This window comes from Acomys minous (genome assembly GCF_964271855.1).
Source record: "Acomys minous genome assembly, chromosome: 11".
Classification (NCBI taxonomy): Eukaryota; Metazoa; Chordata; class Mammalia; order Rodentia; family Muridae; genus Acomys; species Acomys minous.
The window spans coordinates 12,301,845-12,373,933 of record NC_140492.1 but is presented as its reverse complement, the minus strand read 5'-3'; the positions used below and the strand labels follow the sequence as shown (position 1 = coordinate 12,373,933).

At 40.1% G+C, this 72,089-nt stretch overlaps 1 protein-coding gene across 2 annotated transcripts; it reads right to left on the bottom strand.

Moving 5' to 3' along the window:
• Window positions 1-26,890: 26,890 nt before the first annotated feature.
• Window positions 26,891-67,925, bottom strand: ADAMTS5 (ADAM metallopeptidase with thrombospondin type 1 motif 5). Of its 2 annotated transcripts, XM_084802342.1 has the most exons (9): window positions 67,383-67,925; window positions 65,135-67,041; window positions 53,647-53,779; window positions 46,168-46,335; window positions 38,083-38,366; window positions 36,422-36,605; window positions 35,935-36,110; window positions 34,015-34,190; window positions 26,891-30,353 (listed from the first exon to the last, which is right to left on the bottom strand). In XM_084802342.1, the coding sequence occupies exons 2-9, from the start codon at window positions 66,245-66,247 to the stop codon at window positions 29,786-29,788; spliced, it is 2,802 nt and encodes a 933-aa protein (XP_084658468.1). In that variant the 5' UTR covers window positions 66,248-67,041; window positions 67,383-67,925; the 3' UTR covers window positions 26,891-29,785. The 2 variants fall into 2 exon arrangements, with proteins under 2 accessions (XP_084658468.1, XP_084658467.1); XM_084802341.1 differs by lacking the exon at window positions 67,383-67,925 and having other exon boundaries at window positions 65,135-67,360.
• Window positions 67,926-72,089: the final 4,164 nt, after the last annotated feature.

Below are 72,089 nucleotides of genomic sequence, written 5' to 3'. Positions count from 1 at the left end.
CCAGAGATGTGGAGGCAGAGCAGGATTTAATATAGACATGCAAAGATAGGGGCTAAGAGTTGAAATACAACTCTGTGAGCACAGATAGTCTTCCCTTTGTAGGAGATGGACAATTAATAGTTATTCCTGGGAATTTTATTTTCACAAGGAATTCTTTGAGCATGCCTTTAGTCAAGGCTCCCTTTCTTTGAGCTAATCATGTCTACAGAGTAATGGAACATACATGTGGCTGTTTGGAGAAACCCTTTTTTTATCAGCTCATATGACAATGGAAACATTGTGTGAATTTCTGTGTACTGAGAGATTATCTCAAGAGTGGTTTGAAATAAAAGTTGGGCTTGAAGCCATTTGGAGCTATCTAGTGAAAGTTTTAAAATTTTTATTTGCTTATAAAGTCCTACAAAATTGCACCACATTCTTGATCATATTGCTTGATACATTTTCCATGGGGAGTAGCTGCTCCTGCTATTAAAATAGAGAATGTCTTCTGTAGGCTTTGATCTTTTAAAATCTGCTTTATTTGGGGTTCTCTAACCTTTCCTCTCTCCTTTCCAACCCACCTACCCTAGATAGGAAAGAAAGAAGGTTAATAAGGACAGGAGCTTCATAGACTCAGTTCCTTGGGGCAATTCCACTTCTCACTGTCAGGATTCCAGCAGACCCCTTAAACAGCAAAAGTGACCCCAAGTGCAGGAAGAGGAATTTTTGGAGCATTTCTCTCTAGGAGTGTCTTGAAGCTAAGTGATGTGAATCCAAGAATGATGAGAAGCAATGCAAAAGTGATTGATCTTTGTGTTTTGGGCTCCTATTTATCTTCTCAGAGTCTGTATCATGATGTTTTCAACTAGCAAAGACCATACCTCTGCATGGGGCAGTTCCCTCTTAAGCAGACAAACATCACACACCCTCTCAGGAGTTTGTTTCTAACAGACAAATAGCACACACCTTCCCACAAAGTAGCTTGACATACCATACGCAGGATCAAAACAAAAACATGTTTACATCCACTACAGGTCTTCCTAAATACAAAACATTTCTATAGCTTTATCCCAGTTTGCAATAAATTACCTTTGTATGGTTAGTTCTTCTTTCATAATAAGAGGAGTGAAAAATGATTGTGTAATAAATAAATATTGATAACATTTTAAAATATTATCCTAGTTATAGAAGACACTGTTCTTGTGTTTTAAGTGTTTTGATTTGAGAAAGATAACATTGGTGGCATGGCTGGGAGTTGAAGATACATTCAGTTTTCCTCTCTTGAGCACATCAGTGTGGCTTAGAACTAAATTCTGTATATGGAGCCATCATGTATTCACACTACAAAATGAATGCCATTCCCATATGGAAATTACATGGCAATGTCAGATTCAAGTCTTGAATCAAAATTCCACAAGTGCAGTTCCATCCAAAATTCAGGAAAGAGCATGAAGTGAAGGTGGATTTAGATCCGGCAGCAGCCTTTTTGATGACTCGCCTCTGAGAACATTTCAACAAGTGAAGTCATTGACTTATTTATGCTTACAAATTTGTCCTGCTGAATAAGGAGTAAGAATTCATTAGTCAGGTGTTCAGCAAACTCAGTGTGCTTTTCAAAATGTCTCATACTCTCACTTGTCCCTCCATTTTAGTAGCACTGCCCAGCACAGCAGATGAGAGCCACATTGAACTGTGAAGAGTTGGCAGAGGCTGAATCTTTAAATTAAAATGTCGGTGCATTTCAGTAAGATAGCTCTTTATAAAATATTTTATTAGCAACTTTTTTATTGATAACACATAATGTGATAATATTTTGCATATCTCCAGTTAGATAATACACATTAATGTTACTTTATATGTTCTTATAATGTGACTACAACAAAATTTAAAATAGCCTATGTGACTTGTGCTATATTTCTTTGGGTAGAATAGCTCTGCCTTTTACTTTTGTTAGGTTTTCTTTAAAAAAAAATATATATATAATCATTTTTAAAATCATCTTTAATATATATATATATATATATATATATATAATCATCTTCTAGCCTGATCCCAGCCCCCTCTCTCCTCTTTTCCCAGTCCCACCTTTATACCCTCTGTGCCCCCTCCCATTCTCACATATCCTTCTCAGAGAAAGAGGGTATCTTATGAGGTACCACCCACTCGGGCCCCTCAAGTCACAACAGGACTTAGGTCACCCTCTCCTACTGAGGCCAGCCAAGGCAGCTCAATTTGTGCGAAGGGATCCAAAGACAGGCAACAGAGTCAGAAGTAGCCCTTACCATGATGCATGTCTGCTACACATGTGTAGAGAGTCTAGGTTTAGCCCATGCAAGCTCTTTAGTTGGTGGTTCAGTCTCTGTGAGTCCCCATGGGCCCAGATTAGTTTACCCTGTAGGTCCTCTTGAGGTGTCCTTAATCCCTGTGGATCATTCGATTCTTCCTTACACTCTTCCACAAAACTCTCCAAGCTTGGTCTATTGTTTGGCTGTGTGCTTCTGCATTTGTTTCCATCAGGTGCTAGATGAAACATCATCCTGTGACATGAATACATAATGGCTCCACTCACAAAATTCAGCCTCTCAGAAAACAGTTATGCTAGCCTTCTGCCTGCAAGCATGGCAGATTGTCTTTAATAGTGTCAAGTGTTGGCTCTCTCCCGTAAGGTGAGTCTCAAGTTAGACCAGTCATTGGTTTGCTATTTCCACAATCTCTTTTTCCTCTTTATCCCAATATTTCCTGTAGGCAGGACAAACTTTGAGTAGAAGGTTTAACAGGTGGGTTGGTGACCTCCTCCCTCCATTGGAAGCCACGCCTGGCTACAGGAGGTGACAACTTTAGGCTCCATATCACCTGATGCTATGAATCTCAGCCAAGGTCACCCCATAGACTCCTGGGGTTCTCCCCTGTCACAGGGAGATGCTCCTCCACTGATTTTTTCTCTCTCCTGGTCCTCCCCTCCATTCTCCCCTCCCTCTCTTTCCCAGTACCTGAACCCCACCCCCATTACCCTTTCAATTCCTTCTCCAACACAGCTCCTTTCCTGCATCCTCTTCAAGTGTCTATTTTATTTCCTTTTCTGAGGGAGATTCACACATCTTCCCTAGAGCCCTCCTTGGCTTCTTTGGAACTGTGGATTGTAGCATGGTTAACCTGTACATTACGACTTATAAGTGAGTACATTTCATGCACATCTTTCTGGGTCTGGGTTACCTCACTCAGGGTGATATTTTCTAGTTCCATCCATTTGCCTGCAATTTGCTGTTGTTTTTGTCTTTAGTAGCTGAGTAGTATTCCATTTGTAAATGTACCGTAGCTTCTTTATCCATTCTTCAGTTGAGGGACATCTAGGTTGTTTTCAGACTCTGGCTATTACAAATAAAGCTACTATGAACAAAGTTGAGCAAATGTCCTTGTGGAATTGTGGAGCATCTTTTGGGTGTATGTCCAGGAGTAGTAAGCTCTTGAGGTAGATCTAGTCCCAGTTTTCTGAGAAGCCTCCAGATTGATTTCCAAAGTGATTGTACAAGTTTACACTCCTATCAGCAATAGACGAATGTTCCCCTTGCTCTACACCCTTGCCAATATGTGCTGTCATTTGAAGTTTTAAAAAAAATTAAAAATTTTTATTTATTATAATTTATTCACATTATATTCCTATTGTTGTCTCCTCCCTTGTATCTTCCAGTTCCACCCTTCCCTTCCTCTTCTGACCTATTCCTCTCCCTTAGAACTCTGATAGGGAGTCCTTCTCTGCTACCATCTGACCACCACCAATCAAGTCTCACTGGGATAACCCCCATTACTTTTCTCTGTGTGGCCAAAAGACTGTCCCACCAAGGGGAAGTGATGAAATTCTGGGTACTGGTGTTCATGTCAGAGGCAGTCTCCTCTTTTCCCTTGACCCCAACTCTGATGTGAAGAATGAGCTGTCCACTGGCTACATCTGAACAAGGGTTCTAGGTTCTCCGCACACATTGTCCTCGGTTGGTGCATCAGTTTGTGCAGGCCTGCCTTGGGTTCAGAACTGCCTTCCTTGATGGTCTCTCTGTGGGGCTCCTGAGCCCTCTGGCTCCTTCCATCCTCTCCTTCACCCAACTATTTAATATCACTTTCAATTCTCTACCCAGAATCCTGCTGCAAGTCCCAGCATCTTTCCCAATCTTCCACTGGGTAGAATCTCTCAGAGGATATTTACATTGCGCTAATATCCTCTTATAAGTGAGTATAAACCATCCATGACTTTCTGGGTCTAGGTTACCTCACTCAGGACAATCTTCTCTAGTTCCATCCATTTGCCTGCAAAATTTGAGATTTCCTTCTTTTTAATAGCTGAGTAGTATTCCATTGTGTAAATGTACCACAGTTTCTTTATCCATTCTTCAGTTGAGGGACATCTAAGTTGTTTCTAGATGCTGGCTAATATGAATAAAGCTGCTATGAACACAGTGGAGCAAATGTCCTTGTTGTGTGGCAGAACATCTTTCGGGTACGTGCCCAGGAGTCGTATGGCTGAGTCTTGAGGTAGCACTATTCCCAGTTTTCTGAGAAAGTGCCAGAATGATTTGCAAAGTGGTTTTATAAGTCTGCATTCCCACCAGCAATGGTGGTTCTCCTTTCTCACATCCTTGCCAGCATGTGTTGTCACTTGAGTTTTTGAGCTTAGCCATTCTGATAAGTGTAGGTGTAACCTCAGAGTCATTTTGACTTGAATTTCTCTGATGGAAAGGATGTTGAACATTTTTTTTAAGTGTTTCTTGGCCATTCCTCTCTTGAGAAGTTGCAATTTACCTCTGTACCCCATTTTAAAAAATTATGTTATTTGGTTTGGTGGTATCTAATTTCCTGAGTTCTTTATGAGTTTTGGATTTTAGCCCTCTGTTGGATGTAGGGTTGGGGAAGATCTTTTCTGTCCTGTAGGCTGCTGTTTTGTCCTACTTATTGACAGTGTTCTTTACCAGAAGCTTTTTAGTTTCATGAGGTCCCATTTATTAGTTGTTGATCTTAGAGCTTGAGCTGTTGGTGTTCTGTTTAGGGTTTGTTTTGTTTAGAATATACATTTTATTTTTCTTTCATATATTATAACCCAATAGCCATTTCCCTTCTCTATGCTCCCCTCAGTTTTTCCTTCCCACCTCCCCTCACAAAAACGTGCTTTGCAGGAACATTAAACAAACATGGCATCAGGGCAATACCAACTATAATAAGACCAAACACATACCATTACGTTAAGGCTGGCCTAGGCAAACTTGTAGAATGAGAAGAGTCTTGGAAGTTGCCAAAAGCATCAGAGACAACTCCTGCTTCCACTTTTAGGAATCCCACAAGAACACCAAGCTATTCAGTCATAACATATCTGCAAAGGGCCTAGGTCAGACTCCCACAGGGCTCCTGATCTCTGAAAGGCTCCATGAGTCCTGGTAGTTTGGCTCTGTGGACTGTGCTCTTGTGGTGTCCCTGACTGCTCTGGTTCCTCTGATCCTTCCTCCATTTCCTCTGCAGGACTCCCCTAACAATACCTAACATTTTGCTGTGGAACTCTGCATCTGTTCCCATTAGCTGCTAGATTAAATCTCTCTTGTCTCTCCGCTGATGTACATTTTAGTGGCTCAAAAGTAATTCATTTACTCATATTTACTATGTGTCCTCATTTTTCTCCTTTATATAAGGATGACAGATACTTGTTTTCATCAACTGATTTAGAAAGTGTTTTCAGAAGAAATTATTGATTCTACCATAAAATTTTAGTTTTGCAGAAAGGATCTTGTCTTTGCTGTGAAAAAACTAATTAATTGAAAATAGTTGAGGCATAATGATGTTCTGTGGTTTTATTCTTCCTTTTACTCTACAGTTCTTCAAGATAATCAGGCCAATAGCCAAGACATGTGGAGAATTTTTCCTTGTGTTTTTGATGAAATAATACTTCTGGGATGAAATTTATTTTTTAGTGGACAGTTATTTTATTTGCCCAGCCCCCTATTAGCACATTGGCCAGTCTTGACTTCTGAATGTTTTGTTTGTTTTAGAGACAGTTTGGACAAAGCATTTCTTCCAAACATGATGGCAAAATGTTTGAAACATATCCTTAGTCTAACTGATACAGTGAGGAACAGAAACAATCCATCTCCAGGCCAGGCCTCCTCTGAGATGGGAACTTCATGGAATGCAGTACCTCTAAGCATGGAGATTGTATTAGAGTCTATAGGCTCTGTAGCTTCCTTTTGCCTCTACCCTTTTATGATCTCACATCTTACTCCTTGATCTAAGTCCTAGGAATTTTAAATAAACCGCTTTCTTGTCCCCTGGAGGGGGAGACCTGGTGGCACTCAGAGGAAGGATAGCAGGCTACCAAAAAGAGACTTGATACCCTATGAGCATATAAAGGGGGAGGAAGTCCCCCTCAGGCACAGTCATAGGGGAGGGGAGTAAGGGGAAAATGGGAGGGAGGGAAGAATGGGAGGACATAAGGGATGGGATAACCATTGAGATGTAAAAAGAATAAATTAATAAAAAAAAAAAACAAGTAAAAAAAGGAAAAAAGCCTGCACTTGTTACATTAAAAAAAGTAAATAAAATAAAATAAAAAAGAAAAAGAAAAAAGAAAAAAGAAGAATAAATTCATCACAGTCCAAACCGTTGGGAAATCCACCCCTTCTTCCTGCTGTGATTTTAGCTGTTGCAACTGCTTCTAGAAAGTCAACTCTCAAGATGAACTTTGGGAATTGGTTCACTCAACAAGGTGGCAGCAGAGGTGATACTGTTTGGTAAGTGGGGGAGGGCTACCATGTGGACTCTGAGGGATTACACTTGTTAATACTTTTATACTGCCGGGGCAAAGAGGATGGCTGTATTTATGAAACTTGAAGTTATTCTCTTGCTGCTAGTGGATGACAGCAGATAAAGCTCACAGTCAATTATTAGTAAATAGCAAATAGGATAAAGTATTCCATTTTTTATATCTAAAATATGTGTTTGAGGGTTACTTCAAGAGAGCATTTATGGACACATCATTGGGGTTAAAACCATTGGAAATATAAATGACATATGCTTTCTATCTATGTGGTATATTTTGCCGTTTATACCAATAAAAATTTTTAGCAGTGATCCAATCAGGCTGACAGGTACCATTTGAAGTGGAAACAATGCCAGGGAGCACAGAACCTAGGCTGAAGAAGTTCTCAGGAACAAAGAGATCTTGGAGGTACCCAGGAGTGCAAAGACACTGATAGTGGCCCTGGTCCAATCTCGAGAGAACAGTACACAGCCTAGGGCCTCAGCTTCAGTTTCTTCTCCTTCCAACTCTCATTCCTGGATATTTCTTTAGCTGCCCCAATAACTACTGCCCTGGAACGTAACAGTTGCTTAGCTGGTATAAGAGATTATCTATAAAATTCAAGTCTCAACACGGGTGAGTTCCTCAGCTTGTACACTTAAGTCACATGCTTATGTTTACTTGTGAAAAGACATCGACATAGCAAGAAATATTTGAAAAAATGTAGACAATGTTTTGAGGTTCAAACAGTTACTTTGTATATCATGACAGTTCCTTTTTTTTTCTATTGTTGAGTAGCATGATGGTTACTCTTGACTGTCAATGTGACAGAATCGAGAATCAGCCTTTGGACATGGCTGTGATTAGGTTAATTAAAAATCCCAGAAAGAGAGCTGGGAAAACTAACATTCCTTACTGTCTGCTCCCTCACTGTTGTTGAGATGTGACCTGATGTCTTATGATCCTTGATGTCACAGCCACAATGGACTGTATCCTTACATTGCTCATTGCAATAATCTCTTTTTCTTTTAAGTTACTTTCACTAGGATGTTTTATTATAGCAGCAACAACAACAACAACAAAAGTAACTACCCCCAAGTCATATTTTTATTATATTGGAAAGTTTGCAATAGTTTGTTCACACCCTAAACTATCCTTGACTTACTGAACTTCTCAAAGGATTTTTCCTGTTTCTTTTAGCTTTATAAGGCTGACATAGGTCAGCCTGATAATGAAGCTTCCTAATAAGATTCCTATTAGTTATTGCAGGCCTTTTATAGTGTCTGTAGCTCCCCTGGTCAGTACACACTTAACTTTCCCATTGTGTAACTGTTGGGAACCATTGATCCTATAGCTCCCCACTAAATTTGTAGTTTTTTTTTTTAACTCCACAAAGGGATTAGGTTTATTTTAACTCATACATACATTGCAGCCATTGTACCAAGACCACAAACATGCAGAGTGCTAGACATGCAGTTTTAATCTTTTTCTCTCATTCTTTCTTTCATTTTAGTATTTGCCTTGCAGATTCTTTTTTTTTTTCCTGCAAAAACTTTGAACTCTTGTTCCTGTCCAATTACCTCAGAGAGACTCCTGTCACTGGCTTGGACTAGGCTTCCTGCCTCTGAAATTGTAGAAGTGCTTTCAATGAGAATGTTGTGGTGATTCTGTTGTTAGCCCCCTTGTTGCCATCCTTTCAGCCATCACAGCCTTAAATTGCCAATGACTGGAACTAGATACTTTATGTAGACAGCCAGATTCTAACTGTTAGTTGGAAATCTGTTTCCTGTGATTATGTCACAGGCAGTGGCAACAGTCTTCTTAAGGTTTTTTTCTTTCATATATTCAGACAATGAATTGTAATTGTGTTCATCACACATTACCCTCTGATATAGCCTTTCTTGTCCCTGTGAAGCACTTCAGGGAATGAATCTCTATATTTTTACCTTTAAAGATAAAATTCCTACCTTTTCACAGTGCTGGGGATAGAACTCCGTGGCAAAGCAACTTATGACAGAGCCATGTCCCTGCCATCAAAGTTCACATGCTTTACACTCTAGTCTTAGAATACACTTTTAATGGTAGGCATTTCCACTTTCCTTTTTCTTATTTTGTATACTAAAATCATGTTCTTGCTTCAAATATTTTATGTTGAATCTCATTTTTTTCATTTTTTAAGTTATTTTGTTAGTTGAAAACATAGATAAAAAAGGGAAGCTATATATTAGTGTTTGCCTCCTGGCATATAATACATGAAGTTGAATTTCAGTGTTTGTCTTGGAAACACATAAATAACACTTTGTCCCCCCAGTTGGACTTATTCCTTTCCATTCATGGTCATGTATGATCAACTCTTCTAACTCTAATCACAATTGTATTTGACCCTTATCTGCTATTTTCCTCTTGAGAAACTAACTGTCTGCCCTTGCTTTAAGTCAGCTTTCTCATCACAAAGGCATCCCAGAGATCTGTGAGTGAGGCAGACTCAGGTTTCTTAGTAAGCAAGACCCTATGCATTTGTTGAAATGAATTTCAAAGACGCTTTGGTTTCTGCCAGTGTGGTGAGAGCGGAAGTGACTGGAGAACTTGGGTGTGGTATCATGCTTGCTGTGGAAGGGAGTGCCATCACGTGATGTGGAAATGTGAGGTGTGCTGAGGACACGAGTGTGGAGCAGGTCCCTTTGGATCAAGGGGGCTGTAATAGTCCTGACAGGCAACTTCTAGTCACAAATTACTGATCTTCAACCATAAAAATGAAATGGGGCAGGTGACCAGAAATTTTCTAATTAATTTTGGCATCACTGGCTCCTGGTCACCATTCTGGGGATGTGTTTACTCCCACAGGTAAATAAACTCACTCTAGTTGTTCTGGTGTGCCAACACTTCCAGCAGGCGCAACCCTTAGCTATGATTTGGCTGCAAACAAACCAACCATTGTCATAACCGACACTTCTTATGTCCTAGGACTATAATACACATGAAAGTTACTCATATGATTCCAAGGTATCTTTATTCAACTAAGCAAGCTTTGAGTCAGCAGTTCTTTGTGTCAGTCAGACAAAATATGATGCAATGCTTGAAAGCATTTATACACATCTGCAATTATTATTTTTAGTCATTATTCTGAGGGGTTGTTACTTTTAAGTTAATTTTTACTTTTTAGCATACATTGTTGATACAAAGTAAATGACTTAGCTGGAACATCTTCATGTACACAAAATTCATATTTTCTTTTTTAAAATTTTTTATTAATTTATTCTTGTTACATCTCAATGGTTATCACATCCCTTGTATCCTCCCATTTTTCCCTCCCTCCCATTTTCCCCTTACTCCCCTCCCCTATGACTGTTCCTGAGGGGGATTTCCTCCCCCTGTGTATGTTCATAGGGTATCAAGTCTCTTCTTGGTAGCCTGCTATCTTTCCTCTGAGTGCCACCAGGTCTCCCCCTCCAGGGGACATGGTCAAAGGTGAGGCACCAGAGTTCGTGTCATACTCACCCCTCTGTCAGCCTTTCTTCTCCTCCCTCTTTCCCTTCTTCCATCTTCAGGGCCTCCACTTTCAGTTTCAGATCCCACTCTCAGATGACACATATGAAAGAAAACGTACAGTATTGCCTTTGAGGGATTGTTTTATTTCATTTACCACAGTGGTTCCATTTATTTTCCTGCAAACATTTGTGTGTGTGTGTTCTTTCCTTTTCCAAGGTAAGCTTCTCTTACCTCCAAGAGCATGACAACATTTAATGTATCCACCTTGCAAAAGCAGCTTTGATTTGATTGTTTGATCCCTACTGGTTCTCTCATTGTTGCAAGCTACCGTTTTTAAACCCCACCCTCGTTTTTTAAGGATAAAAGAAATTGTTAAATATATTAAATGAAAAAAAAATACATGCAAAAGGAGAAAGTAATAGAAGGTGTAAGAAATTAAGGAAGGAAGAGGAAAGGAAAGGGGAGGACAGGAAAGGGAGAAGGGGAGGCAGAGAGAAAAGAAAGGAAGGTTGAAGTTAGGAAGAAAAGGGGAAGCAGGAAGGGCATCTTAAACAAACAAACAAACAAAAAAGATGGAAGAACAAAGATGAAAGAAAGAAGAAAGGAGAGAGGAAAGAAAACAAGCTGAATGAAGGAAGGGAAGAATGAAGAACACTTCAGAACAAAAGGAAGGAGAGCAAGACATAAGATCAAAACCTAAATCTCAGGCTAGAGTTGAGATCAAGGTCTGTTCAGGGTTTAGGGTTCTGGATCCTGTTTGCTTGACATTTTGGGAAAGCTCTAGTGTGTGGCACTCTGTTCACCTAGCTAAGCAGAGTTAGTAATTGAATGCAGGTCACTGTGATCTCATCTTCTTTTGGGGGCTATTAACACTTACATCAGCCATACATTTGTCTACACATAGATAACAGTAGTGAAAGCCAATGGCTATGGGCGAGAGCCAGTGGAGACAATGCCTTCTGATGTCATTTCGCTCATATGTCTGCATGCTCACATTGAAATGATGTTTGTGAAGCTTTTGTTACAGGAATCACAGGAATAAACATCAACTTTCTCTCTCCACATTCTTCTCTCTCTCACCTTCCTGTTTTACTTGGTGTCTCTCTGTCACTCCTTGTTTGCATGTATGACTTGACTTTGTTGGTATATTCAATTTGCCACTTGTTCATTTCATGTGAGTGGAGGTGAAATCTCATGAAAACTAGAGCACAAACATGACTGGTTTACTTCAGGGAAAACCCATCAGCCAAAAGTGGAAAAAAAAATCTATTTGCTGGAAAAATTTGCAAACAACTTTTGGTTACTCAAAGGCTTGCTCACAATGTGGGATTTGAAGGTGGGGGCCTCTCCGGGTACAGGGAACACAGAATACCATAAACACAGCAGACACTTGCTGGCATCCAGCTGATTTGAGTGCGTTAGGGAAACAGGTTAGGAGGGAGCTATGAAAACAGGCTTTGTACTTTGTGTGGTGGAACATTTCAGAGATGCCGATTACAAACACTGGAACTAACAGCAATGCCTCAGAGCCAGGGCTCTGTTACAGGCACGCATACACACGTTTTATTCTTCATTCATAAAGAAATCTTAGTGTGCAAACAGGAAGTACACCAGACTCCTTAGAAATAGAAGAATTTCATCTACATGGAGGATGAAAACACAGGCTTCTGTCATAAGGGAGGAAAGCACGAACTGCAAAGGAACAGACGACACTTAGCTTATCTGTCTTTTGAAAAGAGAAATAAAAAGCATGAATGAAAATTAGTTCTTTTACTTAACATGTAGTGTTTTCCCCCCTGAGGATTATTTATTTTCTTTCAATTTTTAACCTCACCTCGATTATAAGTAGATCCTTGGTGTGTTCCTTGTTTATTTGACTTTTTATTTAAAAGGTTAGGGGAATGAATTTCAGTCTCTAAATGTGGAAGGATGTCATTATAGTGAGGCCTCCCTAGCTTCATGGTGGAAGCGGCAACTAAATTGGCCCTTAGAGAAAAGGTACAATACTGACCTTAAAAGGCTGAGAATAATCTTCTACTAAGAAGGAAGGGGTTCTGGCTAGTATTCCATTGTGTAAATGATCCCTAGTTTATTTATCCATTCTTTGGTTGAGGTACCTATAGGTTGTTTCCAGATTCTGGCTATTACAAATAAAGCTGCTATGAACATGGCTGAGCAAGTGTCCTTGTTGTATGATGGAGCATCTTTTGGGTCTATGCCCAGGAGTGGTATAGCTGGGCTTAGAGGTAGCACTATTCTAAATTTTCTGGAAATATACATCATGTGGTAAACAGACATGCCTGGAATTCATACAGGAGGATCTGCCTGAAACTAAGAGGAGGGCCCTGATCACCTTGTGGTTGGCCCAGCTGGAGTGGCCAGCTCATGCCAGCCTATATTTCAGCTAGTTTCTTCCAAAAGTTCTGTAAAAGCCCCCAGACTAGCAGGCTAATGGTGTCCTTCTTTAGGGACTCACACACTATATAGGATCTCTGCCTTATTTCTAGTAAACTCTTGGCTCTGAATGTGTCAGAAAACTCATTTCCAACTCTTCCTTCCATTGTCTGTGAATTTCAGTCTTCAAATTAATAAGAGACCCCTAGAAGCCACTGACTCAGAACTCTGTGTGACTATGAGCTCTTGGTACCCCAACTCCTTAGTTGAAGCCCACTTGATGGTAGAGAAAATTCTTCCATCAAACTCTAGGACATCCTATCTTTCTTGTATCAGTAGTGCTTCCTAGTAACTTCATATTAAATCACAGGCAGAGCATCATTCTCATTGTGTCTCTGGTGTAACATTCAAAAGAAAGGTCTTGGGTTCCAAACTAGATTCCAGTCTCCAACTACAGAAAAGAAAGAAGCTACCAGAGCAACTGGGAGACATGTGTGACTCTCCTTCCTAGTGTTGGGTACCAGGCTTGTGAAGTTGCTCTCCTTAGAACATGGGCCTCTGCCCTTAACTGTGAAAGTAAAATCTGATGAGTTAACCAGAATCCAGGTCTTTCATTCAGTCCATCCACAGGCGCTACTTCTTTTTCTTGGTATTCGGTGAACAATACCCTGGATAAGCAAGGACTAAGAAGGGAAGCAAGCTAGACACCAATGGAGGGAGGCATACATGCTTGGTGCAGAATGATGATGATTGGAAAAGGAGCTATGGATTGTATCTGAGTCTAGCACTTGCAGACCATTTGCAGAGCACTTTACTGCTGGTACTGAGGTGCTCCAGGCTCAGTATCCCAGGAGAAATACCAGCTGTGCTGCACAAGAGGACCAGGGGCATGCGAAACCTTCATTCAAGGACCATGCCCTCCAATTCACCTAGATATGGATGAGAGCAAGTGACTATGTAATTGAAAAGCAAATATCTAGATAGACTTTCATTTTGCTTTTCATTTTCTTATATAAATTTTTATTATTCACTTAATTTTCATCCCGACTGCAGTTTCCCCTCCCTGCTCTCTTCCTAGTCCTTACCCTCATCACCCCTCAACAACTACTGCTCCATTTCTCTTCAGAAAAGGGCAGGGCTCTCACAGATATTAATAAGGCATATCAAGTTGCAGTAAGACTAGCATCTCCTCTATCAAGTTACACAAGACAACCCAGTAGGACGAAAGGGTCCCAAAGGCAGGCAACTGTGTCAGAGACGGCCCCTGCTCCTACCGTTAAGAGTCCCACAAGAAGACAAAACTACATAACTGTTATATATGTGCTGAGGTCCCATAAAGCCTCTTGTTTGGCAGTTCAGTCTGAAAATCAAATGAACCACAGCATATGGCCTTTCAAAGAACATAGGAGATAAAGAATTGAGTGCTACATGTGAAGCTATGCAGAACCATTGCCTTCTTGGGGGAATCTTCTAAAGAAATTTAAAAATATAACAACACTTGGGCTTCAACACAAGAACATCTGACATAATGGGTCTGAAGTGAAACCTTGATATTTTTCCTTTAGAAGATTTATTTTAGGTTCAAAAGCAGGCCTAAGGGAAGGTACAATGATTCCTCATACCCACTTGCTTAGGGTCTTTCATCGTCAACATCCATCTCCAGAGTGGGACATTTACGAGAACGAACAGACATTCTTGGAGGTATGTGTTCTTCTTTGTACAGCACAAGAACCCAGAATTCAATTTAATTACTTTATAGCCTGATCCCAGCTCTCTCCCTCCTCCCAGTCTCACCCTCACACTTCCCTCCCTCCATTCCTCCTTCCCCTTTTCTCAGAAAAGTGGAAGGCCCCAAGAGGTAGCAACCCATTCTGGCACCTCAAGTCACAGCAGGACTAAATGCATCTTCTCCCAGTGAAGCCTAGCTAGAGGAAAGGAATCCAAAGGCTGGCAACAGAGCCAGATAGCCTTTACTGCCATTGCTATGGGACCCACATGATAACCTTGCTGCATATCTGCTACATATGTGTAGATGGTCTAGGTTCAGCCCATGCATGCTCTTTGGTTGGTGGTTCAGTCTCTGTGAGCCTCCATGGGCCTAGGTTAGTTTCCTCTGTAGGTCTTCTTGCACTGTCCTTGACCTCTCAGGCTCACTCTATCCTACCTCCCATTCTTCCACAAATCTCCCTGACCTTGGCCTATTATTTGGATGTGGGTCTCTGCATCTGCTGCCTTCAGCTGCTGGGTGAATCCTCTCAGAAGACAGTTATGCTAGACTCCCATGTCCAAGCATAGGAGAGTATCATTAATATTTTCAGGGGTTGGCTCTCTCCCATGAGGTGGATGCCATGTTGGGCCTGTCACTGGTTTGTCATTCCCTCAATCTCTGCTCCATCTTTATCACTACACTTCTTGTAGGCAAGACAAATTTCGGATGGTAGGTTTTTCAAATTGGCTTGTTTTTACTTAGTAATGTGCACTTGTGTTTTATCTGTTCCTTCTCATGACTTCATTGCTTATCATTTCAAGGATATCTTAGTTGTTTTAAAGTTTGGAGAGTTGTGAAGAATTCATAAGATGTGTACAGAAAGATTTTAAATCCATTTGAGTAAATTCCACAGAGTATGGTTGCTGAATATGATGGTAGCTTCATTATTTTCCAAATCTTCCAAATGGTTTACAAAACAACTGTAGCATATGCATGCTAGAAGGAAACAACGAATGACTATTTCTAGTGCTCCAAATGTGTGGTGCGTGTGTGTGTTTGTGCACCCTTGTGCACACCTACATAAGCACCTTGAAGTGAATATGGCCAAGATGAGGAATCACCCATTTAGACTATTAACATCTCTTGGTATTCACTTTCTTTTTCTTTTTCTTTCTTTCTTTCTTTTTTTTTTCTTTTTCTTTTTTTTTTCTTTTTCTTTTTTTTTTTTTTTTTTTTGCCTCAGTGTCCATATCTGTTAGAAGAGAAACTTTTAATGAGTCAATGGATCATTGTTTTCCTTCCCACTTCTTAGAAATGCCTTTACTTTTCTATAATGTTTATTATATAGATTCATCCAAGGAAACATGTATTCATATGAAAACAGGACAGCCAATCAGCAATGGAAAAACCCAATATTGTGCACCTTGAGATTACTTTTTAATGCATTCTTTATTGTAGGTTTTATTGCCATCCATGGTTGCTGAGTTAGGACTGACTGGCAGAAAGCAATACTGATAAAACCAAGAACTATGAGCTGGAATCATCAAGGGGCCATTTACTGGGCTGTGTCCATGACCAGACCGTCAAGCCACTCACAGGGGACCACACTACTAAAAATAAGACTAGAGTATTTTCTCCTGAATTTTCTGTCCTCAGCCTGATTAATCTTTAAAAAGAAGAGAGGTTAGTATATGAGAGGAAGCTCTCTTGCTTCTAATACACTGTACTCTTGTTCAAGATTGAGATTTTGTTTGTGTTAAGGAATGCAAGCTGAACAAAAAACATATCCTAGCTTTTCTCCAGCTCCTTTGTATTCAGCAGATAATTTAGGTCAGCATTTAGGATGAGAGGAGTGAAGAGCATGTTCTTAGTACTACATTAATTGAATGAGGTCTTTTTAAAAAAAGTGGTAACATTTATCAAGAGAGGTAATATACTAATGTTACGTTTCTTCAAAAATCAGGTGATGATAATAAAACATGCATATGTATAAATAAAAACAGATTGTATTTAGAAATTATTTTATCTTGTCAGTTGCTATCTATTATGTTTGCTTAATAATGTAGTTTCAATGTTTTCAATCATTCATACAATAGACTTGCAATTATATGTGTGGAATTTAAACTATGACCTTGGTCCACAAAGGCAATGAGATATAATGTGGTTTGGAGGAGTAGACGAAAGAAGCAGTCTTGTGCAAAAAATGTTAAGATGTGGAAAAACAGGAAAGTCTTGTAATTAAGGTAGCTAGGACACAACTACTTGGAAACAGGAGTCACTTGGTTGCTTGAAATGCAGACGCATTGGCTTTCATTCATCTTCCTTTTGTTGAAAGCTAACACTCTGGGCTTGGGTATTTCATGGTAAGAATAAATATTCACAGAAATTAAATAGAAAGAAAAAGAATGGAAGGAGAAAGGCTGAAAAAAAAAGTAGGGAAGGAAGAACCGAAAGAAGTAGAAACAAGACAGTAATGGAGTGGAGGGTGTAGGGGGTCAGAGACAGAGATAGAGACAGACAGACAGACAGACAGACAGACAGACAGACAGACAGACACACACACACACACACACACAGAGAGAGAAAGAGAGAGAGAGAGAGAGAGAGAGAGAGAGAGAGAGAGAGAGAGAGAGAGAGAGGACACAATAAGTAAAGGGAGGAATACAGTTGAGACCTTGAGACCTTAGACTTTGGAGAGCAAGGAAATACAAATTTCTGTTCATGACCCGCTGGATCCTTCTATTTTCTCTTTCTCCCAGGCTTCTCACACCTAAAGTCTCAATGGGATGACCTCTCCTCTTACCCACTATCCTGGTAGGTACAGTTTTTCATGGGAACGTACACCTTGGACTAGTGTCTTGATATAAGTGAGTATATACCATTTAGCTCTTTTTGCTTCTGTGTGAACTCACTCTATGACAATTTCTAGTTCAATCCATTTGTCCACAAATTTTGGAAATTCCTTGTTTTTAATAGCTGAGTAGTATTCCATAGTGTAAATGTACCACAGTTTCTACAGGTGAGTCTGGGCCTTGGGGTCCTCTGCAAACTATGGCAACAGCCAAGGAAAAAATAGGCAGTAAACCTCGAACCCCTACCCAGACTAGCCGATGGACAGGACATTCTCCACTGGTGAGTGGAGAAGGAGATCTAACTTTCACACAAACTCTGGTGCCCCATATTTGAACATGTCCCTTGGATGGAGATGCCTGGTGGCACTCAGAGGAAAGATAATAGGTCACCAAGGAGAGACTTGATACCCTATGAGCATATACAGGGGGAGGAGGTCCCCTTCAGACACAGACATAGGGGAGGGGAGGGGAGTAGGGGGGAAGTGGAAGGAAGGGAGGAATGGGAGGATACATGGGATAGACTAACAACTGAGATGTAATATGAATAAATTAATTTTAAAAAAATTAAAAATATCAAAATGCAAAAAAAAAAGAAAAAATTTCTGTTCATTTTGACAAGGAGTATGTGCCTTCACACTCAAGTGCATGAATGTGTATAAATGTGAAGTTGTAGCCACATATGAGTGTTTTGAAAAGTACAAGTTTTGTTATGACAAACTGTTGAAAGGCACCTACACTAAAGATTTACTTGGCACATGGTGAGACTGGGTACATTAGGAAGTTCAGGAAGGAGGAACCCTTTTGGTAGTTTTAATTGTGGTTAGGTACAGCCATTGGACATATGGCCAAGAAAGTTGGCAGAAGGTAAATGTCATGAGCATACTTACCTGCTGCATTCAACTGAGTCACTGTGGGGTGAAGAATTGAACTGGAAATAGACCTCAAAGCCTGGAATTCTGCTCTGCTTCTAAAGCAATGGTGTTTGGAAGTTTGTACCTGACCTAGTAAAATTAGCCAAAGAATTTCCTTAAGTGTGCAGAAAAATAAGCTGCCTGCAGTTAGCTCTGAAAAGACAAAAAAATTAATCACTGGCACTCTGAGCCTCACACACATTGAATCAGTGCCAAGTTAGTGTGTTTTTAGGGATGGCCCTCTATCCTGATGTACTCGCAACTGACTATCAGATGTTGAGTTTAACCAGTATTGACTGTGACTATTGAGAATCATTTCCATGAGACAAAAAAAAAAAAAAAAAAAAAAAAAAAAAAATCAAAGTGCATGAAAACTCTGTCATTTTTCAAATTGCATACTGGCTTCTAGAGATCTAGGATCTTTGGCATTGACTTGAAAGTTGTGGTGTTAAATCTTTGGGGAGGTGGAAAGTAATGGCTTTAGACCACAGAAATAAACAAGTACGTTAGGAATCCTTCTGGTTTGGCAAAATAGAGTCCAGTGGCAAGAATACCAAATATACCTAAAAATAAATAACTTCATGGAAATGTAAGCAGAGTCCACAGCCTCTTCTCCCCTGATCTCGCCTGCTACTATCTGTAATCCTGAGCAGCACACATGCTCTCTGTCTCTGGAATACTTTATTTCAGTCTCTCCCCTACTTTTCCCTCTCTATCTTTCCTGATTTTTCTTCCCTGTCTCCCCTCATCCTTAATCTTTAACATGTTTATTGTAGTTCTTTTTCTAGGGTTTACCAGATTTCCAACTAACATATTATTGATAGCATCTTTTAAAATTTAGAATATTTTGGTTTATAGAAAAAAAATCACACATGTTAAAGTTATTTATGTAAAATCGTGCTTGTTTTTCAGTTTCTCTGTTAACCTGGGTATCACACAAATAACTGAGACTCTGTAATATTTGTTTAATAATAAGCTCCACAACACAATAGTGAAGCAGTTATTATCCTATTTTTAACCCTCTAAGCTAATGGTTTCCTTCCAGTGATACTTGCACTTTGTAGCTTTCCTTGTTAAGCTCTCTCTCCTGGTCTGTGCTGGATATCTGCCCATGGCTGAATCCCCTATTTCCTCCTCTAGTTCCTCCTCCTTTGGCTGGCAGGAAGTCCAGTGCTATTCTCAGCCCTGCTCACCAATTGGCTGTGACCTATTTTATTGACATACCAGGAGGCTATTGAGGAGCAGTGTTTACACAACATTGAGACAGGAGATTCTCAGAAAAAGGATTGCAACCAGATATTGGGTTATAGTAATCAGCATTTGAATTACACATTAATCTTATGCCTAATACCCCATCTGGTATTTCGTTAACCAGAGCACCATGGCACCCATGGTTAGTGACCAAGTTTAAGAAAGAAAGTATGTCTTGGCAAGAAATATCAGTCTTCAACCTTTTGTCAAGGTTTTTTTCTGTAGCACAAAACTTTTAAGCAAAAGATTCTTACATGAAAGAATAATAATCCCATGGAATTTGGAACCTGAACTGAGATTATTGGTTGCAATACTGAGTTTTCAGACTTCCTAGATTTTCCTAGAAACTAGAGTCCATTTATTTAATGCAGTTACTATTTAAAAACACATGCCATTTGCACAAAAGTCAGATACTGTTTTAAAATGTTCTTTAAGAAACAAAATATTCATTCTTCTCAAGCCTTTCATTTGGCTCCCCAGGAAACATTTCACTTAGCTAATTTAGACACTGTAGAGACCCTGGCTTAAGACATAATACTAATTTTATAAATGATTGGTTCAAAGAGGTTCCTGCAGACTTCATGTAATCAGTTGTAAAAAACAGACTAATAGTGATTTACAATAATTGCGTGTCTTATGTTTATGCAATAGTCACCTGCATAATCCATCAATTGCCCCAGTAATGCCAAGTTCATAATCTATTTAGATTTACCTCTCAGAAAACACCCACCTGGTGCCAATGTTCCAGAAATGAAGGGGTTGGCATTGCCTTTCAGCTTACGCTGCTCTGTGTTCTCTAGCAAAAAAAGAGAAAGAACTCATATCCATGATGGCTGACATCTCATTAAAAGGCAGAGTACTATTTGGAGAAAGTTTATCAACCTGACAAATCAGGAAAGAGCAATTTATCAAGGGTGCTGTCTTCTCTTCAGTTCCATTGACACTCTGAATGCATCCGTCCTTGCTACGGGATGCTGTTTCATGCATCACAGCTTCCTCAGGTCTTCCCTACTAGACTCCAATAGCATGTCTTCCAGCACATGCTAATTAACTCTAAATATATCCAAACCTTTCTGAATATTTTCTAGGAGGCAAAATTTCCCTGACCAAGATGACTTATGCAAAATGCTATGATGTGAATATGCTAAGTTTCATAGGGTTCATTTGGATTAAAGAAGAGCAGTATGTATCTGGAAAAGGGGTCTGGGAAAGAATTCTAGACATATTTCACATTTTATACAGTGAAGAATAGTTGGGAGTGTAACAAGGATGGACCAGTGAGCCAAAGGGTGGGAAAGAGCAGTGAATCTCAGAAACAATAGTGGGATAAGATCCTGTGGGGCCGTGAAGACAATGAGAAGACGCTGCTTTTAAGTTTATGTAATGCAGAAAGATGGAAGATTTTCAGTAAAAGGACTTAGACATTTTTCCAGGAGCAGTCTCGCTGTTGACGGAATCAAGAAGCCCCTCCCCCAGGAGGAGGAATTTGCTGTTGTTCAGGTCAAGCAGTTACATGGTGGTTTGAACTGGCAGCAGTGAAGGAGCGAAACTGGCTCTGATGTAACGAGTGAGGAGACAGCTATTGCATACTATCATAGTCTAAGATTTTGTACAGTCTACTTATATCTGGGAACTTCCTTAGGTATCTGCCTGTAAAGTCTCTTGTGTCTTTTCTTTTTCCTGATTCTTCCTTACACAAAGGTTTGAACTCCCCTTTGCAACTGCCTAAAAACATATGATGAAAATCTTAGAGCAAGAAAATAAATATCCGTGCATAGTTAGAGGACAGTAAAGGAGCACAGAGTGAAGAAAATAGTCTATTAAGTTATTTGCAATATCTAGGAGATATACCTGGAAGAAATATGTTAATGTCACTCAACACTACATAGTTCTTTCAGCTCAAATCTATATCAGTTCAGTCTAATTATAATTAAGAAATTGACTTTTTATCCCTAAGGTTTAGTTATTTAAAATTTTATATTTATTTTATGTTTGTTAGTATTTTGTCTGCACATATGTATGTGCATCACATGGTCATAAGAGGACACTGGATTCTCTAGCAGTGGAGTTATTAGTGGCTGTTGCTTGCTATTTGGGTACTGGCAACTAAACCCAGGTCCTCTGAAAGAGCAATAAGTTTTCTTTACTACAGAATCATCTTTCCCACCCAGGTTTATATATTTTTAATCACAACCAAAGTAGCCACAAATGGACTATAATTCTAATGCAAGTCAAACTCTGATAACAGAAGTCTGTTGTTGACAGATAGAAGAAACAAAAGTCTATATTACAGTCTATCAGTGCATACCATAGTGATTGCAAGTCTACTTGTTTTCCTTTGCCCAATGGGAACTGCCCAGATATATGAGTGTTCTGGGATTTCATTCTTTTTATCTGCATAATAGAGATAATAAGGAACTAACAAAAGCAGGTCTTTTTGCTATATGCCTTGTATACCTAACCAAAGTCCTATTCTGTTAGTTACTTTGGTTCTGGGACCTTACATTGAAACTAGAGTCCTAGATGAAGAAACTGTGGATCTGCATCATGCCCCGTAATTATCCATTCATGTGTGTGAAAATACTTATTTTAACTGCACAGATAAAACAACAAAATAAACATAAAGATATGACAATATCTAAGCATGACCAATAATTTGAGGGTCACAAGAAATTTCATTTCTAGACATTTCCTCTGTTCATTGTAATAGAGAAACTGCCCTTTCAGACCATTTTTATGACTTTGACCTCACCTGACCCAGCTCATTGCAGGTCATACGGGAGTTTGGAAGGGTAAGTACTGAAGGTTTCTCGAATGTCTACCATCCATTTATTAGTTTTCCATGTCAAATTTTTTCTCCCCATTCATGAAACAGCAATCTATTTTCCTACATATGGCTCATAGCTCCATCCTTATAACTGCATGGACATCTGTAATTTCCTCACTCCTTCATTGGAACATGTGACTGCTTTCAACATACCCACACATTACACACTGTAAGGACATCCAAGTCTCGAAAACCCTTTATTCACCCTATGGTTTCTCTCTTAGACTCACATTTAGGAGCTTCTGTCTATGGGGAAGCAGATAATGGTTATGCTGAGAATGATCTGTAGCACATGGTACTTGGGGCATAGTTATTATATTGCCTTGATCATTTTCAATACTGGGCTCTTGAGATTATTTTATCAGGTTATAGATATAAAGCACATTAAACAGTTCAGGAAATAATTGCCTCAGGGCCTCAGCCAACAAAATGCTCAAGAAATTTCAGCCATATTGTAATGGCTAAATTTTATGTGATCTTTAAAATAAATAAGAGACTTTTTTGTTATTTCTTTAGAAGAAATTCCTAAGGATAAAATGTAAGAATATTAATACTTTGTCCATTGGGAAAACAATAGTATTTATTTTTCTCTTAATAACTCATTGATAATTATGTCTCAGAGCATTTCTCAATCCTCTTCAGGGAAGCCTCTCTTAGCAGTAGATAGTTAGCATAGAGACACCAAGTACAGAAATAAAAGACTGTGCAGTGTTCAGCTCAAATTGAGGTTCCTATTACACTCCTCCTCCTGAAGGGTTCAAGAAGTTTCTGAGAAGAGTGGGCAGAAAGATCACAGGAGCCAGAGGTGGTTGATCACATCAAGAACATAGTGTTTCCCAGACACAACAGGTCACATTCACATATGAACACAGCGTGTGCAGGACCTTCACAGTCTCCAGCCTGACAAAATTCCAGCATTAAACCAGAAAGGAGGCCATGCAATAGCTAACAGCTGTGGAGGTTAGCTTTTTGATATGGAGCATTTGATATTTGTTGGGAAAAGAACAGTCTTCAATGCTGTTACACCCTGTAGTTTGACCACACACTGGGAGAAGCCTCACTCTGAAGACTAGCTAGGCAACACAAACTTGACTTAATGGGGAAAGAAGAAAACAGAAAAGAACAGAAAAAAATAAATCCCCAGAATCGTGTGGTAGGAATGAGGAAGGGGCTAAGAGAGTGGTAATGGGAGCAGCCAAGGGAGAGGAGATTCAAAATCCACTGTATGAAATCTGCAAGGAATTAGTAAATCACTGCAACAAATTTTAAGTGTCACAATTCTAAAATAGTGCTTGATATCAGAGGGAAATTCAGTGTTTGTAATAGTCACTTAGCACCAATGACTGCAGTTTTAAAAAGAATGAGTGTGTCCTGGAAAATTAATGCATAAACTTACTATCAAATATGTAGAGCTTCTAATAAATTTCTCTTAAGATTCTAGGCTTACTTATAGCCTTAACTCCTTAAGGTTTTACCTGTAGTGAGATGATGTATAACTATGAGCCTCTTATGATGCTTGTGCTCCTGTTTCTGTACTTGGCAGGCACTAGGAGTTAGTACACTGACCAGAAGAATTCACATGCCAGAGAGCCACTGTTTTAGCTAAGGAACGATCCTGTCTGTGCTCAAGTAGATGATGAATGACAGAAATAACCGAGACCAGGCTTTATGCTACAAGTGTTGTGAGATATTTAAAACAAAGGAAAATAGTTTCCAACTCTAAGTTGTATTATATACAGTACATGCCTTAACCTATTTTACAATCCCTACTGGTTATGGACACCAAAACAACATTTAGATATAAGGTCCAATTTGACACATGAAAATGCTTTGCAAAATAAGAATGAAAAATTATTACAGTATAGGTCTAAAAGGGCTCAATTCAAATGTTTTCATGAGTATAAAAAAATGTTGGTGTGGACTGTGGACTGAGATATAGCAATGCTTTAAATAGCCAATTCCAATCTGAAGTTTGTCAAAGCTAAGGAGACATTTTAGTCAAAACCCATCTCCTTTTCCCCCAGATGTTTAGTTATTCAACTGCATCACGTGCATCACTTCCGGAGAGTGGAGACATGTGAATCTTCAGTATTTTTTCTTATCAGGGAAATGTGTTTTAAGACTTCTAAAGTCTGAGTTTGGCTTTCCTCATAGATAGTAATACAGAAATTTCAGTTTTGGTGACACTGCTTATGTCAAATGGGTTGTATTTCTGCCATTGACTTAGATACTTGGCAATATCTACTCACAAATCTATGTATGCTTTCCAACGGCCAATCAATAAGTCACTACTAAAATATAAGCAGTGTTTATTAGCTACTGACTGTAGCAAGCTGAACCAGCAATGCCCATGCCACATCTGAATGTACATTGCAGTACTGCAATAAAAAGACCTTGCCTTTCTAGAAGTCTAGCCGTACAATTTTACACATTTCTGAGAAGCCCTAGTCTCAACACACTCTCTGTATAGGCGCCAATGCTTCCAATGCAAGGATTAGAAAGAGGTTAAGATCTAGGCACTAAATGTTTGCTACGGCATGAAATATTACACTATTTAAAAAGACAATCCACTCACAGAAGTTTCTGTGGACTGTTGACAGCTTAGGAATTCAGAAACACCTTGATCAAATTCTTACCTGTCTCTCTTTAAGTTTTGATGACATCTTAAATGCCTTCAGAAATACCTTCTCGTAGAATGGCCATTAACTATGCTGACCTCTCAGACTCTGAGGATTAAATCGTGCCTTGATTCGACAAGAAGAGGAGATGTCTTTCTTGTAAATTGAATCGTGTTGAAACTGAAACTCAGTCAGAAATACTACATTTGATGTTATCGCTAAAGATCTTAGCACCTCTGTTACAGTAACAGTTTCTCAGTGGACACTACAAAGGAAAATGAAGTTAAAAACAGTGTGTTCTGAGGACAGGTCTCCTTGGAGTCCTGAGTCATTGGGTGTGTTGCCTAATAGGGGAATGGATCAGTTTTTTCCCTCTTAACCCATGAAGTCCACACATGTTGGTTACTAGAGTCGCAAGGTAGGGACCAGAGAGCAAACATATTGAAAAAGTGCTAATATATGACGAGGTCATGATTAACAGGTACACTAATGAATATGGTAAACTTGTACTCTCTCCTCACACACATAGGTGCCTTATTATCCCCATAATACCTGCAGTAGAATTATATTCCACACCAAGAGTCTACTACTTGGATTTTTGGTTCTGATTTGAATATTCTTATTCCTGTGCATTGCCTGAATAGTGCATAGACTCATATTGTAATATGTTCTCATCGTTTGACTGAGTATGATATATGGACTGATGTGTTCTTTGGTGACATGTTTCAATAAGGCATGTCTATGCTTCATGTTAGTAAGGGATCATTAGCACAGTTGTTTAGGACTATTCAATTAGGACTACTTGTTTGATTCTCTAGAACTGTAGACTGTTGGTCAATGATAAAAATAATATAGAAAGCATACAAGCTCCTTTTCTGTGTGTTTCAATGATAAAATTCCTTTAATATGGCTTTGCATTTGACTTGAATGAGCTATCTTTGATCTTATGGGAATTTCTTTTCTTTTGCAGCCGTGAAAGACTCAAAGTTGCAATGCATTTTGTTTGACCCCCATGTCATTATAAAGAGCTATGGTATTAATATATTATGGTAGTGCTGTTTTGCCAAGTTCTCAACTGTGAGTAAAACTAAGTGTTGTACTCCTTGTATTCTAGCAATGAGCTGTAGTCATAGTGCACACCCTGGACTTCTGAACCTGACGATAGCCCTCATTTCTTATCCTGACTGACCTTGTTAACTTGCTAACAAGGAAGTGATTAATGGAGGAACATCAGAGCTGGAGATTGACCCAGTGAATTGCCAAGTGGGCCCAAGAGTGCTTGACCTTATGGCTAGAACTGGACTGTGGAATTACATCACAGATGAGGGGCTGTTACCTGAGCTGTGCCTGCTTGTCCCAGGTCCTTTCACTTCAGGAGATTGGACAGTAGTAAGAAGCTACACTCTGAAGTGTAAGTCACATCGACAATGTTACAACTTTCATTATCAGAATCACACAAAGCCGTTTGGTTGGAGGTCACCTGTGAAATCTCTACAGATAACAGGGGCTAAGTCACAGTATTTTGAGGAGCTGTTTCTAAAGCTGTAAGACTTTGTGTTAATCATTCCTTAATTCACTTAGAAGTTGAATAACTCAGAAGTGTGCAAAACTTTCATATGATACATGAACAACTCCTTCTACATATTTATCAGCAATGTGAATGAAAATGATTCTGGTCCTTCTCCCAAAACAGGGGGATTTGCTGTATATCCAAGACTGACCTCAAATTGATAATCCTCCTCCCCAGCTTCCACAGTGCTCTCGTTACACTTGAACTATTTCTGTTCCACACCTGACTCTCGATATGCCTTAGTTTCTGTAGGGCGCTTCTAAGCTATCTATGCTCACTAGTTAAAAACTTGCAACTTGCTCGATTAAATACACATTTTTAGAACTTGTGACCCAAAAAAGCCAATGTTAACGACATTTAGATGGCCTATTAAAAAGTGATAAGTAAGGAATACTATCAGCCATGGAAGATTAAATTTAAGAGAGTGGCAGACTAAAAACACATGCGGAATATACACACATACACCTGTTTCACACAGAAAGCCTTCTGTAAAAGAAAAATACAAAGTCACCAGTGCGGTATGTTATATACTCACAAAGTGCACTTTATACACAAGAAGCATAAATTAAAAAAATAGGACAACAGCAAAACATTTTAAATATAGAAGAATTTGCACATAATTTTTGTTAAATAAGAATAAATAATCTCTTCACAGAAATTCACATAGCAGTTGCAAAAACAATAAATTACTTATTTTTCAGTGCTGCAACTTTTTATTTTGTTTATGTTATCCCTCAATTCTTAGTTTAAAACTGTTTCCACAGGAAGGCAGTAGATGTTGAATCTGTTAAACATATTGTAAAAATGTTCTTATGCTTCCGAGCAACAAGAAGGGTTAATGTGACATTTGCTGCTCTAAAAAGACAAAGTGCTGTTTTATTCTGGGCTCCCTTGAACTTACTGAAACTTACTCTAAAGTGATTCTTTATGAAAGTGAAATTAGATGTTTTGTAACCTGAGCATTGTCTTTTTAAAATCCCCTCCCCCACCTACATCCATCACCCTAAATCAATGCCTCTGAAAAATTCAAGATACATAATGGGAAGTCAGAAGACACAGCACAAATCAAACTGCACACAACTGGAGTTTATTACAGGTTTTCTCCCCTCACTCATTACTCTTTCCACTTTTCTGGCATTCCATTTTTCTGAATCTGTTTGCTTTGTCTCTTTCCTTAGGAATTTTATATACATTCCTCTGCCAATATAAGATAGTCATTTTAAAGAGTTAAGAAAATCCTTTCAGACATAGAATAGTGGTTTATCTGTTCTTTCTTCTCTACGATTATTTTATGTGAAGTATAAAACTTCATTATTTTAGGGAAGAGTAACTGATGGGAAAATTCTATTAAAATCTATAAAGATTGTATAGGGAATCAGAGCAGGATACAATCACATTTATCTTCTTTTTAATATAACCACAAAAGATAAAATAGGAATTGTGTCATATTTAAGCTACTTGGTTCATATTGTTTTCAAAATTGGAAAAAGGTACATTAAACTATTCTCTCTATAGAGCTAAAAAATCAATGTAATCTTTAATCTTTTGTCTATAACTGGAGACAGCCAACTAATATAGGCTACCAGTTCAGTACAGGTTGAAGTTCTTGATGTAAGGATACCAGGCAGTTAGAATCTAATGGATGATGGTTGCTTTGGAAGGCCATTGATCTGGTCCACAAGCTAATTTCTTAAAACAAACAACAACAAAACCCCCTAAGACTTTCATTCTTTCTTTTTGGTCTGCTGAAATAAAGGTAATATAGAGTAATTAATTACATAATTCTTTATATTAAAGTATCTTATAATAAAAATAAATTCTCATAGGTTTAGTGGAATTCCAGCAAGGATTTCTTTAAATCCTTATATGCAAATCTTTAACAGTAGGCACATTTGGTATGATCACTATAAAAGTTACATAAAACAATTCGCTTTGAAGTATTTCACAAAGAAAAAAGAAATCCCAGTGGAATAAAAGACCTTGTTATTTGAGTTATTAGAGGGAGTTGTGCAATGTGCTGTCTAAAGGAGATTTTCTGTGTATGATTATTATTATGCATTTTCAAAATTCAACCTTCCAGCATAGGAGAAAGACTTCCTGAAAAACCCTTACATTTCATCACTTATATACTCCCTCACTGGTAGAGTTAAACACTTTCCAATTGGGAAAATTCTCTAATACAGTAGGTGTATGATTATATTTTTCAAGTGATGAGAAAATTGCCTATGGTGTGGAAACAGTCTTATTAATGCTAGCCAGTTAGTTTGGTTTCTTGAATTAATTGAATTAAAACCCATTGCTCCTCCCAGGTAAGGCTAAACATGAAATGATTATGATATTAGTCTTAGAACCAGTCAACATATAACAACATGCCTTTTCCATCCCTTGGGGAAAACAAACAAGCAAACACAAACATTTGAAAGAGTGGCTAAGAAGAGGTATGCTGGTGCGGAAGGTGCTGGATGGGACAGACAAGTTGATGCTGTGTGTTCTGCACGTTTGCTACACATCGTGAGATATCAGCTAGGAGACACAGACAGTAAGCAGCTGTGAAAATATAAATTGAAAACACAGTGACATGTTTTTTTTCTTTTAAATCCCAATACAAGGAAACTAATTTTTAGACCCTTGGATATTGATCACATAAACACAGGAAGACACAATTTCTACACCCAATGATACAGTAATCTGGCTGGCTGCCTGAAAAAAATACAGACGGTCAAAAGGTGAGAGTACGTGGACCCATGTATGTGTTTAAATGACCAGACACACACAGATCCTTTCCCTTTTTAGAATTTCTCAGAAGATGCTTGCTGTCAAAATGGTTTTTAACTAAAATGTCATGTCCTGCAAACTGACAATGTACAAAAAATCTTATTTAACAGCAGCAAGTTCTTGTTTTCCAGTAAATCTTCCACAGCTTTTTCTGGAAGCTAGTAGTTGAAATAGCTGCAGACCTACTTTGGTCAAATACTTTGCTATAGAAATATATATTAACAGGACCAAGTATATAAAGTGACGAGGGCGGATGCAGTACAGACAGTAAAAATAAGATGTGAGTCGCGGCTGAACATGATTATGGTGCCTTTGAAGATATTCTGTAAGAGGTAGGTGACAAGATTTCTCTGCCATCTTCGAATGTCCCCAATTCTACATTCATCATGTGTGTCTCCTTTGTGCAGGCCCATGGATGTTCCATAACTCCCACGTTTTCTGTATTCCAAGGTCACTGTCATGTCATGAAGTAGTGCGTATCTTTTGGGCAGAGGGCAGATTCTGCCAAAACTCGACTCCTGGTGACAATGACATGGAGGCCCAATTTTCTGTGCTTCGTGTAGGCCTTGTCTGCACGACAGCTGTATCTGTGACGTGACGATCCTCCAGGTGTCTCAGCGCATGAGAGCAAACCGCAGGCTAACACTTCTTCAGCAAGCATTGCTTAAATGCTGAAGGCCGCTGAGAGAGAACACATCCTTTTGCCAGTTTCCTGTTTCCATCCTGGCACTGCACGGTCCTGGTGTGCCAGCCTGTGTCACAGGTCCTAGAGCAGGCCAGCCACGGGCCTGTCACCCACTGCAGTTGTGGAGTGTGAGGTCCCACTTTGTTGATGCCATGGCTAATGACAGAGTTTACTTTTTGAGTGGACTTCTTGGGAACAAAAAAGCTGTAGCGAACATCTAGCGCTTTAGTTGGGTCAGTTGCAAGGATCTGCACGATCAGAATTTCTTTTGTGGCTGCATAGCCCATCCCGTGTAAGAAATCATCTCTCTGGCTCCACCCGCTGTAGTTCATGACTGTGCCGTTGATGTCTATGATAGTCTCTGAAGTGGAGATCATGTACTTGCCGTTGATAAGGTACTCACCGCTTTTCTTCTTTAGGGCTAAGTAAGCAGTGAATCTAGTCTGGTCTTTGGCTTTGAACTGTCGGACTTTTATGTGCGTTGCTCCTTCAGGGATCCTCACTACATCGGTATAACCCTTACTGTAGGCAGGAATGTCCACACGGGAGGTCAAGAAAAGAAAGGGGGCAATGAGAGAATTAGTATGTACCTATAGGTAAATAAACAAAACAAAAAATTTCTAAAACTTTTCCCTCATCAAAACACAAAACTTATATATTATTTTTTATTATGTTATATTAGATTAATTTAAGAACTTAAATTTAAGCTGGTATCAAAGTTTTTCATATCTGTTTTTGTTGAGACATCCAAAACCAAGATGATACTAGCACCCTGTGCATATTTGAAAATAGGTTTAGAGACTCATATGATAATTTCATCTTTATTTTTACCACATTGGTGCATGTGTACTACATTGGCAAAGGTGTTTTATACACTTCCAGAACAGGCACAAGGTAGGCAATATGTGAGTATAAATGAATAAATCTGTTTCAGTTAATATGATAGAAATATTTAATACTATACAATCCTCAGACTGGGCTCACCAGCAAATATTTCAGTATGCCCTAATCCTGTGCCTCGGGCCAGGTAAATCTTTGCCTCTCAAGATGAGCTGCAGGGGTCATTCTTAGAGGTCTGATCCAAGGTGTGGGCTTATTTAGTTACTAGTTGAATTGGCTTCAGAACAAACCGAGGCTCCGCCTTTAGAAGCCTTACTAGATTTAATGATGCAGGCAGCTGAATCAAAGGCAAAGTTTTGTCACTAGATCATAAGTGATTACTATTCTTCTTACAATATTCGATTTTAATGCCCTATGATTTTTTTTGAAAGTTTAGTCTTCACCCAACTTTATGGTAAATTGAATGAGGTGTTGAATTGGGTAAAAAAATTATAACCTGGTCTTGAAACATACATCATCTGCTCAGGAAGATCAACGACCATCTCTAATATCCATAAACCTAAACCTTGTTGACCTCTAACACACATGCTTATTATTAAGTACCAGGAGAGAACACCAATAAGAAGGGCTTATTTTTTACCCCAAGAGCTTATGCTTTTATAAGGAGCCATAATAAAGTTTAAAGATATATTATTAGTTAATATGACTTTAAATGTTTCCTAAATAGAAATAGCATTGATTGTGCAGATTGATTGTTATGAAATTACATTGAGTAATTTTTTTTTGGTTTTTCAAGATAGGGTTTCTCTATGTTATATTAGCCATGCTAGACTTGCTTTGTAGACCAGGCTGGCCTCAAACTCACAGCGATCCACCTGCCTCTGCCTCCCGAGTGCTGGGATTAAAGGCATGTGCCCCCACGCCCAGCTCCGTAATTTCTAATTCTTAGTTGAGATTCAGGATTATATGTCAAAAATTTAATTGCGTATATACTGACTTGGAAAGCAAGCTTATTATCAAAGAAGATCCCGTGTCTACCAGGCATCTGACTGTAGTGTCTGTCTCACACACATGTCAGAACTTCTGAGGTTTGGGGACAGCAGGGCTACTTGAAAGGTATTTCTGATTCTGCCTACCTGGATTCATTATCTTTATATTTTTACCAATATGTAAGATATTTTTGGTAATGTCTAATATTGATAGATTATACACAAATCTACAAGGTCTTCATTGTCAGAATGATTGTTGGGCATGATGTCACAGTTTACACACAACAGGAAGTGAGAATATAATAGAAATCTTTAAATGACTACGTTACAGAGCACATCATTGTCAGTGCTGGCCTTAAGAGGAGACCCCTTGTATAAATGTATCTTATAAAATCTAACCATTAAAAAAAATAAAAGATGACCATTGAGGGGAGGAATTTCATGCATGCCAGCTGCCTTCATCGTGAACATCTTCACCATGGCGTGTGACTTCAAACACATATATATTAGTTAAAAATTCAGAAAACGTAAAAGTATTGCATTTAGCACTCTAAAAAGTAGTTTTTAACTTTATGTTGAAGAACACATGGGGTACAATTGGGGAGGTATCATCTAAAAAATAAGATTCCTTGTTGTAAGTCATATTCTTTCTCTATCATCTTCCTTCTCTACCTCTTTTCTATGTTTCTTTCTTTCTCTCTCCTTAATCTCTTTCTTTCCCTCCTTTTCCCTCCCCTCCCCTCCTCCCCCCTCCCTTTCTTTCTTTCTTCCTTTCCTTTCTTATATCACAAAATGTCCCTCACAAAGCACCTCTGCTCTGTTTTGGCATTCACCCACTATGTAGAATCATATAAGTCTTAAATTTTCAAGTTTTATTTTCCTAATTTGTGAAATAAAAGTTTGAGGTACTAATCTGTAAGCTGTCTTGCATATTGGAAATGCGAAAAGACCAAATATAACTGGATCTTCAGGGTTGGTATATCATGATGCGACGCAGTCAAATGGTTCTGATTTCATTATTTAGGAAGATTAATAATATGTATTTACAGTCAGAATAATTCTTCAGCTATGTGTTTTAAAATCATATCAAACATAAATTTTAGTTTATCAAAGGAGACTTCTTAGTGAACTCTTGTTGAGGTGGTTGGTAAATTGCTGACAAACGAAAACCACCCTACATGAGCACGCGGGCACACACCACCTATATACTCAACATGGGAAAGATCTGTCTGACCCTTCAGCTATGACAGGCATCCTCCTGAGGACAGTGCTGTAGCTGATTTCAGAAACTGTAATTTCTGTTCTCACTTGTTTGAACCAAAAGTGTGGGAGCAGAAGACCACGCTGTGTGTCTGTCCTTACGGAGCAGACAGAAACCAGGTCATGCCCTCTAAAATGGGATGGTTGCAACAGCATCTCGATAAACTTACATTTTGCAAGAGGAGATATTTTCTGAAGAAAAGCACATAGTCTAGTGAGAATTCTTTTGCTATAAAAATAGTAAAGGAAGCCAGGAGTGTCATCTTACACCTGAGATCCCCGCACAGGGACAAGATGATGACTGGACATTCAGGGTTTACCTGGTCTACATAGCAAGGTCATGTCTCAGGGAAAATCAATAGAAGCAATAGAAGGGAGGGACAGAGGAGGGAGAAAGCATGATGTTGGGACGGAACATTCTGGTGTCTAGTAGAAGTTGGAAGAGTGGGTGTGTGTGTGGCCAAAATACACTATATACATGTATAAAATATATTAGAATATATTAAACATATATTAGAATATATTAAACATATCATGAAAGGGGACAAAGGATGGCTCAGTGGTTAACAGCATTGTGGATGCTTTTCCAGAGGACTTGGAACCCACGTGGTAGCTCACAACTTTCTACACCTCCAGTTCTCGGAGATCAGATGCCCTCTTCTGTTCTCCTCCAGTTCAAGGCATGCAAATGGTGCACAGACGTGCACACAGACAAAACACCCATACACATAAAATAAAACTTAAAAATACTATAAAACTAAGCTAAGGCCAATCATGCCTCCCTATGCAAGGCTTTGGGAAATGCACTTTTGTTGGGCACCACTTAATGGAACAGTGCACGTGTTTTTCTTTTTTTCTCTCTAATCCTAAATTCTTGGTTCCATGGCCATTGTAGTTTATCTGCTTCCAGAAGCATTTAACGTTTTCGTCTATTCAGCTCTTCTCCTCCCCTTCTCATACGCAGTATGCACTGTTAAAAACCACATTAGACCTTCTCCTACAAAGAGATGATGAGGTAACGTGTCTCCTACATCATCTTTGCAGGAGTGTAAAACCTTGTTTAGTTCATGAGGGCTAGGGGGCTATCATGTTACCTTTTTTTATTGAAGGTTCCAATAACCTTTGTACAACTGGAGTTGTCCCCTCCACATACTCCACACTTGTCATGCTGTAGCTTTGAGCCAATGATGCCGTCACAGCCAGTCCTCACGCACCTCCCTCGGACACACACGGAATTGCTATATGGCCGGCATTCAGTCCCATCTGTGACCTGCGTATGGCAAAGACATCAGCAATAAGGATATCTGGCCTCTGGTTCTTTTACTTAAGAAGAAAGTTGTAATTTGTGACCTCTTATTGTAATAAGTAATACAATCAAAAGCAACGTAGACATTCCTCAGAGGTTAAGAACATACATCGCTCTTACAGGAGACACAACTGCAGTTGCCGCTACTTATGACAAGTGACTCACAGCAACCGTAACTTCCATTTTACGGGAAGAATCCAATGCCTTTGGCCTCTCCAGGAACCCTCTGTTACCTGCACATGCCAACACACAAACACACACACACACACACACACACACACACACACACACACACACACACACACCACATATTTTTATTAGGAAGTCTGGTTATACACTTTCTTGAACTTCTTGGTTAATATGTTTGGTGATTCAGTTTAATAATCTCCATTTTAGTACTCATGACACAGTCCCACTGTATCATCTTGGCTTTTCACATTAGGGAAAAGACTCTCTTATCTGCATGGGGGAATACTGCTCCTGGAGCGATCTGAACATTAGAAGCTTAAGAATACAAAGATTCTTCTTTGCTGTTTAACTGTTAGTTTAGCGGCAAATTTGAAATTTTAGACCCATTTAAAACCCTTTCATGCTCACTGTGTGTTGAATGCTCAGGCATCAAAGTAAAGACAAACAGACTCATGTGGAAAACAGAACTTGGGGAGGGATGTTTCCAAAAGGTTTGTAAATAGAGTGAGTACTTGGTTCTGAATTAAGGAAATAGAGTATGTTGTTGTTTCAAAGCCATTTAAAACATAGCATGCACAGAAACAGGCCTGTGCTTGTGTGCATACATGTTCACATATATTTAAATATACATTTTAAACTTGGGTGCATATGATTCTTTCAGACTTGTGTGTATGTGAGTTTGTGTGTTTATTTGCAAGTTGAAGTAGAATATCCCTCAAAGTGTTAACAATTTTCTTCCTGGTTATAATTCTAGCTTTTTATTTCTGTATAATGTTTTAAGAAAAGTGTATTACTTCATGACTAAATAGATATATTAAAACATACATGAATTGGAGGTGGAATGATTTTTCAGGGGCATATGGTATAGAGACATAGTTATACAGATACAGCTGAAGGCTGATTTCAGAGGTGTTTTTAAATGAGTCGTATGTTTGAAAATTAAATAAATGGTGTTTGTAAGTTGCTTCATGATAAAGAAAATAATAAAAAAAATCCCTTTAGTGTATGTAGAAAATGTTTATCTGTGAAAATATGAAATTACCACTCGCATATCTTGTAATGTAAATGACAAGAAGGACTTTGGTTCCTGGTGAAGTCTTTAGATTTACTCTACTCAGGTCAGAGACAATGGCCTTCAAGCCTACCGTCAACACATAAACTCTTAAGTAAATTGCTAGAACATGGAAATCTTTCTTCCCAGTAGCCCATCACAAAATTTTCCTGGAAAATGTATGTTCATTCTGAGGCTAATTTGAAGATAGTATTCTAATTTATCTTCCCAGACAGTGAACTACACCTTTCAAAAAAATTGATTTTTAAAACATGTACTTGTTCTGTTAAAATGTTTTAGTTCGTTGTATAAAGTTTGCAAATTCAGAAATTATAGAGATGGAAATAAAACTCTTCCAAATCTAACTGTTCTGGAAGTAATGACTGTGTACATTTGGCTACAGACTTTATTCTATGATGTAATTTCTTCCCAGGATGCCTATGGCTTTGGACAGAGAGAGGTAGTTACCTTTGGAGAAAAGACCACATAGTAGCCAGTGCCCTTGGCTCTGCAGGTAAGTTTGCACACATCTGCTGGCAGGACACCTGCATACTTAGGAACCCATTCCACAAATGTTTTGATTCCTTTTGCATCAGACTGATAGCCATTTTTGGCCTCACATTGCTCATGACGAAAAGATTTACCTGTGAGACAAAATACGTGACATCCATACTTCATTAATCTTAACAGAATATATTAATGATTTCTGTACTGGAAAATACTCTATGCACCACTGTTTAAAGTACCTTCATATATTGAAAACACAGGTGTAGTCTCTTATCCCTTGCAGACTCTGTGGTCTGTGACAATAATTCAAAAACCACCCTCATATTTGTTATAAGTTTACATATAAGTGGCTCTATGTAGGACTGATGTTAGTTCTCCCTTGCTTATTTCTACTAAAATAGGGACTGCACATGACACATGTGGTTCCTGGCGTCTGGAGGCAGCTTACCATTGGGTGGGCAGGGTGTGACACTGCAGGACCGGTATATGGCCCTCTTCCCTGTGCAGTAGCGGCCACTGTTTCGAGGTGCAGGATTATTGCAATGGCGGTAGGCAAACTGCACTCCTCCCCCACACGAACGAGAACACTGGCCCCAGGGGCCCCAGGACCCCCAGTTTCCGTGGCTTGATGTCTGAAATAGGAAGCAGAAGATAATTGAGCTCGTTTTGCAAAAATATCCCACTCGTATGTATCATCCCAGTTAAGGTATTTCGCAGTGCTAAGCAAGTCACTTTTTTTTTTTTTTTTTAGGACCTTGTGTTTAACAGCGAAGGATCTAAGGTTCACCCTAAGTAATGAGCACATGTCACGGATTACATCCTATCTCCTCCAGTCATTGTACATCCGGCCTTCGGATGCTGCAGAAGTCTTATTCGTAATCACAGATACCTATTAACATCCTTTGTACTTTCATCTTGGACAAATAATGGAAAATGCATCATGCTGATCTTTGTATGACCTTCTATCTAGTCCTCAAATTCTGAGGTCCCTTTGTTGACATCACACATTCTGCCTATGATACACTCTGCCTCATACATGAATGCATTTGAGCTGGGCTTGGCTAACTTCCCCATTAGGTGTGGCGGACAAGGAAAGGCACCTTCAGCCTATGCATTCATATAGTCCAATAGAAAGAGACCCTAGACACCACACTCTGCGTTTCTTCCTGTGAGGACACTGCATGGTGAAGCTGAGAGACTATAGTAGGCGTAATAGTATAAGCTATTCTGAGTAGGAAATATGAGCTCCTGGTTGCCTGTGTCAGGATATCTGACAAGACACAAGCATTGTGAACTGTCTGTTGCATTGTGAACATACTCTTGAGGACAGCCTCGAGGGCACCACAGCTCCTAATACTACATGAATTTTCTGTCGGGAGAAAGTGACTGTCCGTAGTTGTATAAGATATGAGCCAGGACTAGAGTCTCTGCTGTGCTACTGTTTCCTCGTTGACTTTCAGTAGACACGTTCTGATAACATTGCTAAGAAGATTTTAAAAGTGTGCTTCCTTGGCTAGTGCCATAGTCTGAGCGGGACTCCTGGGCCCAAATCTGTGTACTCTGGTGCCTCATATTTGACCACGTCCCCTGGATGGAGAGGCCTGGTGGCACTCAGAGGAAGGACAGCAGGTTACCAAGAAGAGACTTGATACCCTATGAGCATACACAGGGGGAGGAAATCCCCCTCAGGAACAGTCATAGGGAGGGGAATAAGGGGAAAGTGGGAGGGAGGGAGGAATGGGAGGATACAAGGGATAGGATAACCATTGAGATGTAACATGAATAAATTAATAAAATAGAATTTAAAAAATGAAAAAAAAAGTGTGCTTCCTAAAGCACTGTAAGTGTCTTCTTTTTTTTTCTACTGAAATTTGTCCTGTGTTTATTTGTGAAAACTTAGAGTTTTTCCAAGACAGCCCTGTTAGTTGCATGTTTTCCTTTGGTTATAATCAGGGCTGGTATGGGTGGGAGGTGAAGTTTGATAGATTATCGAAGGACAAAAACCTTTTAACTAGGAAATGAAGTCCTCCGATGACAATGACCATGAATGTCTGGAAAAGCATTCCCTGTGCCAGTCTCTAGGCTTTAGTTGACAAGAAAACCACTTACTGAGTAATATTTTTTCTTAGTTTTGTCCACACATTTGCCCTGCAGGCAGATTCTGCCCTTCCCGCAGGGCGTGCCCTCCACTGCAGGCAGCTTTTTGGTCAGACACACCATTTGGCCTTGTCGTACCACAGCACACCACAGCCGGGCACAGACATCCATGCCAGGGCACACAGAGTACTCAGGCCCAAAGGTCAAGTTGCACTGCTGGGTGGCATCGTAGGTCTGTCCTGGGAGTTCCTCGGGACCCAGAATTTGCTTCCGTGGAAGGTCAAGCAAACAGTTACCTAAGAGAGTAATAGAGATTTAGAATCAACCAGGGTTTAGGTTTCAAATTGCTATAATCAGTGACCTAAAAATTAAATGTTTCAGGAGGTGTCAAAACATGATGAACCCGCAAGTCAGTAGAGTGGTCCTAGGGGATGCAGTGGGCAGGGCTGACCATCTGTTTGGATTAGAAAATTCTCTTAGAGTGATGTGTTCTGTGAGTGGCTATTATGATGGAACTAAGGCTGTTATTGCTACTCTTCTCTGTGACTATTTGGTAATAATGAGTTCTAAAAACAGCCACTGAGGGGATGAGAAAGGGCTTAGAGGGACGCTAATGGTGAGCTTCATAGTGACCGCGCCATTTACAGCTTCAAGCAAATCTCACTGGTGACATTCCACACTCTCAAGTCCTCACTCACTTCTTACCCATAGCCTATCTCCCAGCCTGTAACAGATGATGACACCTCAGGCCGTTATTGATTCTTGTGCTCATTGAATAACCACTTACCAAATGCTCAGGATGTTCTAGACACAAATAAGGTGTCAATAATTAAAAAAAAAATGAGGCACACCCTGTTCTGCTCCTCAATAAAGGAAAAGAAAGACTAAATGAGTATTTCCCCAAGGCTTGCAAAATTTGTAATAAAAGACTTTCAAGATCCATAGAATAAAGTGATAATTAACACACACACACACACACACACACACACACACACACACACACACACACACACAAGCCTTTGATAATTTGGACCAGAAGTCTAATCTTTACCTCTGCATTTCTATTAAGTCTGTTTATCATGGTCTTGTTGACTATTTAGGGTGACAACAAAAAGCAGATGGCGTCTTGCTGCATGGCAAAAATGGATGTGGTAGGGTCAGGCAAACAGGGATGCTGTGGAGAATTCACAAAGGCTGGAACATCTCCTTTTCACTCAAAATGCTTCCCAATCCCAGTGAGCAGAAATCATTTTCTTCACCCTATACTCAGGCACAGGACCCTATTGGCTTCTGTGTTTTTAATTATTTTTCACTTGATTACAAAATGCACACTCATTATAACAGCAATCACAACTAACATCACACACTCAGAAATCTTTACATATATAAACTTATTTAATTCACAGGACATCAACTTACTCTTTTTATTTATCTTAAAGACAACTTGAGAAGCAAACTATCAATTTCTCACCCAACATTATGGAGTTATTAGGGCTTGGTGCTCAAGGCCTACCATTCTCCTGCCATGCCAGGGTTTCTCTGTTAGGCATATAGAAAGATGTCTTGCTTTCTGAGGGGCTAACACACATACAGATTCTTTAAGTGATAGATATTGTGCCTCAGGCTAGAAACAGCTGGTTTAGCATCTAATCCTGGTAAAATACCAAATGCTTATGTGCTCTGAGCCAAACTGAGTTAACCTCTCCCTAATTTATTTATGAGACCTGTGAGATGCTTATTTTTTTCATGATGTACTGTAAGGATAGAATTAGATTTGAAAAATTAAAGAAAAAACAGAAAATGACGAAGCAATAATAGTTGGTTCTATGTTCAAGCCAACTGAAAACCACTTAGATATGGCAGCCAATACCATTTATTTAACGAACACTTGTCCATATTCGAATCCTTGCACTGAAAAAAAAAAACTATTCAGCGTGTTTCAAGTGAACTGCAAACATTTTTACAACTGCACTCAAGTTCAAGAGAACACCATACACCTATTTGTCCATCTGTGATAGAGGCATTATATGAAGATGAATAAGTAGCAAAATTCCCATTTAACTAGGCCAGAGTGTTTGAAGAGGTAAAGCTTCTTAAGGCCAGCCAGAAAAAGCATTAAAAATGAGAATCTCGCCAAAGAGAACTTAAGGAGAAAAACATCAAGTTAAAAGAAAAACATTAACTTCCAGTCAATAGGAAAGAATGATAGTAAAACCTCACTAAGCGTTCTTTATGGGACAGAGGAAGAGTAGGCACTTTGGAACTCTGGGAAAAATGTTATCTTCACTGCTACATGAGCCGGCTGCTGTGTAAACCAGAGAGGCCTTAGCAGATTGCTGATGTTAGGACACTGTCAACAAATCTCAGAATCAGCAAGAATGCTTTCCAGGTCTTCAAAACGGCTGTTTCAATGTTTTTCCCACTTAAAAAAAAAAAGTACAGACTAGAGGCTGCATAACAAGGTATTTAGCTGGAAAGACTCAACCATGTATAGACAAACAGGGCACGGATCTGCCTCATTTATAGTGAACCAGAGTAAGTGAACCTCTCAAGATGGATGCACAGTCACTGGTGCCCACCCCACTTTACGGGAGATTATGAGCTAGGAGGAATGTAGGATGCAAGTAATTTGGAATCAGTCTTTGATAAGGGCTCCTGGCCATGAAATGTGTCTTTACGAAGCTTAACTCAGTACAAGTAAAATAGCGTATTTTCCATAGGGAGAGGAATAAAGGGAAAATGGGAGGGAGGGAAGAATACAAGGGATGGGATAACCTTTGAGATGTAACAAGAATAAATTAATAAATTTTTTTAAATAGCGTATTTTCTTTAGAAGTTACATGGGAGTGATAGTTTCTTGTTTAAAATAAAATGATTCCCTCCATCTGATGGCTGATATTAACTTACCACCATTTTTTTTTTAAAGAAAAATTTGTCCCTGCACTCATTTCCGCTTCCTCTGTAGCCTGCACTCTAGTAACCATTTTTTTATATTTAATGATTTTCTTTTGTAACCAAATAATTCAGACATCTCTACCACATGGAAACTTTATGCCAGGAAATGACAAAAATCATTACGGTGCCTGACTATGAAGCTCACAGTATACAGTACTAAGAAAAATGATGTAATAACGGATTATTCAATTCATGCCTTCCGCTTTTAAAAGCACATATGGTTTGGAGGTAAGCTGAAACTAGGACAAAACTACTCTTTCTGCATTTAAATTATGCGCGCTTGTTGGAGTCCAACCGCCTGCTGACTTTTTCGTTACCTCATCTATTCTTACTCTTAGCCACTCCTTCACAGTGACCTCATATTTAAAAGGTTTATATCAGTCTGAGATTCTACCTGGTCTTTGTTCTGTTATAGAGTGCCAGACTGTGCATCCCTCCCCTCCCTCCCCTCTCCCTTTCCCTCCTTCCTTTCTTCCATTCTCATACTTGCTGAATATGAAATGGATATTTAGAAAGGCAGGCACATATGAACATGGCATGTGTATTTCTCCATACACACAAGGTCAAAAGAATCTGAAATAAGGCCAACAACTAAAAACCAAAAAGGAGTTATTGAAATGGGCAAAGGAAAGCATCACTGCTCAGAGCCCACCACAGCTTGCCTCCAGAAAACAGAACCTAAAAGGCTCGGATATCTCAGGCTGTCCTCTGTGTTCATGGTAAGTAGAAATTGTAAGACTAAGGGTTTATTTTTAAAGAATTTAATCCTTCTCTATTTTTAGCACCACGGTTATTTCCATCTTGTCTTCTCTTCCAGCACTCAGGTATAAGACTGAGCATTGACCCAAATACGCGTAGGTTGCGCAAACTCAATGAATGATCCCAAAGAAGTGTCTGAGGTATCATAACTCTTTCTCTGCTCCTATTTTGTTTCTAGCTTCATATTCCTGGTTTGGCATGGTTTCTTTGAGGCCTTTGGATGAATTTCTAACACTAACAGTGAGATGTGCATTTCCTTCCTCTTTGGGAAGCTTTCTAGTAATAACGGAAAAAAAAAAAACACCATCAAAGGAACAGAGGATGCTGACCAAAAGTGACTCTAGGAGTCTGCAGTTGTTGGGGACATTGTGTGCTCATCATCATATGTAACAGTAAGGAAGTGAGGGTAAGCTTTAAATCACAGCTCATCGTGGCCTTTGAGTATGTGTTATTTGCTCATATTTTCAAAAAAGCAATTTAATGTTAAAAATCAAGATACAACCACAGAAGGCCTCACATATTCTTAATATCACTTTGAAAGCTAGCTTTATGTTTTGATTGCTCCTCCTAGAGTTGGAAATTAAGAAGAAATGCGGACATATATCCTTCCATTTCTATTTTCTGTCCAAAGTTCTGTGCTTGTTGAATGGTCATCGCCTTAGCTCTTTAAGTAAGTGAAAAGATAATTTATATATAGAACCATCCATACATTTCTCTTACCAGCTCAGGTTGCTAATGTTCTTGAGTTTTATGCACTTGGTCTGATCATCTGGCAGAGGACTTCTGGATACAGCAGATCAAGCTATCTCCCCAGGTCTCATTGAAGGTTAGGAAGCCTTTGGTAAAGGAAATTTAATCACCTGCCTTCCTTGCATAATTTCTGTGCCCGTGCTTAGCCTTATTTCAGAGGCTTGTGCTCCGAGCCAGCTAACTTGTATAAACAGCAACATTTCTGCAAAGCCCTTGTCCCACGAGGCAAGGCTACTCCTGTTCCAAATCACAAGTCTCCAGATACAGTTACTTAGGAGTGTGCACTTTGGCTTCCCAGCCATAACTGAACCACTGCACATTTCTCCTTTGACCTAAATCAGGAAACACTCAGTACTAACGAATTTAAACCTGGCAGCGGTAGAGTGCTACAAATGTCCAGCTACTTATGGCTAATAATTAAAAAAATAAATCAAATGCTCTGAGTTTAATTTGACTCTAGTTTCCTTTTGCTTTAACTCTGCTGGACGTGCAAGTAGGAAGGAGGTGATGGCTCACCAAACGGGTGTTTCCAGATCACGTGCTCTTTAGGCACCATCAAAATACTGGATGCCTTTTGTGACAGTAGCTACTTAAGCATGGGATGTTTTGCTACCTTCTTCTAAGTGTCTCAATTTAACTCTCCTAAGTAGCCGAAGTCCCTTTTTTCTCTGTATGAGTCACTGCATCTGGCCAATGTCTATAGGTCTCTCTGGGAATAATACTAATGTGACAGACGTCACATTTTTGATGTTTAGGAAAATGGGCTCAGGTCACTAAACATTATTACTGTTGTAATAATCATCATTATTCTTATTGGGTTTAGGCGGGCAGGTTACTAATTTTATTACTTCCTTATTGTCAAATGAGCTCATTAGAGCCTGACTTCAAGTTTTGTTAGTGGTCATTTCATTTGTTCCCTATGAAGAAAGTACAAAACCCAAAGTGTTATGCTTAGGTGTGGTGAAATCTGTTAGTCTTTGATCTAATGTATGTCCATGGGCTTCTTTTTATATCATCTTGTGATTGGGGTTTTCCTTGATTCTCTAAGTTTGTAGTTCAAATGTCACCACCCCGATCATCTGAAAAATGGGCTTGCCAGTCCTGGCTCCCATACTTTCACTTAAACTGACTAGTAGGTGTGTTAAAATCAAAATTACCAGGCTATTAAATTCTTTGAACTCTCAGTTAAGTAACAGAGCTAGAGTGCCTGCTTGGACACTATATCCTCATGTGATCTTTTGACAAGAGCCACCGCCTTTCCTTATTTTTCCTTATTCTGAAATTACCTTCATCTTTATAAGTGTTTGAAAACATGCAATTTTTCTTTTTTAGTTAAAATTAAAGACCACCTAGAAGAAAACAACACATTCAGAAGTGAAAGTAAGTAGATTTGATTAATTAAAGTAAATATTTTTATGCTGTTCAAATTATTCTGGCGATTCCTTTGTTTATTTATTTCACACCTGGGAGACTCGGACAATCTTTATAAGTGTAAATGAGTATGATCTATTTCTACTAAGACTATGTTCTTAGCTGCTCTCTGACAGAAGTCCTTTTGAACAGACACTGATGCCGAAGTATGGGAGTTTGGTGAAAATGAAAACCAATCAGAGTATAAAATATTTTAAAACATAGAAATATTGTTAAAAATTGAAGCAATGCTGGAAGCATATTTATTGTACTGAAAGTAAGACCTTACGCTCTACAAATATGAAATACAGGAAGCATTCTCAAATTACAGCCAAAGAAATACAATTCCATACAGCACGGCAACTGAGCTGATATGTGCGCAGGGTGAAAAGCTGGCCTAGTTTTGCCATAAGAATTTGCTGCCTTAGCAACTTGATCTGCTCACTGAGAGATTCAGGGTTGAGCTCAGCCTCTTGGAATGTGTAATATATAATTTTAAAATAAAATATTCATGGTGTTCTTAAAAAATAAAACAGTAAGGGTAGTATCAGGAGTAGAGAGTTAAGATGCTACCAGAGAGAGACTTTCTCTGGTAATGATTTGTTCACTGCTGAAAGGAAGATACAGGGACCCATACACTTCAGGATTCAGCCAGTACTATAACCAAACTAAAGAGGATTGCCGTTTTATTTTAGTCTAAAGGAAACACCTACAGGTCTTAGTATTTATTGTTTCTAAGTCTTTAAGAGATGGGAACTTTTTTTTCCTGCTATTGAAATTGCTTATTTTTTATTGATGAAAATATTTGTTCTGAGGCATGGCTTTGTTCTGCATTTACGGGTGCCACGGATGTTACAATCATTGCGCTTCTGCCTGCAGAGTGTCGGGGGTTGCAGCTCTGCACCACCATGCTGCTGCTGTCGGGAGAACTTTCATAGAAGGATGGCGCTAGATTACTGCTAAGATTATGAAATGCAAATTCTAGTGTCAACAAGAGTTTTACCAGCTCCACAGTAATATGTGGAATCATGAAGTAACGCATGCATTTTGGCTACACCGTATTTAAAAAAAAAAAAAACACTTTGCAGCAAACATCCCTGTGTTTGAAGTGGACTTAATTTACTGATTATTCTGGCACTGTTTAGTCAAAGCTCAAAATGCCTAACACACTAAGAAATTAAGTGTTTATAAATCAAAACTTTGTAAAACCCAGGAAAAAGATGATTACCACTGATTCCCTTGATCCTACTTTGGACAGTGACTCATAAGATCATTTTATGGAAACTATTATCTCCAAGATCCAAAACTTAGCCACCTGCTTCTGAGAGAGGTAGAACACTCTCTTCTGAAAGACGACAAAGTTGAAGTATATGCTCTCAAGGATTCCTTCCAACTGCGCATTTCCAGCCTGCCATACCTCTACGATGTCGGAACAGTAAGAGAGGAGAGGAAATTTGCAATAGCTTGTTTAGAAGACTGCTTAGGGAGTAGAATTTATTATTTCTAGAAATTGTGACTTCCTCTGTACTTTCATATGACTTATAGCACTAATCCGAGCCTTACAGAATTTAATAAAGCATGCTATGCTCATGAACTGTCTGGAAAGGATAAAGCTAGCAATTTTCCTTTGAAGTTCTTGAAGTCTTTTCCCACCATGGCTTTGCTATTTTTGTTCTGAAGTTTTTTATTCCACATCCAGGAGAATCTGCTGTCAGGATGAAATCAAATTCTTCCAGTCGTTGAATATCTAGAGAGCTTCCTTTCCTAGTTTTATGTTGCTATAAAGAGAATCCAGCAGAATTATGCCCTACACCTTAACCAAAGCCATATAATAGACATACAGCAAATAATTCTGAGAGTCATATTATTATCATGCAAAGCAAGATGTCTGCCAACGTTCTCACAGGAACTTAGTGGTGAAAGAGGAAATAAAAGCCAGACTCTCGGGGCACCCACTGCTGGGCATTCTGTGTGGTCTCCCACACTGTTTCCTTTTTGAACTTTTTAAGTTGGCAGTAAAAAAAAAATTCTGTAATGCCACCAAGGCTGCTGGCGTTGCATGCCAAGAGACAATCAATTTGCTTGCTTCTTTTCTGACACTGACACTGACCAACAACCATTGTCTCACAGGGTAAGCTGAGCATCATTAGACCATCATGGTGCAATGCTACCAAGAAAATGAATTTGTTTTCCTGAGCCTATGTTGTCCAGAATACTACATACCATGACCATCATCCAGGAATTCTGTGATGGTGGCTGAGGTGCACTTGGACCAGGGCTTGGATGCATCGATGCTGGTGAGGATCGAAGACATTAAACGCTTGTCTTCTGTGGAACCGAAGTTCTCTTCACAGAATTTGGAATCGTCATGAGAAAGGCCAAGTAGATGTCCTAGGGGAGATAAGAGAGAGTGAAAATGACAGAAGGAAGAAGGGAATTAGCAATTACAGACTACTCTAAATTTCTTTTTCTGCCTAGCAAGTGCTTTAGTACTTTTTTTTTTTGCACCCAGTCAAAGGTGAATTTAACAGTCTACATATCTAGATGGATCCCCAGGCATATGAAAGCTGCATGCTGTCATAAAGTAGTTGCTTTGGGTGAACATTTGGATGAAAACTGGAAAAGTAAATAAAGAAGCAGACGATCACAAAGTCCATCTGGACCACACGTGTTTACTGACATGTAAAACCTTATGTAGCATCATGAATTTGGGAGGCTTCTCTTAGGATTATGTCATAACCTCACCACTTATTGCTTTTACTGTTAGTATTCTGCCTTCTCTGATCAATTACAAACCCTACCACAAAACTCTTTGTATCTGCTGCAACACTTTGCAAGCTGCAAACAGATGCTTTCTGAATGTCAGCCCTTTTCAGGCTTCTGTTTTTTTTTTTAATAGTTATTTAGTGAATTGTAAATAGGTACAAGTCTCACAAAGAACCTATTTCAAAAATATGCTCATCTCTACTGTATTATGAATTTTAAAAATTCAACATAGTTGTTATGAAGTGCTAGAGATGGATGAGGAACCAGATGCCAGGAAGATGAGTAATAGTTTCAAAGCACATGGCCGGGATGTATGTGCACGTAACCCTTCCATACTTGCTGCTAAACTTGCTTTTTCATCTATCCAGGTATTAATTCTCAGAGTGCCCATATCTTCAGATTCTTGTAATGTGAATAAATTGCTTCTTGCCACTCATTATCAAGTTTCCATAGCCTAAGGCCTTCTGCAAATCTACAAAGGCTTTAAAAAATTCAAGTAGCTAGTTATTTCACCAAAGCTTTCAGAATCATAAAACCCTCAAGATCGTGACTAAGTTAATATAGCAGACTGGTCACTTTTCCCTAAGCATCTTATATGGCAAATGCTTGAATGCTGGCCATCGCATCAAGAGTCCAGCCAGTGCAGCCCAGCAGAGATGAAATCTTTCACACCACATTCCAACTACTTTGGGCCAACTTGTTAAATCACTGACACCTCATAACACATTATTCACTGTGCAGCTGACCGCTCTTGTGCTCGAAATGAAGTGACTACGGTTCAGTGACCTTCCAATTCTCCACATATTTGTGCTGTTTATTTTGGTTATTGACTTCAACAGCATTTACAGAATTTACTGGGCAAGCAACATTTCTTCGAAAAGCCTCTCCATTACATCTCATGATGAGGTTGATCAGTAGCATGAGTTATCATCGTGGTTTGCATCATGTGCCCCAAATAACACAGGAAGCAAGATTGGCAAGACCTTTCTAAAGTTTGAATGGTATGCAGATATTTCTTTTTTAAAGGAGTATCAAAATCCACACAGGCAACGTCTTCATTAAGGTTACTGAAAATTTCCTAATCTACCCAGCTCTTGAGAAAATGCTGTGTAGTCCCTGGACTTTGCCGGATAGAGTCTTCAACAGCCAACACAGTGGAATGTGCTTCAGAGTTTCATACTGGGGATTTATAGAGTACACAAGCTCATGAACAAGAGGTGGAGACAGACTTAGAGGTGGCCATTCGCTCCTAAAGGTCACATTAAAGACCCAAATCTTACATAAGGGAAACAGTAGCATTTGCATTTACAGCCCCTTGTAGTCAATAGACACACAAAATACCAAATGAAACTGCCCAAGCAGCTTGGTCAATTACCTTCTTTATAAACCTGCAAATGTGACAATTTATTAAATGATTTTCACCTGTGATATCTAAATACACATTTTTAAAATGTGCTCTCACCTTCTTGTCTTGTAAATCTGAAGTTAGAAAAATATGTACCCAGGGAAAGACCGACTTTTTCTTTTAAAGGTGGGTTGTAATTATCTCAGGCTGGCATTGAACTGGGCCCACAGCTAAGGATGAAGTTGAGCTTCTGCTTCTCCTGCCACTTGAATGCTGGCTCATGACTGTATGTCTCCCTCTTTTGCTTTAGGCAGCACTGCAGACAGAACTCAGACACCTCACATGCAAGAGAAGTTATATCAACTCAGCCACACCTCCAGCCAAGACACATTCCATGTAAGGGAACCTCAGAGTCAGCGCCTCAGTCAACTCGGGTATTACTAGGCAGCATTAGCCTCGGGAAGGAAATTGAGTGTTTTGCTAAACTTTGGTCTGACTACAATGTAAACAGAATTTTGAATTCTTGTCTTCTGATCCCAAACTAACCAATGGCCAACAGGACAGGGCTCCACGTCCTACCCAAGCGTCCCCAAAAGCACTGTAATGTGTTTACTTGGGAAAACACAGTCCAGAAAAGGCATCTGTTTCTTAATGAGGTCATGGTTTTCATCTACCTAATTTTCCAGCAGGGATTATGGAGGTGCAAGAAGGTCTGGCCAGGAGTTGAAAAGCGAGTCAACAGCTCACAGGGGATCAGAATCTAGAACCACCGAAGAGAGGACTCAAAACCTCCAATAACTGAGTGGGGCATACTTTTCTTAACACAAACTTTTATGTAGAGGTGATAACACTCGAAAATATTCCTTTACAATGCAGTAAGTAAAACTGTTAATGTGGTGCTGAGTAGGCAAACAAGGATGAGGAAAAATAAATTCTATCACCTTATGATGGGCTAGCCTTTTAAATCAATTTTGTACCAAATAATCTCCAAACCCCATTATACTATCCAAGTCTTGAGCTCTGCAACCAGATGAGTTGCATTTGATTCTGACCCTTAGAGCACTTCTGTTATGGATCTCAGGCAAATATAGAAATGTCTTTGTATGTTATTTTTGGTGCCTCATGATAGTATTTACTTTAAGGTGTGCCTGTGTGTGTTTGTGTGTTGTTCGTGCACATGTGGATGCAGGTGTATGTGTGCGTGTAAGCATGTGCCTGTGAAGGATTAGACAAGATCCTTGGCTGCTCTCCCTCAGGCACAATCTACTTTATTTATTTATTTATTTATTTATTTATTTTATTATTTGTTTACTGTCTGGTCTGTCACTGGCCTGGATGCTCTAAGTGGGCTATGGTAACTGGCTAATAAGTGCCAGAGACTCAGCTGCCTCTGTCTCACTAGCACTAGGATTACAAGTGTGCACAACTATATCTGGCTATGTCTGGGGACCGAACTCATGTCTTTGTGTTTGTAAACGAGCACTTTACCAAGGAATAGAATGATTTGTAGTAAAATTTGATATCACTGAATACCTTGAATTGAGAGGGAGAGAACAATTTCCTAATTTGAAGAGGGAAACAGAGCACACATTAAGACTTCATCTTTTTCAATGCCATGTGTCAACCTATGTGGCAAAAAAAATCAATAGGCATTCCCTAGAAAAACATGGATTGGGATGAAATTTATTTTAAATGTCACAGTAAACACCAAATCTTGCAGTGCGATGAAACGTGTAACCCAAACATATTTCTATCTTCTATCCTCAGAGCAAGAAAGACATGGTTCAAGTTTGACAGGAACTACGTCTAGTTTGTGTTGATTAAAGTGACAAGTCTGAAGACAAACAGCAAGTTGAAGCACAGCTGCCTTCTCTTTCTATCTCACTTGGCTTGCCAGTATGAACATCTGAATCTGTGGACTGGTCTTTGGTCTACCAAGTTTTTTATTTGTTTTGGGTTTTTTTGGTTTTTGATTTTTGTTTGTTTGTTTGTTTTTTGAGGGAGAGCTCTGCATTTTTTCAAAACATAGACTTGCTTACTCTAATCATCTATGAGACAGAGTCACACACTGATCAGCACACCCAGACAGGCCTCTAACCACAGCAAAGCACAGGCAGTCCCCTGCTGCGTCTCAACCACTTCCTAAGTCTGACTGAGGGTTTGGTCCTGCTCTTTAAAGTCTCCCAACTTTAACTTAGGAAGCACATTGCAGGCTTTCTCAGTGGAGAAATTCACTTAGCACATTTTATAATTAACTACTATAACACAAACCTTTCGTGTGCTTGGAAATTATGGATTTCATTAATCTGAATAAAATTCTATTGTTCCCCTTAGAATATTAGAAGCTGGCTCAACATCAATAAAATGGTTGTTTTTAATGAACATATGTGCTGCAGGTGAAATCTTTATTATTATACTCTATAATAAAAGTTTGACAAGTTAAAAAAAATATAAACTCAGAATGTAAACTTACATCAACTTGAAAACTTTCTGGCATTCTCCTTTGGGTTGTAAAATGGCTGTAAACACATTCCAGCCTCCACCCAAAGCACATGGATGGTCTGAAGCAACTTTCTGAAATGTTCTAGCAAGTGAGTCAGTGTTTACTGTGTATAGCCTAGAAAGCAGAAGACAGTTTACAACTGCCTACAGGTCTAGTCCATATGAATGAACCTTGCTCTTGCAGAAGCCTGAATTGGCATCAGGTGACTGTGTGCTGTCAGTGTCTCGTACTTCATTGTTCATTTGACTTTGAGCTTGAATTGGTTATCAGGATGACAGGAGAGTCCCAGCGAGTATGGGGGGCCTGCAAGAAGAACTTCTCAAAGCTGTAATCTAATACATACCACCCCTCAATCTGCAATCTACCATCACAGCGTGTGTATCATTTGTCCTTTTTCTTTTTCTTTTTGAGATGTAATCTCACCATGTAGCACAGGCTAGCTTAGAACTCATGATCCCTCTGCATTGGCCTTCCCAGTCCCGACATTTTCAGTGCGCCATCATCACCATCTTCACTTTAGTTCATCTCATGCGTTAATTTTCAATTATATGAGGTTTTTTTTTAATGGAAAATAGGAAGAAAAGGTATACTTTGTTTTTCTTGTACATAATGTAAACTTGACTCTGTATTGGAAATCACTATTTATCGCAGAATGAAGCTTTTGGCCCTCCATAAAACCCTATTCAGTTAATAGAAGCCATTCCTTTTAAAATTATTTTTTATATTTTATTAAGTTATTCATAGTACATCTCAATTGTTATCCCATCCCTTGTATTCTCCCTCCCTCCCACTTTTCCCCTACTTCCCTCCCCTATGACCGTGACTGAGAGGGACCTTCTCCCCCGTATATGCTCATAGTGTATCAAGTCTCTATAAAAGCCATTCTTAATCAAATACACACTGTTACTTCTTATAAAGTAAAATTGTAAGTAAGATTATCTTTCTAAACCCTTAAGACTCACATTTTATAGCATACATTCATCATATTGAGGCAAGTTAAAATAGGATAAAAAGGCAATTAAAAAGGAAGTTAATGAAAGTTTTTTTGTTATAAAAAACAAATCAAATACATATTATTTTACCTTTCGACTTCAGGCCTAGGCCACTTGCAATAGAAGAAGAAAACTTAAGCACACAATACTTGACTGGAAAATAAACTGCAGAGGGTTCTAATGAAGTGAAGGGAGATGGCTTAACCAAGAAATCTGAGAAGACACCAGAATGTAATCATACGCAAAGACACAGGCTTGACTCTGCATCTGGGAGCTTGCTCTCCTACCATGCTGGTCTTCTGTATAATGATGTCTAGTTGTCTCTTCCTGCATAGCAGTGTCTGGCTCCATACTTACTGCTCCATCAGCCTGTGTAACACAGAGTCTTTGTCGAAAAATTTAAGAGGCCTGGGAATGTCACCTTGCTAGACTTAGACACTCCAGGCCAGGTGGTGTGGCATGGGAGTCAAGCAATAAAGAGGCTGTGTAGAAAGCTCAGCATTGCTTTTGAGTGGAAACCTGCCAGTGCTGTCACTATCTGTAAAGGTCACCACGGGAGAGGTGGTCAGAAAGCTGCAGTAGGCAGAATATGTGATTTTACAGTGGCTTATTATTGGTCCACCATATAGGGACAACACAGATCATCAAAGTGTCTAAATGACCTGAGTAAAACTCCATAGGGAACTGACAGGGACTCTGCTTCATTTCAGCACCCTGGCTTACGTGAAAGATGCTCCAGAATGTTTCAGTTGGAATTAACATCAGTGGTGCTGTTGGATGGTTATTGACATCAGGGTTTTGAGTCTGATTTCAAGAAGAGAGCCAGTACATCAATGTCAGGATTAGTACTTGCAACATAGTGGGTGAAATGCAGCTACTTAGTTCTGTTCGCTGCTCTCATATCTGGGGTTACAGAAAGTTACAAAATTTCCCCTTTACTAAAATTATTCTGTTCCCCAAAGAAATATAATTAGAAATTGGCTCATTTTGAAAATATAGATTACTGGAAATGTGAGGTAGAGAATTTAATTTCCATTCTTAATAGTTAAGACTGTAACCTTAACAAGCTAAATATTTTTTAAAAAATACAAAAAATCTATATATAATGATATGAGAATGATGCCTTTTGCCACAAAGATACAAATAGGCCATGCATAAGCTAAGAAAGGAAATGAAACGTTTACCTAAGAAAACTGAAGTATGTGCATGTGACTATAAATGATATCTGCTATCTGTACTCCACTCATTTTGGCTCCTAAAACAATTCCATGTAAAAGGTAGTGCTATCCCTATGTTTCAGAAACGAAGACTAGACGTCAAACTTAATAATAGAATGATTTGACACAGGGCTGAACTATGCCAGTAATGTGTCTGATTATAACACTTTGTCCTATAAGCTAAGTCAGTTTCTCATACACTGGCATCCTTGGTCAGAGGTTGGAAGCCTGTTTTCCTTATGCCAGGGATATAGTTTAAGTCTTTACCTCTGCCCCCAGTTTATTGTTGTAGGATTTAGAAGTGCTCCCTGTACTAAGTGAATTGAATATGCGTCATTATAATGTAAACTCAGATGAGAGTCAGCTTGGTTCCATTTGCCTTGCTACTGGGAAGGAGGCTGGGCTATTTACCACTAGCTACTGATTCCCTGTGACAGGAGCCTACTATTATCACTCATGATGGGGCAAAACATGTTAAATTCCTGTGCAAACTGATTCTCCCTGGGATAACTTCTCTGCATCCCAAAGGCGACTGTGACAAATTCTGTCTAGGAGTCATTTAGGGATGCTTGAGAGAGAGAGAGAGAGAGAGAGAGAGAGAGAGAGAGAGAGAGAGAGAGAGAGAGAGAGAGAGAGACAGTAGCAAATTTCTCCTTTACTTTTACTTGACACTGTCAAAGGAAACGTCTACTGTGTTGCTGACTCTGCCTTCCTTTTCCCTCATTAGTTAACCCTGAAAGTTCAAATATAAACAAATGTAATCCCCAATGGTACATCTGAACCAGAAGAAATCTGGAATTAATTGCCAAGTATTTTGGGTCCTGTTGCAGCTGTTACAAGTGTTTGATTTGGCTAGGGAAGAGAAAAGGCCCTGCATACCAATTTCATGAGCCACAGTGAAAGCGGCATGGAGGCCGTCATCTTCAATCACAGCACAGCTGCGCTCCGGAGAACATATGGTCCCAACGTCTGCCATTCCCAGGGTGTCACATGAATGATGCCCACATAAATCCTGCCCGGGAGAAAGAAAGAAATCATTAAAATCAATTCCCATCCAGAAGGAGCCACCATGGACAGCCACTTGCTCACCCCAAATGGCAAGACTGAGATATGTTTATGGTGTCACCTGCTCAATGTTGGAAGCCTTCCAAAGGCAAACTCAAAGCAGGAACTCTTCTCAGCTACTTTGCAACCCAGAAGCACAGAAGGATAAAGAAATTCAACGACGATTTGAAAGATGCCATGATTACAGCTTGTCCGTTGCAATCCAAGCCCAACAGCCTTCACAAAGCTGCAATGCCTACACAGATGTCAAGGGTTTCCTGCATTAGACATAGGAAAGCCTAATATTCTGACCTAAATTCAGGCTGAACTTCTTGGAAGAGAGGCCAAATACTTTGTTTTATGTTAGAGTCAAACTACACCGTCACCTTGTGATAAAACATATATTACTGAGACATTTGTGTTTATACATATATTCATGTATATACATGTATCCAGTCTTTTATACAAAACCCAAAATAACCTTGAATCCATATGTATATTTAGATAGAAAATCAAACTGTCATATGTCTATTATTATTTAAAAACATTTTTGAATTTTGCAATTGAACTATAATTTCATATTCTGTGTCTTCAGATACTCATGTAGGTTCACAAATAGATTTTTTAAATCATTTTACTCTCATTTATTGGGTGTGTGAACATGTATGTGCCCCAATACATGTATGGTAGTCAGAGGAAAGTTTATGGGAGTCAGATCTCCACTTTCACCATATGAGTCCTGGTAATCAAACTCATTTTGTTAGGGTTGGTGGCAGCACCAGTTACCCACTGATCCATCTTGCTGATAGCTTTTAATGTAGTGTATCTCAAGCATGCGTGATACAAGTATATTGCATGGGTAGATATGAGTGTGTTCATTTTATTCTAGAGAAGTTACAGAACTTTTAAGAGAGTCTCAGAAGGAAAATCATCATGCCATGCTACTGTTAAATTGTTAAAAGAACTTAAAGAGCATCCACAAAACATTAAATAAATGAAGCTTAAAAGAAGATAACAGAAGCTGCAATCTTGACACGTCCAACTTGTAATGATAACATCCTCTTCAAATGTTAATGTAGGTATTGAATAGACATAAAGATTTTGTGTGTTTTCTTATGAATTTCCTTTAAAAATCAACATGCATATTTACAACCAAAAGAGCAATATAAATCCCCAAGTAAGCCATAAGTTTATAACCAGCTTTGGAAAGGAATTTAAAATATTAGCTTGGGAAACAAGTACTGTTTCTATTAGGCCTGTCATCTGCTCACAATATGTATCTTACCGCAGGGACTCAACTGACATTTACTTAATTAAGCTGAACGGTGAGATACAGTCAGACTCAATGGGATGCCCCTCATACATTCTTATTTTGCTGCCTGCTGGTAGGACCTTAGCAGCCTTCAGGTCCACAGGCATAAGGTGTATTCCTGCATATATCCAGTGTACAGAGGCAGTACCAATAGGCACTCCTCATTCCTCTCTGCTTTGCTGTATGAAAGTCTAACAAAGGTGAGCAAGACTTAACTGCTACACCCAAATCTCTTCTGTTTATTATGTTTTCAGGTCCTTCTTATGTTGTTTATATTGTGGTTTCCAGCTGTGTTGAGCTACACAGTGGCCACCATGTTATTACAGCTTCATATAATGAAAGTGTTAGCCAAGAAGCCTTGGTGAATGAAGACCTCAGGCCAACAATAACCCGTGCGAGCTTCCTTGGGTATTCTTTCATGTCCTCCCATGTGATCCCAAATTACAGCTGCTCAGAACAAATTAGCAGTTTTCAAAAATTGAAATTCAAGTAGACTTTTGCATAATAATTACTATTTGGGATAATAATAGAGTACAATACACTCTAATCCACCTCTTTCATCACTTTTAGCCATTTTAGGACCAGATCCCAGGTCATAGTTGAATCCTTATGCACAGTAGGTTATTTCTAGATACACATATGGTTGTAAACCAAGGTTTATCATCATAATTTAGAATTGATTATCTTCAAATAGTAAAATCCAAGAACTAACTCCCACTCCTTGTTTCACTGATCAGCTTGGAGGCACTGAAAAGGGAAATGGCTTTCCTGTGCCCAAAGGAGCTGAAACCGGAATCTTATTATCTTTGTTTACTGCTAATCAATTGCTCATTAGAGGCCATCAACCCTCCTTGTTTTCTTTGAATTGCATTAAATGCATTTGGCCTTTTGCCGTGGAAATTGTGCAAATGACTAAATTATGAACAGAAGCACTTGTTATTTTCTAACTACACTGATTAAGCCCTTGACTACATAGCCACCCCATTATACTTCCACAGCTGCAATTATAAACTGGCAAACTTTCCATTTCTCTCATGCAATTTCAAACCATTCTAGAACAGCTATGATTTCACCCTCAAGATATACAATAAACATGTGAACATTGTAAGCCAGCGTTCTTCTTAAGACATTAAGACAATATATCAAATTATTAATATATGGCACATTGTGTTTATATCTTTTCTGGTGACCCTTAACAACAGTCCTTACAGATATTAGCCAGTCTTCAAGGTTATACAGCTTTTAAAATTCAGAGGACAGGTAGGGATAGTACTAGAGTGCTCACATATTACTGTATATGCATTATCAATACATACATACATATATGTATATGAATAGAACACACACACACACATATATACATATTCTAGTATTGGAGGTAGGAGACACTATAGAAGGCAGCTCAACATATATTAAAGATATAAATGAATTAAACGTGATGACAAATGGTTTTCTGTTTATCCAGTGTCCATCAGAAGGCAAATTATGTATCTGTGTTTTCTGGCAGTGATTAGCTGTATAGAATAAACACCTTTTTACCATTGAGTGCTAAGTGATACAGTGGAAGACTGAGTAAAATATAAGTGTTCAGAAAGTGTGAGGGGATCTAACTGTGATTCCACAGTATGGTGTTGGCCACACTACAGGGCAGAGGTGGTGGATTTAACTCTAAGATACATGTGAAGTAGCCTTCAAGACCAAATAGTTTTTATGGGGTGATTCCTAGCCCTGTTACCTGTCACAGAGTTAGTTTCTGTGGGAACTTCGTGACTTACCAAGCCATTCAGAGGTGCTAGTAGTGCCTCAGACCTACTTGTGGGGACAGATAAGGGGAATGGGAGCCAGCAAAGTTGCCTAAACATCAGTGCTCAGACAGTAACTTGGAAAGTACCAGTGGTCAGTACCAGATGGGAAAAAGAGTCAAGCACCAAGTCAGAGAAGTTGGAAGAATTTCCGGTCTTGACTGAGAGACTGTTCTCCCATGCAGCAAAAAATGTGCTGAAGTAAGGAATTAGAGGAAATAGAAATTCTGGTAAGGGCAGATATTATCCCAAGGGCAGCTACTGCATTCGCCCAAGTTGAAGAAAAGCACTTTAAATAGAATTAGCCTCTGGGAAGGACGGCAGTAGTATTCAAGGCAAATGTGAGATATCACAATGTTTGGGTTACCCACTCCTCTTTCCATGCAACTCTTCTGAAAAGACACTAGTGATGGGAGAATTAACACTAGGGCATATATTTCAATCACAACTATCACCCACATACATGCATAGCTACATTTATACATACAGATTTGTCTTGTGAAGTTTTAAGGTCCTGATTAACATGTGCTAATGGTACATATTAATGAGTTCTATGTGACAATTTCACATATGCATACAGAAGGCATATGTTAAATCAAAATTTCCTTTCATCACTCCGCATCATGACTCTGGACTCGGTTATGTTCAGAATCACCTTGTTGTACAGATGCCTGCTTAGAGACTGCATAATAGAGGTCACTGTAGTGATTGGCTTAACATTCCAAATCAATATAATCTCTCTTTGAATACAAAATTACACAGTTATTGGAGATTGTTGAGCAGGTAGGTAGAAAAGATTATGATGCCTCAAGAGTCAGATACATTTTCGGTAAAAAGAGGGGTCACAAGAGAATACGAGACAGAGCAAATTGTGGACTGCGGGGAACACATACTTGGATTGGTTCTTCCTGATGATGAGAGCTAGGCTGTTAAAGACGAGGGAGAGTAAGAAGGGTTGCCTCTGATATGCCAACTCTATTTGTAAGACACGTTTTGCAATCAACTTACAAAGTTTGAGACAAAAGCTCTTCCTCACTCATGTAAGGACTCTGTCCAGCTGCACCTGTACTGGTATTGACATAAAATCTTCTGATAGATAGATGAGTAAATTAATGCTCAGGAGTGATGAGTGCCCGAATTTCGAGCTTCTGCACAGGAAAGCTAAATTTTAATCCTAAGCAAACACTGTGCTCCCTGCACTCCACAGCAGGCCATTGTTAAGTCACTGTCCTATTCTTGACATAAATATTATATTTTGCATTCCCAATCTGTACTTAATAATTAAATGATTAAAAAAGGCAGCCATGTGGTCTTCACGTGTGATAGGTTGATGAAGCTAAACAATTAGACGCACAGAAAATAGGCAAAATGCACCATGGAAGATGTTCTAGAAAATGAGAAAACGGATGTGAGAAATAAGAAATCTTCTGGTATTGTTAGCTTCTCCTCCTTCACACACACACACACACACACACACACACACACACACACACACAGTGAGAGAGAGAGAGAGAGAGACCCATCACACACCATTTAACTATTTAAGTCATGGTAACTACCCCCTATTTCTCATACTTTCTATTATCCCTTCCTACCTGGACTACCATGTAAGATTTTAAACTGACCTTTTTGCCATCTGAAATTTCCACATCTATTTGCTGTGATCAGTTTCATATAACATACCTTTATTCCTCCATATTGGTCACAGCCTGGCATTCAAAACTGTACAATGTAGCCCAACCTTCTTCACATCCCAGTGAGCCCTTCTGCCACATCCTGGCAATCAGTTTCCACATAGAACATTTGTATTTTGGCCCTCAAACAATAAGCTGAAATAGTCTATCTACTAAAGAAAATTAACTCACCAGTATTTGCCTGCTTTTCTTAAGTGTTTCTTGACTCACACCTTTCAATTTCTAATACCATTGTGCCTACAGGAGCCAGCCAGCCACTTAGGACACTCACAAGGCTCATTTTATTTATGTATTTATTTTTTTGTTTTTGTTTTTTGTTTGTTTGTTTTCCTTCTTTATTAATTTATTCTTGTTACATCTCAATGGTTATCCCATCCCTTGTATCCTCCCATTCTTCCCTCCCTCCCATTTTCCCCTTATTCCCCTCCCCTATGACTGTGACTGAGGGGGATTACCTCCTCCTGTATATGCTCATAGGGTATCAAGTCTCTTCTTGGTAACCTGTTATCCTTCCTCTGTGTGCCACCAGGTCTCCCCCTCCAGGGGACATGGTCAAAGGTGAGGCACCAGAATATGTGAGAAAGTCATATCCCACTCTCCACTCTACTGTGGAGAATGTTCTGACCATTGGCTAGATCTGGGTAGGGGTTTAAAGTTTTACGGCCTGTATTGTCCTTGGCTGGTGCCTTAGTTTGAGCAAGACCCCCTGGGCCCAAATCTGCCTTTCATAATGTTCTACTTGTAGGTTTCTAGGACCCTCTGGATCCTTCTACTTTGCCATTCTCCCATGCTTCTCTCATCTAGAGTTCCAGTAGAATGTCCTCCCCTCTGTCTCAGTTTCCTGGTAAGTGAAGGCTTTCGTGGGACATTCCCCTTGGGCTAATATGCAGATATAAGTGAGTATATACCATTTGAGTCTTTCTGCTTCTGGGTTAACTCACTCATTATGATTATTTCTAGCTCAATCCATTTATCCACAAATTTTGGGAATTCCTTGTTTTTAATAGCTGAATAGTATTCCATAGTGTATATGTACCACAGTTTCTTTATCCATTCTTCTACTGATGGACACTTAGGCTCATTTTAGATCACCCCTCACATTTGTATTCCTCACTAACTCTCTTTTCATTGGTTTCCACTGCAATTAGTTCACACTACCAAATGGTGTAGCATGACACTGTGTCCTGAACTGTATCCTCCCTAAACTCCTCAACCCAGTCCCATGGAGTCCAGCATGACTGTATTTGGAGAAATGGTCTATAAGGAAGATACACCTTCAAAAGGGTAGAACTCAACTCCGATAAGATAAGGCACTTCAGGACCTCTGTCCTCCTTGTCCTTTCTTTCCATTCCTGTCCTTTCTCTCTTCTTCTTCTGTCCGACACCCTTCTCTTTAACAAACATACAGAGAGGAAAGACCATGTAAACACACAGCAAGAATATGGACTCCTACAAAACAGGAAGAGATATCTTGTCAGAAGTTGCATCGGGTCGATCTTTGATCTTCACCTTTCCAGTCTCCAGAACTGAATCAGAATTTCTCTTTTTTTGTTAGATATCTCCCTCCTATCATAATTATTACTGTAACACAAGCAAACAAATACATACAACCTATGATCCCCCCCCCCCCCCGTGTAATCTGGTTGTTGTGACTTTCTTTACTTAATTCATAATCATTCAACCATCCTGTTCCCTGTCTTTCTCAGCACCTCCCTACAGTACAGAGAATTTCCATACTGCCTCTGGCTATGGCACATGGAATCTTGGTGTGACTGCTGTATTAACTCCTCCATATGGTTTCAGATAGCACGGCCTCCCCCTAAACTTGAGTCTACAACCTCAGCTCTGCACAAGACAACCATATCTGCCAAAAGTCATAATGGTATATCATTCCATATCAACGCTGTATGCTTTCCGGAATAGATTACTGAGGAAAGTGGTGACTTCTAAAATCTCTGCCTATAAAGATAGTTGCTGAGTATGTGAATAAAGTAATCACAGTATGTATTTGGGGAACAACTGACAGGACTATATGCTTATGTTATCTATGTTTCTCTTCAAATATATATTTCTGCCTGCAAAACAAAACAACATGATGGTTGCTGATTGTTCAGTTATTAAGGATAAAACAATGCATGCTATGGGTAGTACTGAAGAAATGTTCAATAACAGGTAGTTGAATCCAATCCAATAAACTAAACCTTTGAGAAACACTGGAAGTATACATTTGCAATGAGACCTAGTAAAGGCATGTAGGAAGAATCTGTGGGTTTCTTCTCTTCCCTGTTACAGACTTAGTTTATCCTTGGTGAGAGTCTTTATCAGTTTTCCTGGTGTAGGCATGATTTATTCATGTATCATTTCCTCTGTGCTGGCAATAAGCCTTCTTATGTAAAAAAAAAAAAAAAGTATTTCCTATCCTGTTGCCTTCCATCCTTTGGCCTCATCTCCCCTCTGCACAGTAGGTGGGCACATGCACAATGCCTACAATGGGACAATCCATCCTTTGACTTGTATATTGTTGTTTTGTGGCTCAAGTTTTCCCATACATTATTGTCTACAGTTGTCTAATCTGTAACCACTCTCCCCAACTTACCCACTACTTAGCCTCTTGTAAGGTTGGTCTGCAGTGTTCATTCCTTGACAATTGTCACTGTAAGTTTGAAGTGGATTTGAATTCAAATATGTGATTGAATTAGTTGGTTCAGTCCTCAAACCAAAGACCAAAAAACTGCCACCTTCTCCCTCTCCCAAGGCTCTTGTCTCCTAGTGGTCATTACTCGAAACCAAATAGTAGAGAAAAAAAAAATATCTGGCTCCTGGATCAGGCATCCTAAGACAGGCATGGGAGAAGAGAGATTCTAGGTGGAGCAGAATAGCTTAGAAAATAAGCTTAGGACTACCTTTAATTATTTATTGTACAATAAGTAAGAGCATCGGAATGAGGAAATAACCCTGGGAAGCAAAAAGTAAACCCCTGGGGACTAGATTTCTAATGTTTGCTGGTAGAAGTAGTGCGCACTTCAGCAGGAATGCCATTCACAATAGAAGTGCTTTTGTGACATAAAAAAAATGATGGGTGCTGTCTCTATAATTAGAACATTCCTGAGGGCCGTGCATGGGCCTGATAGTAAAGTATGCTGACTTGATAGCTGAACTATCAACACGCTTAAGCTGACTCCTAGACACAACACTCAAGGTGTTACCGGCTAGTAAACAGGGGGAAAGTCCTTCCTTACACACTTGCTTCACAGCTGAAAAACAAGCAATTTAGCAGAAGACATCTGGACACAGAATTTGAACAGAGCTCAGAGCCCATCAAAACATGCATTTGACGGCTGAGCGTCTGGCTGCTAAGCAACACACATCTTACGTTCAAAACAGAGTTGTAAAAATGAAGTCTTGCTGCCAACTCAGGGTATTCCTCATTGAAGAGAAGTAACTATGAAAGTTATTTCTTTCATATGACTAGCCTGAAAATACCTCACTTTCGTGACAGAGAGGAGCCCCAATCTTCTGTCTTCTACATTTCTTGGTTTCCACTTTTGGAGGCTTTAGGTAGAGATTAACTGCACATGCTGTGTACTTTCAATTGTGGATGGCCAGTATTGAAATAATTTCACAAGCCACCTAGTAGTCCTCTTTAAAATTAGAATACTTTATTCATATTATAAGTACTTTTGAAAGATCCAATATTGGTCAAGTTAGATGAGTACATCAGAGACCAACCACAAGCCAAATGGTATTTGTGTTACTTAGTGTGCTTCTACATGGCAAGGTAACCAGGAAGGACTAAAGTAAAATATTCCTCATGTGCAAACCAGCTTGGAATTTTTTCTTTGCTGCAATTCTTAGTAAAGTTGTGTTAGGGCTGGCAAGATGGCTGGCTCAAAGGGTGAGGGCACTTGCCACAGAGCCTGAGGGCCTGAGTCTGATCAGTCCTTGGCACCCACCGAGTAGAGGAAGACAACCAGTTCCCAAAGGTTGTCCCTTTTAGTCCCTGCTAACAAACTCTGGCACATCTCCTTCCCCATTAATACAACGTAATTAAGAATCTTTTACTTAAGAAGAAGTTGGAGAACAAATTTACTTCTATCTTCTTTTGTCTAGTCAAAATATAGTGATGCGTTTCCCAGACTGGAAAGTGACGAATGTCAATTACCCAAGTACAAAATCTTCCCAGAAAAAGCAATAGGCATCACTTAGAATCGCTGACTGTTTTCCTTTCATCCTGGGAATAGTTGGGCAAAGTACGTGGAAGGGGACAAAGAGTGAGTGGTCTTCAAGTTAATTTTAGAATTATGGGCCACACTTTTGTATTAAAACCGAAAGAAAATTATTTTGATTGGCAGTATACTGCCTTTTGGTGTGGTCTGCCTACAAAAGTATTTTTTCCTCTTTCTTTAGGGAACCTCCTTCTACAAACTATCCCAAGCCTCTTTCTTGGCAGGACCTCATGACATAGCAACACAAGGAAATCCAGACGTGGAAAGTTGGTTATGAAGGGAAAAAAAAAAAAAAAAAAAAAAAGGACTTGGAAACCAAGTGAGAAAGGGATAGTTTTTACAGAAGAACTTCACAGAGAAGTCTACAAAATGAATGTTGTATCATTTCAAAGACTAATGCTGGGCAGAGAAATTAAAGGGTAGTTTCTGGAACATCTCTTAATGTAATGAAAGCATTCTCATTGTTCGTAAGGCCGTGATGCCTACTTTTCCCACAGTGATGCTTTTGGTGTCTTTGTTTGTATGTGGGTGACATTTAGGTCTACCCCATGAACCACAAGAGTTTCTTGCCTCTGAATTTATCAATACTGTTCCCTTCTTATCATGGGTACCTTAGTGGAAATAGAAAAAAAATAGGTTGCAAGGATGTCATATCCCAAAACCTTCATAGTATGTGGTTGAATTGTCTATCCTTACTCTGGATACAGTTTATAATTTTACACAGTAAAAACAAGTTTGTAGTTATTTAAATTAAACTGGATACTTCTCACACTCCTAGAATGATCTTTAACCATCAGTCCTTGCCAGACATGTGAGAGGCACAAGTTGGGCAGAGAATTCTGTATTGGCAATGGGCCAAGCTTAAATCAGAAACTTATAATATATCAGAAATGCTAAGAGCAAGAAGGACAGCTGAGTGCCCAATCTGAATGGAGGATATACACCACTCACTCCAAGATGCAAGGGAACTTGAGGAAGGGGTTGGGACAGGACTGTGACAGCCAGGCATGTGAGGTTTACTTAAAATGCTGAATTCTAGAAATGCCATAGGCATGACAATCATGCATATACTGACACTGTGATCATCGATGGAACACACACACACACACACACAGAGAGAGAGAGAGAGAGAGAGAGAGAGAGAGAGAGAGAGAGAAGAGAGAGAGAGAGAGAGAGAGAGAGAGAGAGAGAGAGAGAGAGAGAGAGAGAAGGGGGACTAGTTGGAAAGAAGGGAGTCAACAGGGATAGTACGGAGGTAAAGAAAGGCAATGTGGGGAAATACTGCCAACCAAGGCAACTTTGTGAACTCGGAGGCTCCCAATTACCAGCACAGCCTTTTGTCTGAAACGTCACCCTAACATGGTGGTCTGGTAACTGTGTAAATAGATTTGTTCCTCCCAGAATCTCTGGAGTTATAATGACCCACCCCTTTCCTTCTCTGTAACCATCCTCCTTAACTCGGGGAAGTCCTTGGAAAACATTCTTCCCCACATCCTGAAGTTCTGCCCAGACCTTCAGAAATATATTCATCCAAAACCCAAACCTTCCAACTGGATTTGACCCTTGTTTGGCAGCTTGGGATGTGCTGGTAGAGGGCCTTGTTAAAGGAGCTCGGGTGGTGTTGAGGAGAGAGGGTGGCGTCATCCTCACCACTGATTGGGCTTCTGTATCCTCCTGGCCCTCCCACATTCCTTTCTTCTCAGGAACTCAGATTCCAAGGTGGACACGTCAGAAGCCCATTTAGAAGCCACATTAGAAAAGGAGAGTTTTGGAAAGGACTAGTGTCACAGAAGGGTTCGTATAAGGACATTTACAAGGGACATCATCAATCAGATAAAAGCGACCGCCAACTTTCAAGTCATTCCCCTTAAGTTGGACAAAGTAGTAATTTTTTTCTTCACTGATTAGTAGAGAATACAGGATTTCAAAGGCAATCTAACGTTCCCCCTTTGCCCCCTTAACTGTACAACATCCCCCAAGCACGAGCATGCCTACTTATCACGATTATACACTATACTGTCCTGTCTGATTGAACGGGCATCTTACATTATTGAATGCTGCTCTCCCGAGCAGGTACCCTCAATCAGAGCAGAAATTACTGCAGGGACTAAATTGGAACACCTGAGCGGAGCTGGAGGCTGAGTGTCCTGCAAGGTGCAGCTAAGCAAATCTATAGCGAAGGGACAGCAGTTTGGTGGGAGAAGCAGAGACACCAGCAAGCCATACCCGTCCACCGGTCCACCTGCCTCGGTGGTATCCCGCAGCTGGATACCCACCCACTGCACCTACCTCTCGGGTGAACAGGATGGCTGCGTCGTAGTGCTCCTCGTGGTCATCACCTAGTTGGTTGTGTTGGTGCTGCCATTTGCAAAAGTTTTTGAGAGTCGTGGCCGCATTCTTGCTCACCTCCAGACTCTTGTCCTTGTTGGCCAGCACCACCACCTTCACCACAGCCAGGCGGATATGGTTCTCGATGCTAGCGTGACTGTACAGCCGGTTGGCTATGGAGGCCAAGGTCAGCAGGTAATGTTGCAGGCCCCGGCCGTACATCCTGGCCATTGATGAGTCAGCCACTAAAAGGAGCTCCACCTGGCGGGCCCTGGAGATGGACCGGCGCCTCCGCCTCCACCAAGTGTGAGTTCCTGCATCCCCAGATAGTAAGAAAGCTGACTGGTCCAGGAGCTGCGGGGCTAGTGCTGAGCGTCTCCTAGAACTTCTGTACACTGAGGGGCGCTCTTGGGGCCCAGACGGGGACGTGGGAGTCTCGCAACTGGCGCGTGGTGGCATGGTCTCGAAGCTGAAGCCCTCCCGGGAGTAGATGTGCAGGATGCGCGAAGACCCATCCCCGTAAATTCGTCCAGCCTCTGCCTCTGCCCAGGACCCACGCAGTAGCGGCTTCAGAGTGTAGCGTGCGTGCTTGACAGCGAAGAAGCCGTCAAGACCCCCGCAAAGGTTAAAGACTGCTAGGGATCGAGGGCTGCCGTCCACAGTGCCCCTGTAGAAGCAGTGACCCCGGTGGCTAGAGGATGCGCTCAGCCTTCCTCCTGCAGTAACAATACCACCAGCAGCACCTACTGTGTCATCCCTCTCCAGGTCCAGCAGGAACCTCCGGCCGGCCGCGTAGACAAGGTAGCCCACCTTGCCACCGCCAGAGTAGAGTTGGTCTATATTTTGCACCAACCCGCTGCTCCTGCGCTGCCTGATCTGTGGTTGTGGATGGCCCGGCTCCTGCGCCTCCTGCCACTGCCGCTGGCCGGGCTGGGCGGCCGCTGCAGCAGTCCAAGGCTGCCTAGTTTTATCCTGGGCAGGTGCCGCGGCGGGGCTGTCAGCGGCCAGGGACAGGCAGGACGCGCACAACAGCAGCAGCAGCAGCAGCAGCAGGGACGCCCACTCGAGCCGCATAGTGCGCTGCCCACCGGGAGGGGCTGCGCGATTGAGTCTAGCTGGATGTTTGCTATTTGCTATGTAAGTTTCAGGGGCGGGGGTGGGGGTCTCGCCCTCCCACCCACCCGCCCACCCACCCACACTCTACACACTTGCGTGCAAGGTTGAATCAAGTGTCCAGGGAAGGGTAGGGGGAAGCGGCAGCAGAGCGCCAGCCTGGCCTGGCCGCGGTTCCAGCGTGCGAACTTTTCTTTGTTGGTTTGGAAAATGTTTGGAATTGTGCTCCAAGAGACGGAGAAAGAATTAAAAAAAAAAAAAAAAAAAAAGAGGGGGGGGGGAGCCAGGAGGTGGAGAGCTACCAAATACAAAAAAGGAGAGAAGCCCAATGCAGACAAGATCTTTGCACAAACAGATCAAAACAAACGAGCAAAGAGAGCAAGGAGGGCGATCACGCTCCCCGCCCGCAACTGGTGCGCGTTGGCTCCCGCCCCCTCGAAGCCTGGGGCTCGCTGGCTGCGGAGCTTCCAAGCTCCTACCCACTTCCTTTCTTATTTTGTGGGCTCCTTCGGCTCTGCTGGAATCCGAAGGGGCAGGGGGAAAAGAGCTTGGGGGAAATTCCCTAAAATGTTTTAAATCAAAAGGCAGGAGACGTCCTGCGGCGAGCTAGCGAGGCTGCGCGTCCGGGTCCCTTCCGCTGCCCCGTCCTCCCCGCCCGCGGTCATCCCCAGTCGGCTGCTGGCGGCGCGGAGAGAGGCTCAGGCGCTGTGAAGATGCGAGGAGGTGGGACAATGAATTTATAGCGGCGTGCCATCCTGCAATGGCAATTTCAACAATTCGTCACTGCACGCTGCCTCTTAAAGGGAGAGCTTCCCCACCACTCCCACCCTTCCCGGTCCGCGCCTAATCCGATGGGGGAGGGCGCAGGGAGAGGAGGGGGTGCTCGAGGAAAGGGAGACTAGGAAGGAGGAAGGGACTAGGAACTAGCCAGGTAAAAGGAGGGACAAAGGAAGGGAAAGCGGTGAGAGAGATTAAGAGAGAAAAAGTATTTAGGTAGGAAAACAAGAAAATTTCCTTGGCCTCATTTTAAAGCCACAGCAACTCCGGGTCTGTGTGATATTTCACAACCAATCGGGGTTGGCTAACCTCGGCTTACCTCATCTCCTGAAGGGGTGTGTGTTTTTAAAATCTCTCCCTGCCTTCTTCCCCTTGCTATGCTTGCGCGGGATACGCAGTTCTTGCCTCATTTTGCGGGCCAGTGCGCTCTCTGGCCTTGTAGACCCGGTAACTCCGTCCACTGGCCAGGGCAGCCGCCAGTGCATCCAGAAGTCGGGCTCTCTTTTCCCTGGCTCCCTCTATCCGGCGGCCCCAGTAGCTGATTTCCAGCCTTCTCATCTCTTAGCTTGTCCAAGCTCCAACACTTGCTGACTTTGGGCTAGGAGTGACTAACTTCTCCCGGGCCACCAGCTGAGCAGCCCGGCAGCCACGGCTGCTTCCTGTCCAGTCTCTGGGTAGGCAGCGCTGCGGTGACCCCGACAGAGCCGGCTGCGGCCTGGGAAGTCCTTGGCTTTGTGTATAAATGGCGGAGCTCCCAACTTTCTCCAGCGCATAGCTGGTCAGTGCCCACAATCTGTCACTTATTCCAGCCATTGAAACTTTTTTGGCTGTAGAATTTCAGGGTAGGAAAGAGTTAACTCTTGAAGGGACTCCTACCCCCTTCTCAGACTTTTAAAATTTTGTGCTCACACTTCCTTCCTTTCCTTCTTAAAAGGTAATTAAGTGGCAAACACTCCTTTGTTTACTTATTATGACTTTCCTAAGTCAGCCACTCATTGCTAGTCACCGCCCCCTCCCAGTGCCCATTTTCAAAAACTCCTATTAGGATGGAGGAATACATTAGGTATATTGGTGGTTATTAGTAGGCAGGTGGCATGGTCCCTGCTACTCAGTTTCTCCATCCTTTGTCTCCTCTAATTATCAATTCAAAGGAAGTAAAAGAAAACCCAGTGACTTTCTCACAGCAAGCTGATGTGTAGCAAGTCCACTGCTAGTTCCAGTACACAACCCATATAATTTGCGCGTTTGTACCATTGTTAATTTCATGGCGTCAGAGAAGAGCAGGTATACTTGCGCAGCCTCAGCAAAGGGTCCATTCTCAGGGAAGGTATCATAAGACTGAGGAAAGCAAAACAGTTAAAGTAAAAGAGGGCATGAAATTGAGAATGATGAATAAGGTGTGTGTGTGTGTGTGTGTGTGTGGTGTGTTGTACATGGGAGAAGTTGGAGAGAGACGGGAAAGGGGAATGATGTAAAATGATGTAATTATACTTTAATTTTTAAGATTATGAAAATTAGAACAAAAGAACCACCAAGCTGTGATGCCCATCACCCCTTATGTGATACAACAGTGTGGAACCCAGTCGTGACATTTACTTCTCTCAGTCTCTGTGTCAGCTGTCAGGAGGCAGAGGAAGATTGGCACTCATCTCATTCCCCCCTTTGTTTTCAGTCCACCCCATGGAATAGCTCTGTCCACATTCAGGGTAGGTCTTTGGACATCAATTGAATCTAGCAGGAGCATGCTTAGAGGATTGTCTCCAGAGACTGTCAATAGCAACCGTCACTGAAACTAGAGGCCTATGGCCAGGAGAACCCAGCAGCCTGGATGGATCCTAAAATATATCAGGACCTAGGAGGAGGCTATTGCTGAAAGCATGTGCTTTCTGTAGTAAACACTGCCAGGCAATGGACAGGCATTAAAGGCAAAGAGTGGTGGAATTTCCAGTAGCCTCCAGCTTTATCATGACCATAGTCACTCCAGGAAGATTCCTTTGTCCCTATGCATTCAGTAGTGGTCAGGATGAGAATAAGCTCATGTGTGTGGGCTCCAGTTGGCGGAACTATCTGGGAAGGATTAGGAGGTGCATCACTTCGGAGAAGTTCCCTCTGCTTCCAAGTTTGGAATCAAGATGTGATCTCTTGGCTCTTTTTACCATCAGGGACTTAAGCCCAATTAAACTGTTTTAAAATTTTTATTTATTTATTTTTTATTTTGTGCTGATAATGTTGTTTTGTCACAACAATTGGTATCTAAGACAAGAACTTTATTTACTTTATATCACTTTCAAAAAAATTAAAAGTCCAGTATTTGGCATCAAACACAGTCTCCAAAACAACTTTTATTTGAATCACTGCTCTCCTAACAGGATTCAATCTGAATTTCATACCTTCAACTCTGATAAATGAATGACATTAGAATTCAGACAAATTAACCAAATATGTTAAGAGCAGATCTATTTCAAAATGTTAGCATAAAATAGTTAATATTTGTTGGAAGCGCTTGTCACAGGGAAAAGGGCAGATAAAGCCAGAGATATAATGAGTAAATTTGTATCCAGGGAGTTTTTCCCCCTTGGTTATATATTTACTTTCCATGGAAGCTACTTGCATATTGTAAAAAGTTAATCTGTTACTATTTGAAACAAAGATACTGCACCAGTGAACCAGTACAAGCTAAGATGTCCTGTAACAGAAATAAAGCACTGCTAACTCAGAGCAGTAATTTTCAGCATGTGGTGAAAGTAACAGTCTACAGTTTTGCAAAAATAAAAAAGTATACTGTCCACCATGTTTACACAGAGCCATTAATTACTTTATTGTTCTAACAGCTATTTCTGTGCATAGGTAATGCGATTTATTTTAATGCATTTACTGAATACATCATCCTAAGTAACAGGTATAGAAACATTACATTTTCTCAGGGAATAGATTTGGGGCTTCAGAATAGTATATGTTCAAAATTACGGTGGGGATTATGTAAGGCATGTACCATCTACTGATTAGTAACCAGCTGAGGCCCCCAGAACAAGGTGACTTGCCAGTGGATAAAAAGTGACCAACTCTCCCCAAACTGAAGTCTCCTAAGTCTTAATTATGTCCAATCTACAACACCTCTTAAAACCTACACTGCTTAAGAAAATACATGTCAAGGTGTAAAAGGGCTTTGTGAGACTCTCTGGGGACTTGTGACGGTGAACAAGCCATGATTAATGTTTGCAAGGAATGCACAGTTCAAAGATGGAGCCAAGAAGATAAATAAATATTTGGTCTCGAATCTGGAAAACACAAATAGAGAAGGAAAGAAAGAATACCACCTACAGGTGCTTGCACACTTGTTTCCTGCATGGCTACAGGACTTTGGAACCCTGGTAAGTAGTATTTTCTCAAATTTCCATTTGCTAAAGTGTCAAATCCTCACCTCCACCCCAAACTATGGTTTTAATGGTAAAAGTGAGGAAATACCTGACAGTAAAACATTCCCCTCCAGCCAAACACCTGCTTCTTACCTCCCACGTGGAAGAATCACAGCCTCTCAGCTCCACTTGCTCTCCCACATCAAGACTCATACCCCAGGCCTTGCTACATTTGGAACACCCTCTCTCGCCAGTGCACGGAACGTCGGTACTCGCAATGGAAATATCTTACCGCATAGCCTGTTTTTTTTTTATATAATGTGAAGTTGAGTCTTTCCTTCCTGTGTCGTGTTGATTTGTGACATTCTAAGAGAACTCCCAGTTCAAAAGCCTAAGTTAGACTAAGGACATAGGACAAAGGAGATGTATGCTCTTCTGCACTGGACACAAGCCCAAAGTCTGTAGAGGGTTTTTAGACAATTTGCTGCTGAAGAATCTGCCGTTCCTCATTTTCCAATCTTGCCACCTCTTTTATTCCACAGTGCAGACATACATCTGATGACTAGTGCAGTTCCTGGCTTCACACACAAAAAGCATATTTTATACAGGTTATCAGGCATGTGCATGCTGACACACTCACCCCAGTTCATACTCCGCCCTTGTCCTTGGCCTTGGCCACACTGATGGGTGATACAAGGTTTTGCCTAGAGTTCACATAAATAGAAGAGCTTGCATCATTTGCTCTTTCTGCAGAGCAAAGAATTGCTTTATGCCTGATAGAAGTCAAATTCATTTTCTCTGCTATCTGAATAGGTCACATATGACAGACCAATCTTTCTGTTGTGATTGACCACATGTGTTTTCAAGTCAGTTTTACTTATTATTATAAAAAATACATTCTTAGAAAAGTTAGATTTTTATTTCCTTATACATAGGAATTTTATACTTCTTAAAAGTCTTTGATTGAAAAGGCACATACATATTACTCAAGACACACAGGTGTCATCAGTAAAGAAAGCTGGAGAGTCATTTTTATGCTGACCAGCTGTAAAATGTTGTTTTAGCGTTTCTCACACAGTAACGCACATGTTACTTGCTTTTATGAGTTACCCAAATTCTTTTTTCCCTTTATTTTCTAGAAATTATCTCAAACATCAGGTCTTACTGGAAACACATGGAAAACCAGGAATTTCCCACCCAGAGTAATTTGAAACATTTGAGGTTTCTTTCCTTTTTTTTTTCTTCTTTCTTTCCCCTTCAGAAATCCAATTCCAACAAAGTACTTCCAAAGACCAGTGAGTAGTAGTTGTAGATTTCAATGAGACTGAAGTAGGAATAGCTTTTTCTGCTAAATAAGAAGCCAGAGACAGCCCAAGGAAAGCAAATGATCATCCACTGGTTATTCACACAGAGATGGTAAACAAAGGGCAAAGGGGGAAGCCTAGTCAATGTGCTGGTCCCACATTGGTCAATCATCTGTACAGCCTCCCTTACTTAGGATGGTGAATGGACAACCACACATCTCCCCGGTACACATTTCCGAGAGGAGATAACAGGCTAGCCTGCTCCATGAGGGTGTGTTGTGTTGTACCTAACGGTTGCCATTCTTTCCACATCTTGACTTCCCAACTTCCGATTACAAGGAGGAGGCGATAGTGCACACCTACTTA

Bases quoted from the DNA above. Each gene is read 5' to 3' on its own strand.
- ADAMTS5 (XM_084802342.1), bottom strand. From the start codon at position 66,247: ATGCGGCTCGAGTGGGCGTCCCTGCTGCTGCTGCTGCTGCTGCTGTTG. The intron at 38,367-46,167 runs GTATGTAGTATT...TTACTCTCTTAG, and splicing joins ATTCCTGGATGATGGTCATG to GTAACTGTTTGCTTGACCTT. The intron at 30,354-34,014 runs GTAACATGATAG...TCCTGCCTACAG, and splicing joins GGAACCTTCAATAAAAAAAG to TAAGGGTTATACCGATGTAG.